At 36.8% G+C, this 60948-nt stretch overlaps 3 protein-coding genes across 3 annotated transcripts; all 3 read right to left on the bottom strand.

The window, feature by feature from the left end:
* Positions 1 to 12344: 12344 nt before the first annotated feature.
* On the bottom strand, positions 12345 to 13280 carry LOC100761950 (olfactory receptor 4C15). The gene has a single exon (XM_027421095.1). The coding sequence runs from the start codon at positions 13278 to 13280 to the stop codon at positions 12345 to 12347; it is 936 nt and encodes a 311-aa protein (XP_027276896.1).
* Positions 13281 to 43292: 30012 nt separating this feature from the next.
* On the bottom strand, positions 43293 to 44228 carry LOC113830629 (olfactory receptor 4C15-like). Its single transcript, XM_027421094.1, has one exon. It carries the CDS (start codon positions 44226 to 44228, stop codon positions 43293 to 43295), a length of 936 nt encoding a protein of 311 aa, XP_027276895.1.
* A 7127-nt stretch (positions 44229 to 51355) lies between these two features.
* On the bottom strand, positions 51356 to 52288 carry LOC100772360 (olfactory receptor 4C15). Its single transcript, XM_027420917.1, has one exon. It carries the CDS (start codon positions 52286 to 52288, stop codon positions 51356 to 51358), a length of 933 nt encoding a protein of 310 aa, XP_027276718.1.
* Between the last annotated feature and the right edge of the window lie 8660 nt (positions 52289 to 60948).

Here is a 60948-nt window from a genome sequence, read left to right as displayed (position 1 = left end):
TTCAGGACCCAATGGTGACATTCTTTTTTTCATAGTCACAATTCAGATTGTTTTTTCTTTTTAAATTATTTTTTATTAGTTCAAATTAGAAACAAGCCTGTTTCACATGTCAATCCCTTCTCCCTCTCCCTTCCCTCCTCCTCCACCCCAACCAGCCACCCACCCCATCCACCCTCTGCTTCCTTGGGAGGGTAAGGTCCTCCATGGGGTATCCCCAAAGTCTGTCATATCATCCTGGGCGGGCCTAGTCCTCCTACCATGTGTGTAGGCTGAGAGAGCATCCCTCCACATGGAATGGGCTCCCAAAGTCATTTCTTATGCCAGGGATAAATACTGATCTACTACTAGAGGAGTATCAAGAATATCAAGGCCTCCTCATTGACATCCACATTCAGTTGTCTGCATCAGTCCTGTGGTGGCCTCCCCGACATCAATCTGGGGTCCATGTGCTCTGCCTTGTTCAGTTCAGCTGATTCTGTGGGTTTCACCAGTACAGCCTTGACCTCTTTGCTCTTCACTCCTCCCTCTCTGCAAGTGAGTTCCAGAGTTCAGTTCAGTGGTTAGCTATGGGTGCCTGCCTCTGCTTCTGTCAGCCACTGGATGAAAGCTCTAGTATGGCATATAAGGTAGTCATCAGTCTCATTATAGGGCAAGGGCATTTAGGGTAGCCTCTCCACCATTGCCTAAATTGTCAGTTGTTATCATCCTTGTAGCTCTCTAGAAATCTCCCTAGTGCCAGATTTCTCCTAAACCTATAATGGCTCACTCTGTTATGGTATATCTCATTTTGCTCTTATCTATTCTTCCCCCCACTCAACCTTCCTGCTCCCCCATGTCCTCCTCTCGCCTCCTCTTGTCTCCCTCCCATTCTCCCTGCTCCCTCACCCCTACCCTCATGCTCCCAATTATCTCGGGACATTCTCTCCCATTCCCTTTCTCCAGAGTCCACAAATTCTTCTTGTAGTGTCCTCCTTGTTTCCTAGTTCCTATGGTGATGTGGATTGTAGGGTGGTAATCCTTTGCTCTATGTCTAAAATTCATATATGAGTGACTAGACACTTCTCCATTGCTGATGAGAGTGCAAACTTGTAAGACCACTTTGGAAATCAGTATGGTGTTTCTCAGGAATCATTCTACCTCAAGATCCAGCAATTCCTCTCTTGAGCATATACCCAAAGAATGCACATTCATACAACAAGGACATATGTTCAACTATGTTCATAGCAGCCTTGTTTGCAATAGTCAGAACCTGCAAGCAACCTAGATGCCCCTCAACTGAAGAGTGGATAGAGAAAATGTGATATATTTACACAATGGAGTACTACTCAGCAGAAAAAAGCAATGGAATCTTGAAATTTGCAGGCAAATGGATGAACTAGAAACCATCCAGAGTGAGGTAACACAGTCAAAAAGATAAGTCTTTATAAAATATATAGATTAAGGGTTATGGTTGATAGTTAAGACCAAGATAGCAAATAAGAAATCCTAGTCATTGGTCAGCAGCATTGTAGTTAATATAAGACTCTGTGTGTAATTTGAGGGGTTTAATGTGCTGGTGGAACTCAGTTGGCTGGTGGAAAGAGTTGTCATTACAAATGGCTACCTCAACATGCAGCATGGATTTCCGCTTAAAACTTGACAAAATCTTAAAAAGTTGTTTTAGAAGCAAAATACAGACAAGCATGGCTTCCTGGTAGCAGCATTTTCTCTCATCTGCTCTCTGTTTTGCTAGAGATGAGCAGACACTCAAGCATCTCCCTTATGGAGGTTTCCTGACTCAGAATTAGTGGAAAAACAACTGCAGGGCTCTTTTAAGAGGCCCTGCTAACAATTGAATGGTGGGCATGAGCAGCTGGCAATGGCAGTGACCACATCTCCAAGTTGACAGCATGCTCCTTGATGGCAGCATAGACCAAGGCAGTGAGCTAAGCTCTCATTGATTTTGAAAAATGTACCCCCACCATCTTGGAAAGACAGAGGCTGAAACAGCCATGGCTTTAATTTTGGCAATGTTGTTTAGCAGATAAAAGACACATGGCCAGAATAAGGTAAAGCTTTATAGAAAAGACAGATTCAGAGGGAAAAAGTAAAACCTCTAAAGGTTTACAATATGTTTAAAAATATACATAGGCTTGTGAGAGAAAAGAAACAGGATAAAGTAATTGAAAGAAACAAGATGTAGGGGATACTGTAGCCATGCCCACTTAGGGGATTGCTGCCACGCCAGCTGGCTAGGTTGCTATATAAGTAAGGCTTTTCCCTATTAAATTCCCTTGTATTTTTACCTGGCTCCATATTGATAATTTCCCACATTATCTCATTGTCAGAAGTGGGATATTGTAAACCAAGGCCCCATTTGGGAGAGTCTGCAGTTCCCACCGGGATGGCGGCCTAGGCGGGGAAAGCTCCTTCACTCCACAGGTGCTCCTGGCTTGAAGCTGACCCGCTCATCCCTGCTGATGCTGAGCCTCTCTGAACTGTCTGCCCAGCTGGGAAACTTCCAAAGACCTCCCCACAGTTACTGTCGCAGTTTCTAGCTGCATGCACAGGACCAGCTCAGACTATGGTCTACCTATGCCAGGAGGCCACCTGCCCTTGAGCTGAGTAGCCCTAGAGAGTAGGCCTCAGCTTTCAGCAGGTTCTGCAGCTTCCACTGGCCACAGTGGTTTTAAAGCTGCACCTCATTCAGTGGTTGTGGCCACAAGGCCGTAAACAAAGCTAAGCTCAGCCGCCTTTGTGAACTCTCTCCACTTCTGCAACCATCGTGCATGACCAACCGCTGCCAAATGCCTAGAAAAATGTGTAGAGGAGCAGTTAGAGCAATTTATAAATTTGCTAGCATGCTTGGAATCTTTTATGATGCAGGAAATTGAAGCTTTTCATGAGGATATCATTACTAGGCTTAAAGATCATTGGGATGCTTCAGAGGCAGAATCACTCCAATGCGAGGCACCTACTCCACCCAGGTATCATGACTATTCTTCTAAGGTTGTTACTCATATGCCATTAGTGTACCCCCTACCATGGTAGAAAAGCCATCTTCTAAGAAACAACCTCAGGGACAGATGGCTTATGTATGGCAACCTATACAGCTGAAGGATCTTAAGAATATTAAAGAATCAGTTGTCTCATATGGTCTCCATACCCCATTCATAAAACAGCTATTACATTCATCTGGAATCTTTAGCAGGGTGACACCCACAGATTGGGAACAATTTGTAGCAGAGAATTCATGCCAAATCGAGTGGAAGGCATTGGTCAGGGAAGAGGAAAAGCTCCTTGAGCATCAAGTCATAAAGGAAGGATATAAAGCCCCCCTAGATAAGATTCTAGGTGAGGGTATTTATGCTAATCCACAGGCTCAGGCTGAATATGATGACCATATACTGTCCCTATGCAGGAAAGCAGCATTAAAGACCTGGGATAAGGTTCATGAGCCAGGAGAACATCTAGAAGCTTATACCAGAATAGAACAGGGACCTACAGAACAGGTCTAGGACTTCTTACAAAGGTTAACTTGGGCAGTAGAATTACAGGTAACAGATCAGGGAACAAGACAATCAATTATATATAAAATAGCTTATGAAAATGCAAACCCAATATGCAAAAGAATACTTTTGCCTTTAAAGATCAGATCAGTTCCGCTAGAAGAATGGGTTTTGCATGCAGCCAACTTTGACTATAATGTGCAAGATACTGGAGCTTGGGTAAGAGAAACCATCTCAAAAGGTTTAAAAAGACAACAGGAAATTAAAAGTTCTAGAGGTGAGCATGCAAGGGCTTGGGAAGGAGAAGCACCTTACAGAGGTCAACATAGGTACCAAGAGTCTAGAGGTTACTACTTCTGTGAACCAGAACCTTGGGTAGGAAGAGCCTTCCCCAGGAGACCACCAAGGCACCAGAAACCTAGATGTTTCCTCAGTGGTAGAATAGGACATATTAAGAGAAATTGTAGACAAACAAATTCTAACTATGCATCATATGGAAGGTCACTGCCTTCTGGGTTGGGTAGAAGATGTGGTAAGGGCAGACACTGGACCAATGAATGTAGATTGACCAGGGACATGCAAGGAAACCTGTTAAGGCCTGGAAACTACAAGGGGGGCTTTAAGAAGTCCCCCACATTGAGAAAGGTCCAGTCATTCCCAGTAGCAGTGGAAGACAATTTCTCACAGGACGAATAGATAGTTCTTTGCCTATTGTGAAAAATGGTACTGCTCTAGATGGTAGTTTGAATAGTCATGAATAATCAAATGTGAATGGACAAAATAAGAAATGCATATGTTGGCAAACTTCTATTAATGATAAAAGGCCTCAGTTGAAAGTGAAAATTAATAATAAAGTTATTGAAGGCTTAGTAGACACTAGGACAGATGTGCCTGTTATTACCCAAAAATCTTGGCCTCAGAAATGGCCTCTTAGAGAGGCGAATGTACAATTTTTAGGAATTGGCACTCTATGTTAACTCAGAGGTCTGCTTTGGACCAGAAGGACAGAAAGGGAGACTGAAATCATATGTGGCAGATAAAGCTATAAATCTCTGGGGTTGTGATCTTTTACAGCAATGGGATACTCAGATCAATATTTGTCCAGTATCGGAAACAAATTATGTACAATCTTTAGATAGTAGAAAAGATCTGGTAAGATGCTATGAAAAATGGTTACCAACCATCCATGCTGTACAGAAACTAGGTACAAATGATGGACCTTCAGAGGAGCCAAAGGCCCTGCCATTAAAGTGGCTAACAGATGAACCTGTTTGGGTAGGACAATGGCCTATGACCTCTGAGAAGCTAGAGGCTTTAGAAATGTTAGGACAGGAAGAGCTAGATGCTTGACACATAGAGGAAGCTACCAGTCCTTGGAATTCTCCTGCATTTGTTATCAAAAAGAAGTCAGGTAAGTGGAGAATGCTGACAGACCTGAGAGCCATAAATTAGGTAATTCAACCTATGGGCTCTCAGCAACCTGGAATGCCATTGCCTTCCTTGATACCTAAAGAATGGCCTGTCATGGTCATTGACCTAAAAGACTGTTTTTTCACGATACCATTACAGGAAAATGATAGAGAAAATTTTGCATTTACTGTACCAACCTTTAATCATTCACAGCCAGTTAGGAAATATCAGTGGAGGGCTTTGCCACAAGGAATGCTTAATAGTCCAACTTTGTGTCAACACTTTGTACAGCAACCTTTGGAAATAATTCGTAAAAAATTTCCACAATCCCTCGTTTATCATTACATGGATGACATTCTTTTATCAGATTCCAATAAGGTAAATTTGGAACATATGTTTGACATGGTGAAGGAAGTTCTGCCTAGAAGGGGGTTACTGATTGCCCCAGAAAAGATAAAAGAGGAGATTCTATCAACTATTTAGGTTATAAGATAGACTTACAAAGAATCAGGCCACAGAAGGTACAAATTAAAAGAAATCATTATCAAACTCTTAATACTCTTCAGAAATTATTAGGGGAAATTTCTCAATTACAGATGATTATTGGGGTAGAAAAACATAACTTAAAGCATTTAAAAATGGTCCTTAAAGGTGATAAAGACCTAAATAGTCTGTGAATATTGTTCGCTTAGGTGGAAAAAGAATTACAATGGGTAGAAAACAGAATATTGGAAGAATATTTAGATCGGATAACCCTTGATTTATACTACATTCTGGTTATCTTGCCATCCAGAGACTACCCTTCTGGGATTCTGATGCAGAGGGAAGAAACCATATTGGAGTGGATATTTCTGCCACATAAACAGAATAAAAAGTTAAAGACATATATAGAAAAGATTTCTGATTGGATTCAAAAGGCAAATTAAGACTTCATCAATTGACTGGAAAAGATCCTGCAGAAATTATAGTACCTTTAACTAATGAGGAAATTAACTCCTTGTGGAAGGATAATGAATACTGGCAAATAGCTCTTACTGACTTTTTTGAAGGATTAGCAACAATTATCCAAAATCTGACAGAATTAAATTTATAAAAAAGACAGTCTGGATTCTTTCGTGTATTGTAAGACAAACTCCCATTTCTGGAGTTCTTACCTTTTACACTGATGCCAATAAATCAGTTAAAGCAGGTTATAAAGCAGATGAGGTAAGTAAAGTAGTTCAAAGTCTGTATATATCTGTACAGAAGGCAGAATTATATGCAAATCTCATGGTACTCATGGATTTTACAGAACCTTTTAATATAGTTACTAATTCCCAATATGCAGAGATAGTTATCTTATACATTGAGACTTCACAATTTGTTTCTGATAATACAGAATTAACCTTATTGTTTCTACAATTACAGGAAACAATCAGAAACCAAAGTACTCATATATACATTACACATATCAGATCCCATATGGGTCTGCCAGACCCACTAGCACAAGGCAATGATGAGATTGATCATTTTTTTTAATTGGAAGTGTGATAGAAGCCTCAGAATTTCATAAGAAAAATCATGTAAATTGCACAGTTTTGAAAAAGGACTTCTCCATCACTTAGCAACAAGCCAAGGAGATAGTGAGAAACTGTCCTACTTGTTCCTTTTATAATAAAACTCTATTGCCAGCAGGTTGAAATCCTAAGGGCATTCGGAGAAATGAAGTTTGGCAGATGGCTGTTTTTCACTTTGCAGAATTTGGAAATTTGAAATATTTGCATCATACTATAGACACATTCTCAGGGTGAAAATGGGCTACTGCTCTTAACTCTGAAAAAGCAGATTCTGTTATTACACACCAGCTAGAGGTGTTGGCAGTTATGGGTATGCCTGCATAAATAAAAACTGACAATGCTCCAGCATATTTCTCCACAAAATTGGAAGAGTTTTTCAAATGTTATAACATAAAGCATGTCAATGGTATACCATACAATCCTACAGGACAAGCAGTGGTTGAGAGGTCTAATAGAACACTTAAGGAGATGCTCCACAAACAAGCTTGGAACGCTAACCCCCCCCAAACATAGGTTGCATAATGCTTTATTAACACTAAACTTTCTTAATGCAATGAAAAAGGACAAACAGCTGCAGAAAGACACTGGACTATGGGGAAAACTGTTGAACTGAAGCAGCCGGTGTATTTCAAAGATGTACTAACCTCTATATGGAAACCAGGACATGTGTTATGTTGGGGTAGGGGTTTTGTATTGGTTTCCACAGGAGAAGAAAAACTTTGGATACCATCAGAGTTGATCAAGATTCGAGATGAAAAGGAAAATCCTCTTGATGAGGACAAATGGCAGGTATTCTTCTAAGGTATATCTCATAAACTAAACAGAAACCTCCCAAAGGCTACACAGAGAAACCCTGTCTCGAACCACCCCCCCAAAAAAGAAAGAAATCTCCCAAAGGAAAGTGAAGTGTTTTGCTCTTATCTTCACAGGAAAACTCATCTCCAGAAGGCAAAGGACTCTGCATGGGTAGATACTTAAGAAGAGAAGGTAGCTATAACCATCAAACAAAAGGAATGTGCCATGTGGTAAACTTACAGCTGTCTTTCAGAGAACTCTATTTCTCTTTTTTTTAGTCCCTATTCAATTAAATCAATGCTGGATTTAGAGGTAGATTTGGCTTTCCTCCTCTAAAATCCAAACACATTATTTAACTAAAGTTTAGAGTTTCTGTATTGTATCAAGAAGCCAATTTATGTAATACAGAATAAAAAAAGAATTTTGGGACTGTCATTGTCTTTTCTTGGATCTTTCTTTCAAGGTGTGCACCCTCTCATAATTGTTATGCTCCCATGGTTGTCTTTTCTAGTATGCATACATACACAAGCAAACATTTCTCTGCTAACATTTATGTTTTGAGTCCCACACAGCTAATGAAGACCTGCCTGACAGCAATCCCTGGACACCCCAGAAAGGAATGAGCCACACCTCCTCAACTGCACTGGATCCAATTTTCTCCATTTCAACTGACACTTCAGCCAGAGCTTCGGGTACTGACTTCAATCAAATTGAGGATTTCAAGGGAGATCTTCAATCAAGCAAATCCCATCTAACATGGAATGGATACAATCCATTCAAGACTTTCACTACATTAACATTTTCTTCTTACAGGACCCCACAAGGCTGTCATCATCCCATTTCAGCAGGAACTAACTTGGAGAATGCTATGCCCCCTTTCTCCCATTGTTGTCACTTAGGATAGTGTATATACATAGTTAAGGATAGCTTCCTATTGTTTTTGGTTGGGATTGGAAGGAGGTGTTCAGGCTTGGACACCTCTTTCAAATGTCTTTAGGGTTTAGTTAAAATAGACATGGTTAGGATGTGACATAAGCAGATTGTTGTATCTTCTTATATTTCACCTTTATGATTGCTAATTTTGTATACTTTACACTGTTAAGTTTTAATCCTCTTTTAGACTAAAAGGAGAATTGTAAGGAATGCTGTAGCCACACCTGCTTAGGGGCTGGCTACAAGTGTGCCTGACCACACCTGCAAGGGTGTGGTCATGGTGATTTACAGTGAGGGACATTCAGGTGGTAGGTTTCTTCTTTTGCTATCATCTTTGGCTTGCTGTATGGACTGCTGCCATGCCGGCTGGCTAGGTTGCTCTGTAAGTAAGGCTTTCCCCTAATAAATCCCCTTGTATTTTTACCTGGCTCCATATTGGTAATTTCCCACATTACACAGAAAGAAAGGAAGGAAGAAAGGGAGAGCCAGACAGAGAGAGAGAAAGAGAGAGAGAGAGAGAGAGAGAGAGAGAGAGAGAGAGAGAGAGAACATCCAGGTGGTGATGGCATACACCTTTAATCCCAGCACTCCAGAAGCAGAGGCAGTCGGATTTCCACAGAAAAAACCATATCTCAGGAAAAAATAAAAAGGGATGTAAAAGAAATAGAATAATAAAAAGCCATGTAAAGATGGAAAATACAGAGTTTGTATACTACATATTATACTGTTGTCTTTAAATTGTTTGATTGTCAAAGGAAGAACTACAGATGCTAAATGACATTTGATTATAAGTGCTGCTGAATTAGTCCAACTTAAATAATTTAAACATGCTTTGACTTCTAAATTTAAATATAAGGACAGGTTACTTGGGAAAAGAGTTTTTGCTTGTGTTTCCACAGAAAAGGAAAAGCTTGAATTCCTTCCAGACTAATATGGTTTGATGAAGCAAGACCCCGTGAAAGAGTATCCAGGGTGATGCAACATCTAAAACAGCTAAGATGATACAGCCTTACAGACTGCAAAAACAAGGAACTGGCCAGGTTTCTGTATTTTATCATGATCCCCATGATGGACATCACCCCCAACACTCAGGAAGCAGTATTGAATGAATGACTCCCAAATTCCCAACTATTATTTATAAATGTTTGTTTCCATTTAAATGGGGTTGGTTATAAATGATAATGATCACAGTCAATCTCTTTTTAAAGGAAAAATTGGAATATGGTATAGAAATGAATACTTTGCATTGGTATTGATTTTCATGTATTAATACAACTTTAAGGTCAATTTTGTGATATGTATATTTCTCTTCTTTAGGAATTGTGTTTATACAAATCTTTTAAAATATAATGCATGATTAAGTATAGATTGTATCTAGTCAGGTATAATAGTAAAAACTTACAGTTAGGTTATTTTTCTAGATATACAGAGATGTATTTGAAGTGGAAAAATATTATTCAAAACTTTCAAAGACATACACAATATAAGGCATTTTAAATGGTTTAGTGTTATTCAGGGAAGTGAGATACAACTGCTCCTGGAACACCAATTACATCTGAGAGTAAGATGGGCATTACATCAAAGAAACTTGTTATGTAGTTTGCTTTCAACATGGCAAGATTAGCCATTTGGGCAAGAAACTGCTCTTGCCTGGACTGTTTGTTGCTGTATAATCTGGACATGCAGGACCCTCAGGAAAGTGACTGCTGAACTTGCAAAATAAGACAGTTCCTACTTAATGGAAGAGTCTGCCAGATATTCTACAGGACATACAGAAAAATGACTGACAAACTGCCAATAGAGGTGCAGAGTTTAAAATTTCCTGCTTCACTGAGAAGTCTGCCAGACACACTGTGTCCTACAAGCTAAAGATGAATGCCCCAATGTTACAGAGGAACTTTGGGTGACTGTACAGGCAATGAGATATGTCTGTCAGTTCTAGAGTTTATATATCATCCTTCTGTGATCTTTTATGGAATTGAAGACAGATAGTTGTGGTTTTAGTTTTCTTTAGTTATTATAAAAGATAAGTTACATATAAGACTTTAGACTCACAAAGATAAGATGGATAATAGAATATTTTCTTTAATACTTGCTAAATGTTAATGAACTAAATATTGTAATTTTTGTTCTTACTTTACAACTCTTTTGTTATATATTTCACTATGTTAATGTTAAAACCCTTCTTTTTATTTAGACAGAAAAGAGGAGATGATGAGGGAAGTCCTTCTGTTTATATGTTTGTGTTATTGGTTGATAAATAAATCAGTTTGCCAATATGGAAGCAAGATAAGTGGGGATAGGATTTGAGGATGATTCTGGGAAATGTACTAAAGAAGGAGTCGCCATGTGATCCCAGAAAGAGAGGATGCATGCCACTAGTATCCTGACTAAGATAAGTCTTTATAAAATATATAGATTAATGGTCATGGTTGATAATTAAGACAGAGCTAGCAAATAAGAAATCCTAGTCATTGTAGTTAATATAAGACAGTGTGCATTATTTGGGAGCCCTAACATGGAGGTGGAACTCAGGTGGCTGGCAGAAAGTGTTATCATTACAACTGTCCACACTGACCATCAGTTTACTTAACTTATCTTACTATATTGAATAGGAATAGAGAGTAGACACACTTGTCCTATTCTTGAATTTAGCAGAAATGGTGAAACGTTTCTCCCATTTCAATACCTTGTTCTCAAAAATCCATAGATCTCTTGACTTATGGGAAATTCCTTATTCTATGGACCATGTTAGCCTGGTATATAGATCAGTTTCAAATATCCAATATTCTTGGTGTTGGAATTGTTGACTCACGTCACTATACCTGTTTCTATTTAGGATTTCTGTTGCTTTGATGAAACAGCATGACCCAAATGCAATTTGGGGAGGAAAGGGTTTATTTGATTTACACATCAACATTGTTGTCCATCAGTGAAGGAAGTCAGTGCAGGAACTCAAATAGGGCAGGATCCTGGAAGCAGGAACTGATGTAGAGGCTGTGGATGGGGAGCTGTTTATTGCCTGTTTCTCATGGTTTGTTCAGCCAGCTTTCTAATGGAACCCAGGAACACCAGTCCAGAAGTAACACCACCAAACATGGGCTGGGCCCTCCCCCAACTATCACTAATTCAGAAATTTCCTTACAGCTGGATTTCATGGAGGCATTTCCTCACTTGAGCCTCCTTTGTCTCCGATTATTCTAGCTTATGTCAAATTGACATACAAAACTAGAAAATCTCTTATAATATTTCCTGAGATTTATGAGATTACAGACCAACTAACTTTAAATTTTTATTATTTTTATCTTTATTGCTTAAAAATGTTTGTGAAAAAACAAAAGAAAACATTGACCTTCAAAATTAACCAGACCCCAAATCTATACAACTCAATAGTTTTGAAAGAGTATATAGTGCTATTTGTTGTTTGTTTTGAGCAAGAATTGTCACTGAATTTTTGTTTTTATTGATGGATAAGTGCACAAAATATATTTAATACAGGAACTATGAAATTTAATGTGAAGCTTTACAGCATCCTTTATAAATGCCACTTGTAACTGTATATATGTTAACTTTAATATGCCATTCTGAGTATTCAATTCATAGTGAAAGTGTGATATCACAAAGGGTTTTCTCACATACAGTGTTAATCCATTCTCTATAGAATGGTGGCCTTTATTTTCATTTAAGAGTAATCATGAAGGGCTCATGTAAGTAAATGTGGATTTTCATTGTTCTGTACAGTGAGTTTGATAAATGTAATTATTTGATATGTGTGTGCATGTCTAATTGAGGGTTTGTGTGTATGTGGAGGGAGTTGTGTGCATGTATGTATTATGTGTAAGCATGGAGTCAGTCTTGGTACCCATGAATATACCTACAGAGCATTGAATTGGTGGTCACTGTCCTTGTCTATTCCCCTCTTCCTTAATTTCTTGAGAAATGGTCTGTGACTGAGTCTTGAGATAGTTGTGTTTTCAGACATTATTTGTTCAGTTTGTTTTCAGGACCTGCCTGGTACAGATTCAGCAACAGTAGGTTAAGGATGATCTAGCATACAGGGCTTTAGACATGAGTTTCAAGGATCCAAACAAAAGTTCTCATTCTTACTCAGCAAGTACTTTAATTCACTGAGCCATCTCCTCAGTCTTCTAAGGATAATGTTTTAATATTTATCAGAAACCACTACCAGCTTCCTCCACATTTTCCTGATGGCATTTATCATTTCCTTATTCCTGAAAGTGTACACCATAGGATTGAGCAATGGTGTCATAACATCTGTAAATACAAACACATTTTTCTCAAAAGAGAATGCAGATGTAGGTCGTGCATATATTAATATACAAGGAACAAAGAAAAACACTACAACAGTCACATGGGATCCACAGGTGGACAGAGCCTTACGTCTTCCTTCAGAGCTATGACCTCTCAGAGAGAACAAAATGATACCATAAGAAACAAGCAAAAAGGAGAATATAATGATGCAGATAGACCCACTGTTGGCAAACACCAAAATGATGAAAAAGTGTGTATCAGTGCAGGCAAGTTTCAATAATGGGAATAAGTCACATATGAAGTGATCAATGACATTGGGTCCACAGAAAGGCAATTGCAAAGTGAAGGACATTTGTATGATAGAATGCAAGAATCCTCCAGCCCAGGCAACACCCACCAGAATGCCACAGAGCCTCCTGTTCATGATGAAAGAGTAGTGTAAGGGCTTACAAATGGCCACATAGCGGTCATAGGCCATGGCTGCCAGAATGATCACCTCCACTGCAGTAAGAAAGTGCACAGCAAAGACCTGTGTCATGCAACATTCAAAGGAGATGGTCTTCTTCTCATAAACCAAATCTGCAATCATCTTTGGTGTGACAACAGAAGAGACACATGCATCCAAGAAGGATAGGAATGCCAAGAAGAAGTACATAGGGGAGCCCAGAAGGGCAGGACTGTAGACAATGGTCATCACAATCATCATGTTACCCACAATAGTTGCAAGATAGACTAATGAAAACATAACAAATGATATTTTCTCAATTTGGGGGTTCTGTGAAAGCCCCAGGAGTATGAACTCATTGACAAAGCTCTGGTTATGCATGATTCTCCAGAGGACTTATAAAGAATTGTATATTCATGAAACTGCAATTATAAGAAAATGTACATATCATATAAATTTAGTATGTCAGCATCAATGTCATACATCTTTTTATAAAATTATTTTGATTGATTTTATTACCATTCTGAACAGATCAGTGGAAAATTTTGAAAACTGTAGTCAGATGTCACACAGAATTGAGGCAGAAATAATTGAATAATTTAAAACAGCCAAAATTTTTAATATTTGGGTTTAAAATGTGTTAGAAGAGCCCGTATATGACTTTTCAGCTTTTACCAATCTCTAAAGTTTTCTTGTAGTAAATTGCTCAAAGTTAATCGGAAGCTGTGCCTTAATAATAAACCAAAGACTATACTTTATTAATCATGTCTTCCATCTGCATTGAACAAGGTAGTACTGAGTCATCTATAGTGATGATTTGAAGATTCATCTACCAATAGAAGAAGAGAGAAAATATAAAATGTACATTGAAAACCATGACATTTTAAATTTTATCTCAAAACAATAAGTTTATTGGAATTGAAATCAAGTCATCTGCTCTTTATAACACAGAAAGTTCTATACAATAGTAACTACAATCAACTTGAAGCTAATGTTTACAATTCTGAAAATTCACTTTAATTAATCAATGTATAGTAGAACTAGTAGAACTATAGAAATAATGCTGTTGTCATGATTAAGTGGAGTGAAAAAATAATCTGGGCAGGAGTCAGCTTCCCAGTCAAAAATATGTGATGAGTGCAAATGTTTTAACTAAAATTTTAAGTTCAAAGAAACAAGTTATGAAACTTGTATTTTAAATGCCTCTAGGTCCACCATCTATGACCTCCTCTGGATATCAACAAGGCAAAGAGTGAGAGTTATTTTTTTTTAAAACAATGAGAATTCCAGAATAGATGTGGTCTTTTTACTGTATCTTATTCCATTGTCATGTGTGAACTAGGCCTTATAATAAAAGCAACAAGGTAAAGGATGGGAAAATAAAAGATAGAGAACCAATCACCCTTATGAAAACTGGTGAAAATAATATAGCAGAAGAGGAGAAACTAATTGTTGAAAATATGTAAAGTCCTGAGATTTAATCACCTGCCAGATATTTATACAATTTGAATTTGTATAAATATAATTCTACATTTAGAAAATGTAATTTTAGAAAATATGGTTTGTCATCCTTTTAAATTTAGTATAAAACATATTCATAAACAGATTACTTGCTCAACCCCAATGACTACATGATAATCAAATTAGACAATGCAAAAATATTACTCATGATATTGCTCTTACAATGCTAGGAGTAATCAAGTCACTTGTAAACCAAGCTGCTTCATTGGATCATCTAGACAAATATTCCAGCTGTTGCACTCAATTTCCCCAGGAATTCACAGTTTTAAAAGTAATTAGGATCTTCTCTTGAATATATCGGAATTTTTTTACTAAATATATTTTTCTGTGTGAATATCTACATGAATACACATTGTGATTTTATTAAACACACAGAGAACAGATACAATTGTGATTGTAGTCATAGTAGAAGGAGAACCATACATCTACTTTGATACAATCACTTCCATGATGTTCCTAGTAGACTTCTTTCCTAGGACCTATGAAGTAAACTCTGTTTCAAATTATAAGCAAAGAAAACAGTAACACACACACACACACACACACACACACACACACACACACACACCCTGACTAGGCCAGTGTGTTAGTAGGTCACTGGATCATGCAGTAATCACTTAAGATAGTCTAACATGATCAGCACATAATTCATAAGTTGTCACTCAAGATGAAAAAAACCTGCAATAAGATGAGTAAGGAGATCATGGTGGATGGTGTGCATATTTGAAATATCAGAATAAAATTGAATAGTCCTGAAAATGACAATACATGGTAATAAAAGAAAAAATTGCTCCACACTTTTTAGATTTTTTTCCTCAGATTTAGACCTTTATCTTTTTCAATAGTACAGTCTGATTACTTGATGTTTCCAAAATTTGATAAGCCTAGGGTCATTCAAAGCCCTTTGTGAAAATCACATCATGATGTAAGCAGAAGTGTAGGAAGAGATATTGAGTGTTAAGAATAAGAGGGATTAAGATGCAGAGAAGGGAAGTTTTTTTTTTTATATGGAATTCTTGCTTTTCCAAATCAAAGCTGCTAAGTATTTTCTTTATCTTTTTTCACAATGAAAAATATTTGGTTTTCTAGGTTGTGGTAATAAAATGCTATGCTATCAAAAATACAATGTTGTAAAGATAATGAAGACTAAGGAACATAGAAACCTTCATGAGGTATATAACATGAAAACAATATAACAAGTCACTACCTCATGCTAGTATAACTAAAACATTAGTATATAAAGGGTAAACATTTTAATAGTTTGTTAAGTGATAAAAGCAGGCAAAAATGAATGTCCATTTGTAGAAATTAAAAGCATAATATATTATCTAGAAGGGAACACTAAATATGATATAATTCATTTATAAAACTCCCTTGAAATTATAAAATTACCTAAAATTAAACATCCACAAAAGTCCACAAAAACAGTTTTCTTTAAAATTATGATGAAGAATGTGAACTTTACAATACATCCACCACATTGACAAAAGTGGAAGTTATGAGTTAACATAACAGTATAATGCAGTTTTTCACTATGATCTTTCTACGAAAGGCTATGCCATTGACTCAACCCATTATCATTTCCACTGCTCTCTGATTTCAGATCTATATTCTCATGTATGGTTTAACTAATTTTCTTTGTACTTATCCTGAAATATTCCATGGCCTTCTTTTCTCTAACAGCCATGCATTTGAAAATTCTGTAACTATTCTTGATCTTGCTCAGGAACCCTTAGAGTAAGAACTGTGATCACTGAGCCATGTCCTGAGCAGTGATGTTGGGAAGGGTTCTCCCCAGCTCTACCATCCACACAACGTACTATTCATTTTGTCAGGAAAACTAACTATAGCAGTATTGTATCTACAAAAAAATTCTTCATTAACTTAGAAGTGTACACAAAACTAAAAATGTCAAATGTAAGAGCAGATATTCATCACTATAAATAAATATTTTAAATATATTTAACATGACCAGTCATTTAAAGCAGACATTAATAAATTAAAACTCTATTTGAAATTGCTTCAATATTAAGTCCCGCAAGTATATAATATTACTAATCTAAGATTATTATTGCCAAAAAGATTTATTTCTTGTGTTTATAGCTAAGCAAATTCCTCTCCATGACTCTGTGATATACACACTTTTCAAATTTTTAGTCATTTCTCTCCTTAATCAGTGTTGCTCTCTGTCATTCCCCAAATGTCTCAACTTTACCTATCTTTGGTTTTTGGTATGTGGTGGAATTTCTCTCTTTTCCATTCATGTCCTTCCTGATGGGTTTCCAAATATTCTCCAATGTCTTGGAGATTTAGCTCATATTAAAAGACAGGTCATACCAGAACTACCAGCAGTGATGAAGTTTGCAGCTTCAGCCACTCAAGATATTGGACATATGAGGTATAAACCTTATGCTTATTGGAACTTATTGGGACAGAGTCTGACTTTCTGGTATTTAGTGTCCTTCTTTATAAAGTCTTAGTAAGTTTTCGTGGAAATGAAAAAGTTTTATCATCATATGAATAACTGTCTGTGGTATGGCCACACTTTCATTCACCATGTTCCTACTATAAAAGTCTATATAAAATCACAAAGCATACTATATTCCAAACTAAACATCACATTTTGTGTGTACTAGCACATAAGTGACCATGTATTTAAAAAAATAAAATAGTATTGTAGGGAAGGATTGGGGGAAGAAGGGAATTAAGAAAGGAACCAGGGAAGGAAGGAATCAAAGAAGGAAGAAAGGAGTTTGTCCTCCAACAAGTGTTATTTGAGCACTGTGGACATTTGAGAACTTACCAATAGTGAACTGTTGTTCCTGGGATCTTCATGTACTGTTTTATTTGCTTCTTGAGCCATTGACTTTGGTTACATCTTGATGAATTTGAGGAATCTGAGTATCAGAATTTACGAAACTTTCTTAAGAGCAAATAGCTATGAAGTGAAAGCCTCATGGTTGTATTAAACCTGCCAACAATACTCAAGATTTAAATCAATATGAAAAGTTGGACTCAAAATACAAAAGTGGGTCCTATGTGTCTCACCACATGTCAGTTCTGGAAATATTATGAAGATATAGGTCTTTTCTTCTCTATGGTATAGTGTCCATCAGCCTTGTTCAAGATTCAGGGCTGTTTCCATCTCTGCCTTCCATGTCTAAGGGAGAGCAAGAGAACAAACAGCTCTGTCAGTGGGTGTGAACATTACCTCTGCTCTCAAGTCCTGTGTTCATCGTGGTTGATGAGTAAAACATAAATGAAGAAACCAAAATTCTTTCTTCACAGTATCCAGAATTTAAAGATGTTTCCCCGAGACATCATGAATTTGTGAGAGTTATTCTTAGTTCCCTAGGGGTTTATTAAATGCCTGCCCTCATGGGATTCTAAGACATACTTTTCTGCATGTCTATATTTATAACAGTATTCATAGTATGTTCTTCCCATCCATACTTATGTGAAAACATTTTGTGTGTTTTCAAATAATTACATTAAGGTTCTGTTTGATAATGTTTTTGTATATATTCTTTTTCAGATATAGAGCACAATTTTATAACAGAATGGAATACAGTGTCTCTGTACTACATTTGATCAAAATTCTTTCTGTCACAAGGAATGTTTTAACCAATCTTTGAAGAAAATATTCTTCGTTTTGGGAAACAGATTTTCTTTGAAAAGCATCATATAATATATTATATATATATATATATATGTATATATATATATATATATATATGAAATACTAATGGATATATTTTTTATTTTAACTAAGAAGTTTCATTTTATTTTACCAGTTTTTGACAATGTCATATCTGTGCACGTGTATTATGGTCAGATTGACCACATAAATGTCTCTTCTTTCCATCTTGCAGTCCTAATTCTTTTCTATTACCTCTTCCTATATTTATATGTCTTCATTGACTAATGAGTTATTTGTGGTTGCTCATTTGAGGATGAGCAGAAAGTTATGACTGGGTCATTGGAAAGTAGACATCTTTATCAACATCCATTAAACTCAGCAGGGGTGAAAATGTATGAGTCCTTCCCCTATTTCTAGCATAATATTGAAGGAAAAAATTGTGCCTGTGTTGTGCAAGCAACCTCAACCTGATGCGTGTTAGTGTTTTAAATGATCATATTACCCATAGCAGATAATATAATATAGCACACTGATACATCCCCTAGATCTTATATACTATATTATCCTCCATTTGAGCTTTTTCTCTGTCTGTGAAGAGTTGATGTAGCTGTCCAATTTAAACATGAGATCTTAACATTTCCTTATTCTCAGCCCTTAGCTGAAAATCTCTGCATTAACACCCACACACCACAAAAAGAAGCTTCTCTGTCTAATCCTGAAAACAGTTAAGTGATACAAATATGGATATTCTGAAGACAGTTTGACACATTGTTCATTAGAATTATTTTTTTAATTACTTCATTTTATTTATTTTCTTCCTGGGGAGAGGGATGCACAAACACACCTCAGTATGGGTTTGGAGCTATTTTGCCAGGTAGTTTGGGAGTACTTTTTTAGTTTCAGACATATTTTATTTTTAATTATGTATATTGGTTGGGTAGGGTATGTGCCATGAGTACAGGTGCCTACATAGGCCAGAGTTGTAGCATCCTCTGGAACTGGACTTAATATCTGTTCAGGGGCTGCCTTACATGGGTGCTGGGAATCGAACTCTGGTCTTCTTTAAGAGCATTACCACTCTTATTGCTGAACCATCTCCCCAGCCCTTCTGCTGGTGGAAAGAAGAACGAGGGGCAGTTAGCCAAAGCAAGACCGAATGGAGATGGATCAGAAGACAGAGTCAGAGAAAAGGATCTCCCAGCTTTATTTCATCTCTTCAAAACTCTGACTTTCCCTTAATAGCTGTCTGTTAAATAAAGGAAACTCAAGCTTCCTCTTGTAGTTTCTTCATAAAGACCTGTGACCTCAATAGCCATAGGCATTTGACAAACTTTCCATTACCAAGTATGAATTACAGCCTGTGACAATGGATTCAAATGTAATATTGTAGTGAATGATTGCCCTCCAAACAGTTATGGCACTATTGCACCAACAGGCATAGTCTATAGCTGCTGATGATGTTGGGTGTGTCTTCTCCTATTAAAGCCCACATAGCACCTTCTGAAAATACTAACCATCAGAAAGTATTTCTCTCAGGAACTCTCAATTTTGAACTCTGTGAAATAAATTATGTCCCATACTTCACATATAGGCATAGAGCCTACCTTCCCCTTCTAAAGGGGACATAGCAAGAAAAGAGAGCACCATCGCAAAACAAGAACCTAGCACAATAATCATGAAATCATGTTGGCATCTGAAAAATCTGATGGATCATCTAGGTGCTAAAGATGTTATCTCCTACCTTGTCAGTAAAGTTCCTTTGTTCTGTCAGGTACAATAAATTATGGTCTTCATGCCTACAGAAACAATACCTTGTTGACAGTGCTCTCAGTGGTGTTTTTGCCAGCTGGGCATATAGTCTTACAGCCCAGTTCTACAACTTGAGATCTTCTGTATGTACTCTAGTGAAAACATGTTCTTAGGCAGTTATTCCTTAGTAAAGTAACTCCTTTATCTACATTCTTAATTCATATTATGTCCTAACAGATGGTACACATTTCACAAGGCAGTTCATTTAATGGATGGGAAATTGCTCTAATGACTTATTTTTCTAATATCCTAGTGCAGAGCAGAGATTTTCTTTGGGATAGAGACAATTTTTTTTTGAAACACACCTTGTCAGCTAAATTTAACTTGCTCAAATTCTTTTTTCCCTTGGAAAACTAGATATTTAAAATAATTTTCTGCCCACAGTTTTCTTTTTAAAAAATACTGTAGACAGGGACATCTTCAGTAAAATTAACCACAGCACAGACACAGTATTTCCCTGTACTGAAATTTCTTCTACTCAATAAACTAAACCATCATCTTAAAATTCAACATCACTCAACTGGACAGGCACTGGAATTCTGATTCTTGAAGAATATGTCACACAAATGGACACCAACACAGTTTCTGAGTGAGCTCTTATGTGACTATGGAAACCCAAGAGTCAGTCTGCCACTATTGACAGACTATAGACACTGAAGGAAAATTTCACCTTTCATCTTATCTGTTAGTTGTTACTGTGGAGGAAGAGATCTCTGATATGTAAATGATGTACATATGAGTAACCTTCAGATGCCAGAGATCAATAGGATTTATTTATTTCTTATTTCTTATTATTGTTGTTTGTTTGTTTATATTTTGTTTTTACATCCCAACTGAAGTTCTCCCTCCTTCATCTCCACTCCTCCCTTCCATCCACTCCTCCTCCATTTTTTTTCTTCAGATACAAGTAATTTTCCCATGAATATCTGCCAGCCAAGGTGGATTAAATTGCAGTCTAGTATCCTTATTTTCTGTTAAGGCTGTATGAAACAACCCAGTAGGAGGAATGGGTCTCAAAAGCAAGTGTCAGAGTTAGAAACAGCCCTGTTCTCACTGCCAGGTCACAAGAAATCCACATTTCAAAACTGTAACATATACACAGAGGGCCTAGGTCACTACCATACAGGCTCCCTAGGTGTAGGCTCAGTCTGTGCAAGGCCCATGAACCCAGGTTAGTAGTTTTTGTGCTTTTGTTTGCTTATTGGTTTGTTTTTGGTGAGCTTGATCATTCAGGCTCCTACAATCCCCCCCTTCATTCACAGGATTATTGGAACTCTGCCTAATGTTGCTCTGTGTCTCTGATTCTGTTCCCATCATTTGCTGGGTAAAAGCCTTTTGATGACAGTTGATCTAGGCATCAGTCTATGAGAATAACAAACATCAATAGTAGGGTTTTTTGGGTTTCTTTTGACAGTCATGCTTGGCTCTACCCTAACTCTCTAGGGTATCCTGCCTTGGGGTCTTGGCATTCAGGGGTAAGCTCCCTCTGAGAGTATAGGTCTGTAGCTGGGCCCAACATTACCTGGTCTTTCTCAAATTTTCTGTGCCATCTTTTCCCCAGCATATCCTATAAACAGGACAAGTTATAGTTAAAAAGGTTTATGGGTTGGCATCCCAATCCCTCCACTGAAAGTCTTGCCTGGTTACAGGAGATGTCCAGTTTAGGCTCCTTATCCCCTATTGCTAGGAGTCTTAGCTAGGGTCACTCTCATAGATTCCTGGGAGTTTTCATTACACTATGTTTCTGGTTCCTCTCAGAGATGCCCCATATTCCAGCTGTCCCCTCCCTGTACTCTCTCCCTCCATCCTCCCCACAGATGATCCCTCCTGTTCCCAAACCTTCTACCCTCAATCCCCCTATATACTGACACTGTCCATTCTATTTCCCCTTCACCATAAGATACTTGTAACCCCTCCCCAAACTCTCTTTGTTACTTAGCTTCATAAAACAGAGGAGAGGCTACCTTAAATGCCCTCCCCTGATTATGAGATTGATGACTGACTTATTTGCCATCCTATTGCCTTCATCCAGCAGCTGGTGGAAGTAAAAGCAGACATCCATAACTAATCACCGAACTAACTGGAACCCAGATGCAGAGAAGGACCAGTGAAGAGCACAGAGGTCTATCCAGGCTGGTGAAACCCACAGAAACAGCTGACCTGAACATCCGGGAACACTTGCTCCCCAGTCTGATAGCTGAAATACCAGCATGGGACTGATCCAGAACACAGGAACATGGGTTTCTGTAAAGAAACCTCAGAAATCTATGGGACCTCCTGTAGAAGCCCAGTATTTGTCTCTAGCATAGGTGTGGACTTTGAGAGCACATTCCATATAGAGGAATACTCCCTGAGCCAAGACACATGGGAGTGGGCCTAGGCCCTATCCCAAAAGATACAATAGACACTGATGACACCCTATGGAAGGCCTCACCATCCAGGGGGAGCAGAAAAGATATGTGACAGATAAGGTTTTTGTTGGGGGAGGTAGGGGACAATGAGTGGGAGAAGGGAATTAGGATTGTCATGTAAAACAATCCTGTTTCTAATTCAAATAAAAAAAGTTGGGAAAAAACTGAAAAGCTTCTATAAGGTAAAGGGTCCTGTCAAAAGAACCAAATGGCAACCCACAGAATGGAAAAAGATATTCACCAAACCCACATTTGACAGAGGGCTAATCTCCAAAATATGTAAAGGACACAAGAAACTAAACATCAAAACCCAAATTTTCTAATATAAAAATGGGGTGTATATATGTAAACAGAGAATTCTCAACAGAGGGATTTCAAATGGCCAAGAAACACTTAAACAAATGTACATCATCTTTAGCCATCAGGTAAATGCAAATCAAGTTGACCCTGAGATTCCTTCTCACTCATATCTGAATGGCTAAGATCAAAAACTAAAGTGACAAACCATCCCCTGACATGGCTCCTCTGGCACTGGAAGGCACAGGGACTGCCTAATGCACCACCTCATCTGACACCTGGAGGCACAGAGACCATCAGAACAACAGACCCCAGCTACACCTGGAGGTAGAGACCCCCAACTACACCTGGAGAAAGAGCAACCACCAGATCTACAGACATCAACAGTAATAATTAGAGGAAAAGATGGGTAGACAACAGTGTAAGAATACATCCAACAACATAAAGAGCAATATGATACCACCAGAAACTTGTTGTCCTATATCAGCAAGGCATGAGTACCCCAACACAGGTGAAGCAGAAAGAAACAACTTAAAATAACTTTACAAAGATGATAGAGGCCCTTAAAGAAGAAATTAAAATTCCCTTAAAGAAATGGGGGAATACACAAGCAAAATATTGAAGAAATAAGTAAATCCTTTAAAGAAAGCCCAGAAAACAAAGGAAAACATCGAACAAGTCTGAGACTTAGATACTGAAATAAAGGCAATAACAATTACCCAAAGTAATTCTGGAAGTGGAAAATCTGGATAAATGAACAGGAGCTACACATTCAAGCATAATCAATAGAATGCAAGCAATGGAAGAGAGAATCTCAGCCATTGAAGATACAATGGAAGAAATAGATTCATCAGTCAAAGAAAATGTTAAATTCATCACACTGTTACCACAAAAACATGCAGGAAATTTGGGACACCATGAAAAACCCAAACCTAAGAATGATAAAGATATAAGAATAGAAGAAGGAGAAATCCACTCAAAGGCATAGAAAACATATTTCAATCAAAGAATAATACTTTCCCAACCTAAATGACATGCCTATGAAGATAGAAGAAGTTTACAGAACACCAAATACACTAGACCCCCCACAAAAGTCTCATCACATAATAATCAAAACACCAAACATACGGAATAAATAAAGAATACTAAGATCTGCAAGGAAAAAGGCAAGTAACATATAAAGGCAGACCTATCAGAATTATACGCAACTTCTCAATGGAAACTCTCAAAGCCAGAAGGTCCTGTACATTCTGTAGACACTAAGAGACCACAGATGCTAGCCCAGACAACTACACCCAGCAAAGCTTTCAATCACCATAGATGGAGAAAACAAGATGTTCCGTGACAAAATCAGTTTTAAAGAACATCTATCCACAAACTTGGCCCTACACAAAGCACTAGAAGGAAACTCCAAACCATGGGTGCTAGGTGTGTCCATGAAAACAAAAGGAAATAGATAGTATCACAACAGCAAACTCCAAAGAAGGGAAAACACAAACATCACCAACACAACCACCAAAAACAAATATAACTAACATGAATTAACAAACACTGGTTGTTAATATCTCTTAATATAAATGGTCTCAAATTGCCTATAAAAAGATACAAGATACTGTTTTCATAATGGATATGAAAACAGAAAACAAGACCTTCTACTGCATACTAGAAACACATCTCAATCTCAAAGACAGACATTACCTCAGAATAAAGGGTTGGGAAAAGATTTTCCAATTTAATACACCTAAGAAACAATCTAGTATAGCCATCCTAATATCAAAAATTAGTTTTCAAACTAAAATTAACCAAAAGATACAGAGATGGACATTTCATATTCATCACAGGGAAAATCAATCAAGATGAACTCTCAGTTCTGAACATCTATACCTTAAACCCACATTTGTAAAAGAAATATCACTTAAGTTTAAATCATGCATCAAATCAAGTGGGAGAATTCAACACCCCACTCCCACCACTGAATGGGTCTTACAGACAGAAACTTAACAAATATATACGGGAACTAACCTGTTATGACTCAAATGAACTTAACAGGCATCTATAGAACATTCTACCCAAACACAAAAGAACATACTGTCTTCTCAGCACCTCATGGAACCTTCTCTGTAATTGACCACATACTCAGTAACAGAGCAAACCTCAACAGATCCAAAAAATGAAATAAATTCCTGCATCTTATTGGATCACAATGGTTTAAAGTTAGAATTCAACAACACTAATTTCACAAAGCCCACAAAATCATGAAAGTTGAACAAAGCTCAACTGACTCACCACTGGGTCCAAAAAAAAAAAAAAAGAGATTAAAGATTTACTAGAATTCAATGAAAATGAAAGCACAACATACAAAAAACTTATGGGACACCATGAAAGCAGGGCTAAGAGTGATGTTCATAGTACTAAGTGCCTACATAAAGAAGTTGGAAGAATCTCATGCTAGCAACTTAACAATATACCTGAAAGCTCAAGAACAAAAACAAAGCAAATTCACCCAGGAGGAGTAGACTCCAGGAAATAATCAAACTCAGCTGAAATCAATAAAAGAGAAACAAAGAGAATAGTATAATCAATGCAAAAAAAAGAGTTTGTTCTTTGAGAAAATCAACAAGATAGAAAAACATTGAAGAAACCCAAAGAATCATCAGGTCATACTTCAAAAACTTGTACTCTAAAATTGGAAAATTTTAAAGAAACGACGAGTTTCTTAGATAGGCACCACATACCAAAATTAAATCAATACCAGATAAGCAATTTTAATAGACATATAACAGACAAGTAAATCGAAACAGTTATCAAAAATCTCCCAACCAAAATAAGCCCAGTACCAGATAGTTTCAGTGCAGAATTCCACCAGAATTTCAAATAAGAGTAACAAAGGGAATTATAGATCAATCTCCCTCATGGACATTGGCACATAAATAAAAAAAAAATACTACTGTCAAACTGGTTCCAAGATACATAAAAAAAATCATACACCATGACCATTAGACTTCATCCCAGAAAGGCAGGAATGGTTCAACACATAAAAATCTGTAGATGTAATCTACCATATGAATAAACTGAAGAAATTCCAGCATCATTAGATGCTGTAAAGGCCTTTGACAAAATCCAATACCCCTTCATGATAAAGGTCTTGGAGAGATCAAGGATACAGGAAACATACTTAATCATCATAAAGGCAGTATACAACAAGCCAACAGTCAACATCAAATTAAATGGAGAGAAAATCAAAGCGATTCCACTAAAATCAGGAACAAGACAAAGCTGTCTCTTCTCTCTCCATATCTATTCAGTATAGTACTTGAAGTTCTGGCTAGAACAATAAGACAACAAAAGGAGATCGGGGAATAGAAATTGGAAGCAAAGAAGTCATACGTTGCAGATGATACAATTATATAGATAAGTGACCCAAAAATTCTCTCAGGGAACTCCTACAGCTGATGTACACCTTCAATAATATAGCAGGATACAAGATCAACTCAAACAAAATAATTCAATAGCCCTCCTATATACAAATGATAAAAAGGCTGAGGAGGAAATCAGAAAAACATCACCCCTTACAATAGCCACAAACATCATAAAATGCCTTGGGGTAACTCTAACCAAACAAATAAAAGACCTCTTTGACAAGAACTTTAAGTCTCTGAAGAAAGAAATTGTAGACGTATCAGAAAATGGAAAGATCTCCCATGATCTTGGATAGGTAGAATCAACATAATAACCATGGAAATCATACCAAAAGCAATCTACAGATTAAATGCATTCCCCATAAAAATCCCAACACAATTCTTCTCAGACATAAAAGAATAATACTCAGTTTCATATAGAAAAACAAACAACAAGAAAACCAGGAAAGCCACAACAATTCTTTACAATAAGGAAAATTCCAGAGGCATCAGCATCCCTGACTTGAAGCTCTACTATAAAGCTACAGAAAAAAAAAAAAACAGCTTAGTGTTGGCATAAAAATAGGCACATGGATCAATGGAATTGAATAGAAGAGCCTAATACTAATCCACATACCTGATTTTTGAAAAAGACAAAATTGTGCAATGGGAAAAAGAAAGCACCTTCAACAAATGGCACTGTCATAACTGGATGTTGACATCTAAAAGAATGCAAATACATCCATATCTATTGCCACCTGAAATTCTCAAGGTCAAGTGGATCAAAGACATCAACATAAATCCCAGTACACTGAACCTGATAGAAGAGAAATAGCCTTGAACAAATAAGCATAGGAGACCACTTCCTAAATATAACACCAGCAGCACAGACTCTTGAGAACAGCAATCAATAAATGGGACCTTCTAAAACTGAGAAACTTCTGTAAGGTAAGGACATGGTCAATAAGACAAAATGGCAGCCCACAGAATGGAAAATGATCTTCACCACCCCACAACTGACAGAGGGCATTTCTCCAAATATATATCAAGAACTCAAGAAACTAGCAACCAAAATAGAAAATAATCCAATTAAAAATTGTGGTACAGATCTAAACAGAGAATTTTCATCAGAAGAAACTCAAATGGCCTTAAGACATCTAAGAGATTACTCAACACCCTTAGTCATTAAGAAAAAAAACAACTAAAAACCACTCTGACATACCATCTGACACCAGTCAGAATGGCTAAGATCAAAAACACTGATAACAGCTATGCTGAAGAGTTGGTGAAGTAAGAGCAACAATCCTTCCCTGCTGGTGGGAGTGCAATTTTACACAGCCACTTTGGAAATCAGTATGGTAGTTTCTCAGAAAATTGTTAATCAGTCTACCTCAAGAACCAGCAATAACACTCTGTGCATATACCCAAAGGATGCACAATCATACCACAAGGAAATTTGGTCAACTATGTTCATAGCAGCATTATTTGCAATAGACAGATCTGGGAAACAACCTACATGCCCATAAACAGAATAATGGAAAAAAAAGAAAATGTGGTGCATTTATACAATTAAATATTACTCAGCAGTAAAAACAATGACATCTTGAAATTTGCAGGCAAATAGATGATTCTAGAAAAAAAAATCCTAAGTGAGGTAACCTAGACACAGAAAGACAAATATGATATATCTTCACTCATAAATGGATATTAGATGTAAAGCAAGGGATAATCAGGCTACAATCCACAATCCCAGAGAAATTAAGTAAATATGGGAACCGTAAGAGGAACACACTTGGAGGGTCCCAGGAAGTGAAAATATATGAGATCTCCTGGGTTATCTGGGATGGGGAAGAAGGGAAAGAATGGGAATATGAGGGATCAAGAAGACCAAGTTGGAGGAGGAATGGTAGGAGAAGACAAATAAAATAGATATCTATCTTCATAGTGGGAGCCATTAAGGGGTTAGGGAGAAACCTGGTGCTAGAGAAATTCTCAGGAATCCACAAGGATGACCCATGCTAAGACTTCTAGCAATAAGGGAGAGTATCTCTGTATGGCCTTCCACTTTAACCAGATTAGTGATTGCCCTAGTTGTCATCATAGCTCCTACATCCAGTACTGAGGAGAGCAGATGCAGTGTCCCACAGCCAAATACTGAGATGAGCTGCTGAAATTCAGATGAAGAGAGGGAGGAGGGATCATATGAACAAGGGAGGTAAAGACCATGATGAGGAAAACCACAGAGACAGCTGACCAGAACTAGCAGGAGCTCACAGAATATGAACTGACAGTTGGGGAACCTGCAAGGGACCAAAGTAGACCCTCTAAATGTGGGTGACAGTTATGTGACTTGATCTGTTTTTTGGGGGGCGGGGCTGATGCTTGCACTGGGACCAGGACCTAACCAAGGGGCATGAACTGGCTTTTTGGAGCCCATTCTTTATGGTGGAATACCTTGCTTAGCCTTGATCCAGGGAGGAGGGCCTCAACTTTGTATGCTAGATTTTGGACTCCCCAAGGAAGGCCTTAACCCTTCTGAGGAGTGGATGCAGGTGAGAAGGGGGGACGTGTTGAGGGGAAGGAGGAGGAACTGAGGTTGGTATGTATGAGAAATGAGAAAAATTTTTAAAAGATTTATTTATTTATTATGTATATAGAGTTCTGCCTGGATGTATGCCTGCAGGCCAGAAGAGGGCACTAGATCCCATTACAGATGATTGTGAGCCTTTATGTGATTGCTGGGAATTGAACTGAGGACTTCTGGAAGACCAGCCAGTGTATCTTAACTTCTGGATCATTTCTCCAGCCTTGAAACATATTTTTAAAATAAAAAAACCCACAAGTGGCATCTCATGCTGGAGAATATGTGAAGCAAAGGGAATACTCATCAATTGTTGGTAGGAGTGCAATCTTGTAAGCCACTTTGTAAATCAATATGGTGGTTTCTCACAAAATTGGGAGACAATTTACCTCAAGACCCAACATACCACTCTTGGTCACATGCCCAGAGGATGCTTCACCATACTAAAAGGACGCTTGCACAATGATGTTCATAGCAACTTCATTTGTAATAGAATCTGGAAATAATTAGATGTCCCCCAACTGAAGAGCAGATAAAGAAAATGTGATACATTTACACCATAGAATATTACTCAGCTGTTAAAAGCAATAACATTAGGAAATTTACCAGAAAATGGAATTAGAAAAAAATCATACTGAATGAGGTAACCCAGATTCCGAAAGAAAAATATGTTATGTATTCACAGACAAGTGGGTATTAGCTGTTCAGCAAAGGAGAAACATGTTAGGAACCACAGATCCAGAGACGTTAAGTAACTTGTCTTCATCTTCTTCCTCTATAGAATCTTTTAGCTAGATTCTGTTACTGGCCAATGAGCTCTACTACTCTCATGCCTCGACCTCCACATTTCTTAAATTACTTGTGTTATAGGCATTGACCTTCACTTTTGACTTCTGTATGAGTTCTAGATCCTCATAGTTTGTAACAAGTATTTTACAATTGAGCCATCATGTCATCTCTCAACTTTTATTTTTAATTTTGCATAATTACTTGGGTGGTTTTGTGCTTTTATTTTTAAAAGTTGTGCATTTACTAAAGTCAGTGGATGAAAATAATAATATCTTAAATAATAGCCAGAAAGAGAAATAGAAGTTCTGAGAGAGTAAAATGGAAAGTGGATGATCCAAGATCCCATCCACAGTAGGAATAAGAATTGGGAGATAGAAGGGAGAGATTTAGACTGCAGAGCGGTCAGTTTTCATTGTGCATACAAGTGAATTTTTCACAGAACAGGTTTTAAGTATGAAAAAGAAAATGACAAAACAATTTAGAGCAAATCAATATTTTAATCTGATGTACATTTTAAATATCTTTTTCTGAGTCATTTCCTTCCTTCCATTGGTTTTGTTGAAGTGTAAAATTTGATTTTGTACTCTTTTACACATGCATAAATCTTTGATCAAACGCATCCCTTCTAATTTCATCGTTATCCCCCCAACAAATTTTCCTCCCACCTTCATGTGCTCTCTTTATCAACCCACTGAGCACACTTAGTGCTGTGTATTTGTACACTTGAATATGATCATCTTCTGGGGCATGATTGGATTTTCAGAGACCATGTCCCTAAATATAACCAGTTCTTACCTCCATCAGTATCTATCTGTTGCCAATGTTTCCTCAGTTAAGAACAGAACTTCAAGATCATCTCCTTCATCCATGCTCCAGTCTTGCACACACAAATCATGTGAAAACCCAGTACTCATTTGTCAATCTTGTCTTCTCTATGACATATCACAATATTATTAGTTTTCTTTCTTTTCAAAAAAACTTTTTTAGAATATGTTTGCATGTATTCTTGTTTGTATATTCATGTGTCAGCTGGTCCCCTCACCAATATCTAGAAACCAGAAGAGGATGCCAAATTTCCAAGCATAGTATAGAAAATTAGGCAAATTCTATTAGTTATTGTTAAAACTATTTGTTAACCTCTGCCATTAGACAGTGTCTTTAATGATAAAATAATAGTGCTTTTAGTCCTCAGCTATTTTGAAATTTATAAGGATGACAACTGTTCAATACAAATCTTTTTAGTGATCTTGTTTATTTGTTTCTGTTAGAAGAAAAGGCTCTGAGTACATAGATATGACTAGAGCTGGTGAGATCAAGTCTTGATTGATAAAATTTCAAATATACGGAGACCAGTACTATTCTGTCTCTACACAATACTACTACACATTGTAAAATATTACAAGAAAAGATCTGGAAGATTACCACCTAAAGAAATATAAGTGTTTGAGAAGATGAATATTTTAATCCTGAATTATGCATTTTATAATGTATATATGAACATTGTTGAGCAAATGTCATTTGGATAAATGCCCAAGACTGGTATCACTGGGTCTTGGGGTAGATTGATTAGCAATTTTCTGAGAAACTGACATACTAATTTCAAAAGTGTCTGTACTATATTGTACTCCTACCTGCAATGAAGGAGTGTTCCCTTGTTGTACATCCTCTCCAGCATAAGCTGTAATCAGTGTTTTTTATTAGCCATTCTGACAGGTGTAAGATGGTCACTCTTAGTTGTTTTGGCTTGCATTTCCTTGATGATTAAGGATGTTGAGCACTTCCTTAAATATCTTTTGGCTATTTGAGATTCTTCTGATAAGAATCATCCATTTATGTTTGTACCCCATTTTTCAATTGGGTTATCTTGTGTTTTGATGTTTAATTTCTTTATAAATTTTGGAGATCAGCCCTCTGTCAGGTGTGGGATTGGTAATTTTCCCATTTTCTAGGATGACTTTTTTTTATATTGACAGTGTTCTTTGTGTTACAGAAGCTTTTCAGCTTCAGGAGGTTCCATTTATTTATTGGTGCTTTCAGTGTCTGTGAGAGAGCTACTATGAGCTGAGGAAGAAACCTGGTGCTAGAGTAACTCCAAGAATCCACAAGGAGGACTCCAACTAAATATCCTAGCAATAGCAGAGAGAATGCCTGAAATGGTCCACCCATGTAATCAGATTGATGAATATCCCCAAAATCATCATAGAGCCCTCATCCAGTAATTGATGAAACCAGACCAAGTTCCAGGAATACAGGAAAAGAGAGAGAGGAGGGAATATATGAGAAAGAGAGGTCAAAATCACAATGGATAAATCTACAGAGAGAGCTGAACCAAGGTAGTAGAAACTCATGAACTCTAGACCTACAACTATGGAGACTCCAGGGGACCAAACTGGCCCTCCATATGAGGGAGACAGAAGCTTGGACTGTCAGAGAGGCCCCTGTCAGCAGGACCACGACAAACCTGGTAAATGAGCTAGCTTGTTGGAGACCATTCCTTAGAATGAGATGTCATGCATAGAGGCAGTAAGACCAAGATATTATCATGGTACATTAGCTAGCTTATTGGAGCCCATTCCCTATGGTAAGATGCCATGCTCTTACCAGGCCCTGCTTCACCCTATTACACAAGACAATGTTGACTACTCATGGCAGCTCTTACTTACAATTAGAAATAATTTATAAAACTTCATCCATAATATGCTTGCTTTGCCTCGGCAAGTGTGATATTCAGTCATGACCAAGGGTCTCTGCTTGTTTCCAGGACTTCCTTCCTCATCCAAGAGACAGCAGGAGAGCATCTTTCACAGTGAGAGTGGAGGATGTTACCTCTGCTTTTCTGGTGATATGTTCATTTTTGTAGTGGAGCAAAACATGATGAAGAGTCCAAAATTCTCCTCCTCCTTGCATATAGAATTTAAAGAGGTTTCCCTGAGACGTCTTAAAATTAATTCTTTGTTCTCCTATGACTCATAGTATTCCTGGCCCCATGAAATTCCAAGAAACAGTATTGTTCCATTTCACACTTGTTCAAACATTTGCAATGCATAAATAGACATTTAAATTTATGTTGTGTTTTTTTCAACTTAGAGAAAGAATGGCTAGGAAGATTGTAAGAACCAGAAGTGATGGATGAATATAAGAAAACTATTTTCATGAAAAAAAAAAAACAAAAGAACAGAAGCACATAAGAAATCCCATCATTTGTGACAGTTTGAAAAATGAAAAGATCAAGACAGACAAAAATCCCAGAATGGAGGTAATAGTGGGTGAAGGGCATCCTAGAATAGAAGGTATTAGTATTTGAAGGGAGATATTAAGTCAGTTTTCTTTAAGTTTACAAACCTGTGTAGGTCAACCACTTTCTAAAGGATATATCCTGTATCCACATTTGAGCAACACAGAATGGACTCGAAGGTATTGGGTTTTATCTTAATGTAGCTATTGAGGTAGATGTGAAACTGGTAGGTGTTGGTAGGGCAAATATGATTTCAATATATTGCATGAATTTCTGAACGAATTAATACATAAGGAATAAGGAACATCTATGATATTGAGAATTCTTTTTTTAAATATAAACTCATTTATTTATTTTACATACCACCCAAAGTTTCTCTTCCTTTCTCTCCTCCCAGACTCTCTCCCACCTTCCACCCCTCTGTTCCCACCCCACTAAAGGAATCCATTTCTCCTCCATTTCTGTTAGGAAAGGGAAGATCTTCCATGAGTATCAAGTTGCAATAAGACAAAGCACCTGCCCATGTACTAAGGCTGGGCAAGGTGAGCAAGTATAAGGAGTAAGTTCCCAAAAGTGTATAAAAGAGTAGGATACAGCCCTGTTCCTACTGTTAGGAGTCCCACAAGAGGATCAAGCTCCACAACTGTGACATTTACATAGAGGGCCTAGATCAGTCCTTTGCAGGCTCCCTGGTTGTCATTTCAGATTCTGTGATCCACTGTGATCCCAGGCAAGTTGATTCTGTGAGTTTTCTTATGGTGTCCTTGACTAAATATTTGTTTTCTTGCTTGTTTGTTCTGCTTTTGTTTGTTTATTTGTTTGGTGTGTGTGTGTGTGTGTGTGTGTGTGTGTGTGTGTGTGTGTGTAAAACTTCACTTTAGTTCAGCAAGACTTGCTATAAAGTAATCCTCTTTTGTCAGTCTCCATTTGCTGGAATTACAGGGCATTAATCATAATAATAGATTTGAACCAAATGTTAAAAATCCAGTCTCAGGCTGGCCTCAATCTCACAGAGATCTGCCTGCCACTGCCTACTGAGTGCTGGGAGTCAGTTTACCACAAGATCCAGCAATGCCACTCTTAGACATATACCTAAAAGATACACATTTGTACAAGGACATATCTGTTCAACTATGTTCATAGCAGCATTACTTATAATAGCCAGAACCTGGAAGCAACCTAGATGCCCCTCAAATGAAGAGTGGATAGAGAAACTAGGGTACATTTACTAGGTGGGAAAAAAAACAATAGAATCTTGAAATTTGCAGGCAAATGAATGGCACTAGAAGAAACCATCCTGAGTGAGGAAACACAGTCACAAAAAGAAAAACATGGTATGTAATCACTCATATATGGATTTTACACATGGAGCAGAGGATTGCAAGCCTACAATCCCATTGCCACAGAGTCTGGGAAACAGGGAGGACCCTAAGTGAGACATGCATGGTGCCCCAGAGAAGGGGAATGGGACAGGATCTCCTGAGTGGATTGTGGCCATAGGGGGAGGGGAGAGGGAGCTGGGAGAAAGAGAGGAGGAAAAGAGGAGGGGAGAAGAGGAGATGGAGGATCAGGAAGGTTGAGTCACTGGAAGAATAGAGGAAAGCAGGATGAGAGATATCATAATAGAAGGAGCCATTATAGGTTTGAGGAGAGATCTTGCACTAGTGAGATTTCCAGAGATCTACAAGGATGACACTAACTGGCAATCTAAGCAATAGTGGAGAAACTATCTTAAATGCCCTTCCCTGATAATGAGATTGATGACTACCTTACATGGCATTCTAGAGCCTTCATCCAGTGGCTGATGGAAGCAGAGGAAAACACTAACAGCTAAACACCGAACTGAACTCCTGGAACCCAGTTGCAGAGGGAGGAGTGATGAGGAAAGTAGTCAAGACCCGGCTGGTAAAACCCACAGAGACAGATGACCTGAACAAAGGGAAGCTCATGGACCACAGACTAATGGCTGGAAGACCATCATGGGACTAATCTAGACTCCTGAATGTGGTTGTCAATGAGGAGGCCTTGGCAATCTATGGGTCCTTGGGTAGTAGATCAATATTTATCCATGACATACAAATGGACTTTGGGAGACCATTCCATATGGATGGATGCTTTCTCAGCCTGGACACAAAGAAGAGGGTCTAGGCCCTGCCCTGGATGAAATGATAGACTTTGGAGATTCTCCATGGAGGGTATCAAGTGAGGGTTTGGGAAGGTTGGTGAGGGACGGAGGAGGGGAGGGAGAGGAAGCTGGGATTGACATGTGAAGCAAGGTTGACTAGAACCTCCCCCAAAAATTATAAAATAAAAAATATATCTAAGAAATAAACCCGGGCAATACAAAAAACAAAATAAATGGTGTTAGCATCTCTCTCTCTCTCTCTCTCTCTCTCTCTCTCTCTCTCTCTCTCTCTCTCTCTCTCTCTCTCCCTCTCTCTCTCTCTCTCTCTCTCTCTCTCTCTCTCTCTCTCACACACACACACACACAGAGAGAGTCTCTTTGGGTTGAGAAATTTTTCTCTTTTCATGTTGTCAGAAAGTTGGTATGTATGATCTGTTTAACATAAAAAACAGTGTAGTAAATCTGGAGCTTGAAAAAAATTGTTGAAGTTGCTTTTGGAATCCATTGGAGAAAGAAAATACTCATCAATTTGCTCTACTACACAATTTTAAAGCATTGATTCCTGCTCAATTTGGGCCAAGACACATATATAAAAACTTCAGAATTCAAGTTACCCCAGCAAAAGATTATGAATATTGGTGCTCAGAAACACCATGACTTCTACTCTTAATGATTCAAGATACTAGGGTTATTTCCTTTTCATTCAAATTTTATGTATTTGTGCCAAAAGAGATGAATCACCTCATATGTTTTAAATTCTATTCTATGTCACATGACACTTATGAAATACCTGTCAGCAATTGTTACTAACAATATCTGGGTCTCTAACTATCAGTTTCAGCTATTCTGAACATCTCGTATTTTATACCTTGCTTTTCCTTGTGCAGTTCTCCACTATCTGTTTCTCCTACATATACACGATAGAATATGATGAGCATTAGCAAAGATAATATAATAAATAGGTTTATATTTAATGCATGTATACATATATATATATATACATATATATATATATATATATATATATTAGTACTTTTGTGATGGACTCATGCTAATAAATGTTAACATCTTTCTTCCACACTTTCAAATTTTGAAAATGTTCAAATAAGATGGTCTAAAATTTAAATCTTGTTTTTATGGTTTTCATTTAGGAGGAAAATTTCTTTTTAAGTTGTCATGGATGCCTTTAAGTGTGAGTACTTAGTCATTTCACATTATAATATCTTCCCATACTGTAGCAACGTTCTTCTAATTTCCATTAAATCTTGGATTAATAATCTTCATCATAAATATACTCACATCTCTCTTTTTCACATCTTTTAATCCATTTTATTGTTAAAGGCTATGTGCAGTGATTTTCTTTTTATTATATACTCCAATAAATAGTTTTGTGTATATGTGCTGTATTCGAGAGTTTCTTTGCGTGTGCATATGAGTATGCATGCAGAGATAAGAGGTCACAAATGGGGCAAGAGATTTCCCTGAAATTCATCCTCAACTATTTTCCTAGGCTCACTGGCCAGTGAGCTTTGTACATACTCATGTCTCCATCTCCTCAACACTAAGATTATAGGCAAGTTTCACCATTCCTGGCTTTCCCCACGGGAGCTCATTATCTGAACACAAATTCTCACTTTGCAATGAGAACTTTAGCAAATGAATCATCTCCAAGATCTAACATTTCGTTTCACATGTTTACTGAAGTTATTTGTGCTATCATCTTTTATGGTTTTTAGGCTTACTTATGCTAGAAAATGAGGAATAAAATAAGATAGTATCATAAGGAATCAGCATTACAGGATAAGAGAGGTGTTGGGAGTGGGGATGACTGAACACCCACAGTAATGGCAAGAATATCCTGAGAGATTATTATTAAAGGTTCTTAGCAAAGCACTGCTTTAATATAATTTATATTTTATGGAACTATTTTCTGAAACACCTCATTATTGTAATTAGAAAGCCTCTCTTTATGGCCCTTTAGATCTCTATACATATTTTATTACTCTTATTAACACTCACAATGTATTTTCAAAAATTCCAATAATACAGCCAGACATTTTGGTTCATGACTTTAATGTCACCACTGCAAAGTCACAGGCAAGGCCATCTCTGTGAGTTCTAGACCATGTGAACTTTGCAAGGGTACAGTCAGCCAGGGCTATGTATATGAGCCTGTCTCAGGAAAAGCTTTAATTAACTACAGCACATAAAATAAACAAATTAAGTATTATCAAAGAATTATATTTTTCCTAAAATTAATCTGACAACACCTGAACTCAAGCAAATAGAAAATAAAATGGATCATGCATTTGTGGCACACGTCTTTAATCCCAGCACTCAGGAGGCAGAGGCAGGAAGATCTCTGTGAGTTTGAGGCCAGCCTGGTCTATAGAGCGAGTGCCAGGATAGACTCCAAAGCTACATAGAGAAACCCTGTCTAGAAAACAAAATAAAAAGGAAAGAAAATGGAAAGCTAAAAATCATAGCTAAAAATTTTATATTTAAATTGCGATGAATAAAAACATAGAAATCTCTTTCAGTAATTATTTCTTAGCTAAAATTTTTAATTTCTTTTTTCTGAAATATCATTACCAAGGTCTATAACTGGAAATTTGGAGATAAGATTATTAAATAATGTTTAAATTCAGTGTGTGTGGAAACAAGTGGATCTGTTTGGTTCCTATGTACTAGTCAGAGTAATATTTATATTGTGGCTTAATTTGCTACAATGGAATCACAGCTTCATAAGGCAATAGAACAACTACTATCAAATCTTTATTTCTCCATTTAATTATTAGGGTCTTAATGATAAGAACTTTTATGTCTAGGGCACCAGTATGACTTTGCAAATGTGAACCAAATAAGGATGACATCATTGAACATGCCAAATTGGATTCATAAAAGCTGACAAGGCTTCAACCCTATGACACATAGAACTATAGGCAACTGAAGAAACCAAGGAGCAGAAGTAGTCTTCCCCAAGGAAGAGCACACCAACTCATTGACTATTACCAGATAGTGAACCTTGATAATGGATATACCATTAGCACTATAATTACTGAATAGGCTGTATCAAGTAATATATTTTCATATACATATATGAATGCAATAACAATTAGTTTTTTTAAGAGGCCATAAATCTGTGGAAGAATCTGGAGGGATTGTTAACACAAATAATACAAACCCAGAGCAGATGCAGATATTGGAGTTTAAGCTGAAGACAAGGAAAGCAAACCAGCCAGTAGCTTTTACCTCTATCAAGACTGGGGGGTCTTCTTTTCTCACCATGGCTGAAAACCAGTTGCCCAAATCTGAGACCCAGCTCCTATCTTATATAACTATTTAGTGCTGGGATTAAAGGCATGAGCTCTGTTTATCTTTTAGACTGATTCACTCTCATGTATTCCTAGGTGCCCTTGAACTCACAGAGATCAATCTGCCTTTCTCTCCGGAGTCCTGGGATTAGAGGTGTCCTGGTTTCTATGGCTGACTAGTGTGACTGGCTTTGCATTCTGATCTTCAGTGGCTTTATTAGATCATAAACCAAATATCATCACTAGAGATATTAGATGGTTTGGAGGGAGGAAAAAGGGAAAATAAAGGTTGTCATCAAATTATATTGTCAAAATGAAATGAAAAAAGGAAGTGTACCTTCTATGGGTCACAAGAGAGGAACAGAGACTAGGTGGGAAAACTGTAGCACATCCAAACTTTTGTTACACAGCTGCTCTCATGTGATTCATATACACTGTTCAGATATTGTTTCTCATCCAAATTTTAATTCTCAAACATTTTCCAATGATAAATCAATACAATCTCAACAGTCTTCTGTATGCTAGTATATTTTGACTCAAGGACCCAGGAGTTAGTATTTTTTTTATCATAAACCTCAATAGGTCTGAAGTGGTGTTGGGTTACAAAAGGAGACGCATGTTATACAAAGTTAATTCCCTTCAAATTACAATTGACAATCTGTTTTATGGTTATTAAAACATAACCATAAGTGAAACAAAAATGTGTCCTTCAATTATCTCTCTTGAAAATTATTTGAATGTTAAGCCTTTACATGTGATATACAAAGTTTATAATATTAAAATCATGAAATTAATTAAAATACATTGTCTTTAAAATAATAATTTTATTTTTTCTTTCTTATTATATTTTCAATATTTAAAACAAGTTTAATAATTTGATCATATTCTTCCTTTGACTCAAGTCCCTCCAAATCCTCTCCTCTTCCCTACCCACCCAACTTTATATTCTTTCTCAAAATAGCAAAGGCCCATACAACAACAAAACCTGCCAAAACCATGAAGACAAAATAAAATGCCACACAAACAGAAAGAAATAAATCGCCAAACTGTAAACAAATGAAAGCACACTGAGAAAATTGTAGTGTACATTATATGTTGGTCAACTACTCTTGCACTTGTGGCTGCAATGAAATGGTTGAAATACCTAGTGTTGTTCTATTAGAGAAGATCCATTTTCCCTCTCCCAGTGGGTATAAATGATACTTCAATTGTTAGCCTTTTCCCTAGTGTCTAGGTTTTAATTAATTCATTCATTCATTTTTTAAAATATGACAAAATAAAATGCAGTAAGATGGAACAAAACTATCACATAAAAACTGGACAGGTGAAAGACCTGTATGACAAGAACTTTGAGTCATTAAAGAAAGAAATTAATGAAGCTACCAGAAAATGGAAAGATCACCCATGCTATTGTATAGGTAGGATCAACATAGGAAAAATGGCAATCTTACCTAAAGCATTCTACAAACTCCATGCAATCCCCATCAAAATCCTAGCACAATTCTTCATAGACTTTGAAAGGACAATACTCAACTTTATATGGGAAAAAACCCAGGATAGCCAAAACAACACTGTACAACAAAGGAACTTCTGGAAGCATCACCATCCTTGACATCAAGCTCTACTATAGAGCTATAGTAATGAAAACAGCTTGGTATTGACACAAAAACAGACAGCTAGACCAATGGAATCGAATTGAAGACCCTGATATTAACCTATACACCTATGAAGAGTTGATCTTTGAAAAAGAAGCTAAAACTATACAATGGAAAAAAGAAAACATCTTCAGCAGATGGTGCTGGCATAACTGGATGCGGAAGACTGCAGATAGATCCATACGTATTAACATGCACAAAACTTAAGTCCAGATGGATCAAAAGACCTCAAGATAAATCCAGCCACACTGAAACACTTAGAAGAGAAAGTGGGAGGTACCCTCGAACAAATTGGCACAGGAGACTGCTTCCTGAATGTAACACCAGTAGCATAAACACTGAGATTGACAATTAATAAATAGGACCTCCTGAAACTGAAAAGCTTCTGTAAGGCAAAGGACACAGTCAAGAAGACAAAATGGCAGCCCACAAAATGGGAAAAGATCTTCACCAACCCCACATCTGACAGAAGGCTGATTTCCAATATTTACAAAGAACTCAAGAATGGGGATATCTCAATCTTTTCTGCCCTTGTCATACCTTGTTCTCAAGAATTCATAGCTCTCTTTATTTGTGAGAAATTTCTTACTCTATAGATCATGCTAGCTTGATACTTGCATTAATTTCAACACTCCATGCTTTGATTAATCAAACTAATGACACAAATGAGTACACCAGGGTTGAGTTGTAATTTTAAAACAGAAAATAAAGGTTCTAGAGAGTGAAAGAACTTTCTCTTTTTACATATTTGGCAGATGATATTAAAGCATGTTTAATATGAGTACGCAGAGCATTGTGTATACATTGAGGGACAACTTGCATTTCCATACATGATAGAATCTAATCAGAGAGGCATTAAGCTAAATAGTTTGGTACATTAAGCAGTTTTAACACAATGTTTCATGTACTGTTGTTCTATTAACAGTATTTATTAACAGTTCTATTAACCACAGGAAAAATGGACTTAAATGATTCATAAAAAAACAGCAACAACAACAGCAAAATCTATGAATACTAGTTCTTCAAAATACCACCTCTATATCAAATGAGTTCAAGACATAGTGCTTACTTTCTATTTATGTAAATTTTATTCCTAATATAAGATAATCACATGACATGAATTATACCTCAAATCAGGTAACATTTACTAAGTAATGGGCAGGTATCAGATACCAACATTTCTGCACCCATCATTATTCTTTTAAGCCATTCTTGTTATTTTCTAGTTTGCATAGAAAATAAGCAATCTTTGCTTAGTTATCTATTATTTCTCTTGGAATAGAAAGCTAACTTCAATAAGTGAAAATGGCTTAGCAAATAGAGTGTAAGAAAGAACCCTAACACAGTCATACCTGGATCTGCCTGGGCAGGAGAAATAGACAAGATCTCCTGAGAAAATTGGGAGCATGGGGAAGAGGAAAAAAGGGGAGGGGAAAGGGAGTGCTGAGGAGGGCTTGAGGGAACAGGTGGTTGAGGTGGGGGAAGGACAGAGAGGGAAAGCAAGGAAAGAGATATCTTGATTGTGGGAGCCATTATGGGGCTATCAAGAAACCTGACACTAGGAAAATCCCCAGGAATCCACAAAGATGACCCAGATAAGATCTTAACCATTAGTGGAGAGGGTGCCTGAACTGTCCTTTCCCTGTAATCACAATGATAACTACCTGATTTATCATCATAGAAACTTCATCCAGTAACTGATAAAAGCAGATACAGAGATCCATAGCTAGGCACTAGACTTATCTCCCAGAATCCAGTTGAAGAGAGGGAAGGCCAATAATATGAACAAATGGGTCAATACCATGAAGGGGAAACCCACAGAAACAGCTGACCTGAGTAGTGGGAGTTCAGTGACTCAGGACTGACTGTGGTGGAGAACCTGCATAGCACCAAACTAAGCCCTGTGAATGTCAATGACATTTGTGTGGCTTGGACAGTCTGTGGGGGTACTGGCAGTGAGACCAGTATTTATCCCTAGTATTTGAACTGGCTTTTTGGAGCCCATTGTCTTTGCAGGGATACCTCAATGAGACTAGATATAGGGGGGAAGGGCCTTGGTCCTGCCTCAAAATGATGTGCCAGACTTTGTTGACTCACTTTGGGAAGCCTTACCCTGTCTGAAGATCGGATGGGGGAAGTTAGGTAGGGGGAAGGTGGGAGGACTAGGAGGTAGGGAGGGAGTGGGAACTGAGATTGGTATATAAAATGAGAAAAGATTATTTGAAAAAAATGATTAAAAAAGAAATGAAGTATCTCAAAATATATTAAAATTATGGAATATTTTAAATATCAAAAATTAAGAAGAGACAGATCTACTTACAAACAAAGGAATATATGCAATAGTGTTTGATGTGATAGTTATTCTTCCTCAAGCAGATCCAACTTCCCACAAATCCCTAATGATTTAAAATCCCATTTGCTGTGGGCCTGTTTGTGTGCAAGTTTAATCTCTATACTCAAAAAGAACTGGGCAGATTGCTGAGAGTTTGAAGACAGTTGAGTCGACATAGCCAGAGGGAGATGCTGTGTCAAAAATAAATTCTATGTTCACATATTAAATTTGAAAAAATAATATAAAGTTTCTAATCATGTTCCTCTCTGTATTTGTAGCTCATGTAATCCCAATGCCACTAAGGAACCTGTATTCCTCTGGAATATTTACAGCATATTTCTACTCTCAACTTCAAGACTAATTTTTAAGTGGTATTCTAATATCTAAATCCCTCTCCATAGTTACTTAGATTTTTAAGAATATAAAGTTCAATGGACTTTAATTTTCTTTTCATGTTTCTTACATCTGTATTTTGATGAAAAATATTTGTAAAATTAAAAATATCCCACTCCATAATAAACAGACCCCAGATCAATACAATCTAGGATTTATAAAAATGTATATAAATATATTTGTTTTATATTTTTAATCTATAATCTATCATGAACTTTTTTACACTTAAATTACATTCAATATGGAAACTATAAAATTTATTGTAAAGCTTCACAGTATCATTTCTGAATGCCAATTCAAAATGTACATGTTCACTGAAACTGACTAAATTTATATGACAATCTGAGTATTCAATGCATATCAAAAGTGTGATGTCACAAAAAGATTTCTCATATATAGTGTTAATACATTCTCTACAGAATAGTGTCTTACATTTTTATATACATGTAACCATGAAGAGCTTGCATAGTGAATGGGTATTTTGTCTGCTCTTTTATATTAAGCTTGCTAAGTGTAATTATTTGATTTGTTTATATATGTTTATTAAGTTTGTGTATGTGTTTAATGTGTGAGAACATGTAGGAAATGTGGGTACCAAAACACACGGGTTAAAAGATTTCAAGAGGCATTGAAGATCATTTTCTATAACTCTTTAACTCATGTCCTTGAGGAAATGTCTGTGACTGAGCCTTGTCCTAGTTGTGTTCAAAGATTCATTTTCCAGTACATCCCTGAGAACTGCCTGGTTCTTATTCAGGAAATGTGTATAAAAGATGATCTACCATAACTGGCTTAAGCCATCAGTGCTAAGGATGCAAACAAAACTCCTTCTTATTAAATAACAAGTACTTTTATCCACTGAGCCATCTCCTCTGTCCTTTAAATAAAATGTTTTAAAATTTATCAGAAACCAGTACCAGCCTCTTCCACATTTTCCTGATGGCATTTATCATTTCCTTATTCCTGAAAGTGTACACCATAGGATTGAGCAATGGTGTCATAACATCTGTAAATACAAACACATTTTTCTCAAAAGGGAATGCAGATGTAGGTCGTGCATATATTAATATACAAGGAACAAAGAAAAACACTACAACAGTCACATGGGATCCACAGGTGGACAGAGCCTTACGTCTTCCTTCAGAACTGTGACCTCTCAGAGAGAACAAAATGATACCATAAGAAACAAGCAAAAAGGAGAATATAATGATGCAGATAGACCCACTGTTGGCGAACACCAAAATGACAAAAATGTGTGTGTCAGTGCAGGCAAGCTTCAGCAATGGGAACAAGTCACATATGAAGTGATCAATGACATTGGGTCCACAGAAAGGCAATTGCAAAGTGAAGGACATTTGTATGATAGAATGTAAGAATCCTCCAGCCCAGGCAACACCCACCAGAATGCCACAGAGCCTCCTGTTCATGATGAAAGAGTAGTGTAAGGGCTTACAAGTGGCCACATAGCGGTCATAGGCCATGGCTGCCAGAATGATGACTTCCACTGCAGCAAAAAAGTGTGAAGCAAAGACCTGTGTCATGCAACATTCAAAAGAAATAGTCTTCTTCTCATAAACCAAATCTGCAATCATCTTTGGTGTGACAACAGAAGAGACACATGCATCCAAGAAGGATAGGAATGCCAAGAAGAAGTACATAGGGGACCCCAGCAGGGCAGGATTGTAAACAATGGTCACCACAATCATCATGTTGCCCACAACGGTTGCAAGATAGACTAATGAAAACATAACAAATGATATCTTCTCAATTTGGGGGTCCTGTGAAAGCCCCAGGAGTATGAACTCATTGACAAAACTCTGGTTATGCATGGTTCTCCAGAGGAATTTTAAAGAAAAATATATAAACTCTGCAATTGTAAGAAAAATATATCTTACAAATTTATAATAAATCATCAACAATACAGTGAATGTTTATGAGAAAGTATCTTCATTGATTTTATTCCCATTCAGAACAGAGTAGTGTAAAGATTTTTGAAACATATCATTAGAAATCACATATACTTGAAATATAAATACCTCAATAATTTAAAATAGTCACAACTGTTAATATTTTTGATAAAACTATTTGTGATAGAGAAATCCATATTTGAATTTTCATCTATTATCAATCTAAATGTTTCTTGTAGTGAAATATTGGAAGTCAGTTGGAAATCAAGACTATACTTTAGTAATCATGTCTGACATCGGAATTGAGTAAGGTAATGCTGAGTCATCTACAGTGATGAATTGAAGCTCCATCTACCAATAAAAGAGATAAAATGTATTCTGAAAACCATGACATCATTATGTTTTTGCAAAGCATGAAGTATATTAGAATTTGAATCAAGCAATCTGTTCTTCATAACACAGAAAGTTCTCTACAACAAAGCAAATGCCATTAATATGGTACCAATACAGAACTTGTTAAAATTAATATTGTCAATTTACAGTGTGCTCAGTGTGTTCATCATATTAAAAATGATGTTGTGGTCATAGTGAGTAAGTGGAGTCGAAAAATGAGACTGGACAGGTTTTAAACTCCTAGTTAAAATATGTGACAAGTGTAAAACTTTTAACTAAATTTTTAAGGTCAAAGAAGCAAGTTGTTTAAATTTGGATTTTAAGAGCCTCTGTGTCCACCATTCATGCTCTCTCCTGATAATCACCAAGGGACAGAGTGAGTTTGTTTTTAAACAATGAGAATTTCAATGTGTATGTGGTCTGTATATTCTCCCTCTGTTTATAAATAGGCTACAGTGCATTCCATTGTCATGTGTTAATTAGGCATTTCAATAAAAGCAACAAGGTAAAGGATGGAAATATAAAAGATGAAGGACCAATAACCTATGTGAAAATTATATAGCGGAAGAGGAGAAACTTAATTGTTAAATGTATTTTAGAGTCCCAAGTTTTAATTACCTGACAGACATTTATGCCATTTTATGAAAAATATCAACCTACAAAAATATGGTTTGACATTCATATAAATTTGGTATGAAATATGTCCATAAACAGATTACTTACTCATCTTCAATGAGTATAAGGAGAATCAAATTAGACAATGTAAAAATCTTACTCATGGTATTGCCCTCAGAATGCTAGGAGTTATCCACTCACTTGTAAACCCAGCTGCTTCATGCAGACAAATATTCCAGCTCTTGAACTCAATTTCTTCAGGAAGTCACAGCTTTTAAATGTATTTTATCTTCTCATGAATATAGTAGAAATGTTTTACCAAATATATTTTTCTGAATATCTGTATGAATACACATGCATAGATATAAATATTTAAATATATGTTTATGTAAATACAGACCTATGACTAATATACTAATGTATGTATACAGCGAAGAAAAGATCCTTGATTTTAATGATTTGTATTTACAAAGAACACATACAATTGTAATTATAGAAGAAAACAAGGAAGAATACATTTGCATGCATATACTTTGAATCAACAATGTCATGATGTTCATAGGATAGTTCTTCACTATTATCTATAGTATGAACTCTCTTTCCAGTAATAAGCTATATTAAAAAAAGCACAATAAAAAAACCACACTACATGGTCACTGTGTCATCGAATTAGACAGTAATCTTTTAAAGAAGAGTAAGATGGTCATCATATAAATTACCATTTGTCATTCTGTGTAAATCACAATCAACAAAGAACTGCAATGAGTAACGAGATCAGTGGGCATGGAGTCCTTGCATGAAGTATTAGAATAAAACTCAGCATTTCTTACATGACAATGGAAATAAAAGAAAAACTGCTCCACATTATAAGGATTATTTTTTCAGATCTACACCTTTATTTTTTTCTATAGGATAGGTCTGGTTAATTCATGTTCCTACATAACAAGTCTAGGGCCATTCAAAGTTCTTTTGTGAAAATCATATAAAAATAATAATGTAAGAAGAAATGTTGCATTAAGGAAAAAGTGAATTCAAACAATTATGCAGATCAGGGACAATAATATCTAATTCTTTTTCCATAGTCAAAGCTGCTAAGTGTTTTTCTTCATATTTATTCACAATATAAAGCACTAGGTTTTATCAGCTATGGTAGAATTATAAAGGTGTGAATACATTGGTTCTTAATCAGTGGCAAAATGTTAAAGCTCTTGTTCTCAGTCTTAGAAACTCACATTTTAACAACCTCCTCCTACAAAAGACAAACAAACAAAAAAGCGGCAAAACAGCGAATCTTAGTAAGAAAGAAACAAAGACTAATGCTAACTTAAAAATGAAGTCATTTTTAGCTTAATCTTTTTGCTCACTAAAGGTGCCCACTTCTTGATTGAACTGACACTGGCACATCTAAGAGAGAGCAAGAGAACAGCCCTGGCAGTGATCGTGAAGAACATTACCTGTGCTTCTCAAGTGCTAGGTTCATTGTGGCAGATTAGTTAAATATAAATGAAGAAACCAAAATTCTTTCTTCAGTGTATCCAGAATTTAAAGTTGTTTTCCGAAGATATCATGAATTTATGAGAGTAATTCTTAGTTCCCTCAGGGTTTAGAAAATACTTGTCCTCATGAGATTGCAAGACACTTGTTTCCATGTTTACACTTATAACTTTATTCATAATGCATTCATGTCCATCCAATCCTATGCTGTATATTTTTAAAATTATATTAAGGTTGCTTTTGCTAATGCTTTTGTATGCCATCTTTGGCAAATAATGTATCAATTTTATAATGGGTGGAATACAGTGTTTCTGTGCAATATTTAACCAAAATTCTTTTTGTTACAAGGAATTTTTTTAAGAAATCTCTCAGGAGATCATTCACTATTTTGGGTAAAACTAATTTTTCTTTAAAGAAGATAAATAATATGTATATGATTTCATAAATATATAAAATAATAGTAGAAATATTTTTATTTGCTCTTAGAATTTTTTCTTTTCTTTTTGCTATTTATTGACAATTCCATATATGTACACAATGTGTTATGGTTATGTTAACCACATAACTTCTCTTTTCCTGTCTTGCACTACTCCTTCTTTTCAAATACTTCTTAATATATTTATATGTTTTTTTATTGAGAAATGTGTTAAATACATTTGCTCATATGAGCTTGATTGAAAATTAAGACAGGACCAATGGAAACTTACTATTGTCTACACATGAAGTTATCTTATCAACAACCATTAAATTCAGGATGTGTGGAAATTCATGAGTCCTTCCCCTATTCCTGAGAGTTCTAAAGGACAGATCTTGTGCCAGTGTTATTCAGGTAACCACAATCTAATGCTTTTTAAAACAAAATATCCATATCATAGTAGGTGTATTAAAGCACACCTCCCACCCCATAGATCTTATATTCCATATTGTCCTTTATTTTGAGCTGTTTCTTGGTCCATGAAGTGTTGAAATAGCTGTCTCATTTATGGGTGAGTATTGAACTTTGACAAACCACAAGATCCCAATTACAGAAGGCTGTAATTGTACAGCCTTCACATCACGAGGTAACGCAGAAGAATTAAGAAATCTTCTGATGGATGAAATAAGGACAAAGTTGTACCTGACATTATAATCTCATGAATGAATTGGCTGTGTCTTGCTATACATTCTTCCTGTAACTTATTTCTTTCTGTAACAAACTTGGGATTCACTTCCCACCATTAAGCACCATCAGATCATTTATTGGGAACAAACTTCTCCCATGCATTTGAAGTTTTACTGATTACACTCCCTAGCTATGAGTAAATATCTGGAATGCATTAATAGGTCCTAGTTTACTGATTATCTTCCTTAGTTAAGTGTGAGGCCTGTTTCCCACTATCAGGTCCTTGTTCCCCTCTCCATTGTAATGTCAGAGATCTGCCTCCTGCAATTACTTTTATTGACCGGCATTTGGTCAGTGTTTCGGGCCCAGGTGAAAGCATTCCATCTAAGACATCCCCAAATATCCAAGGATATATAAGTACTACATATCCAAAGTTGTTAATTCATAGCTGCCTAGATGGATAGAAAACATAAGCATGCTCTAGCTTTACCTCCCTGGCAGATAGAGAAGCAATAACCTAAACTAACCCTGCATTAAAAGATTCTCAAATTTCTTGTTGTATTAACTCAAAATTTTAGCTCTGAGATTTATTGTTCCTTCTTGTTTCCCCTGAGAAGATAAAGACAAAAGTTATCATCCCATTTGCTCATCCTCAAGGAAAACTAAACTTTCCTAATGGACTGTGCTACCACTGAGGCCAGAGCACTGGAAGGCACCATTTTTTTTTTCCATGTTCAAATTAAACTTAGACCCTCTTTTTGACCTACAGCCCTAAGTAATTGATGCTAAAAGTTTCTCCTATCAGTTTTAGTTTATTACTTTGTGGGTAAATTTTATCTGCCTTGTTGACCCTGAGAAACTGAAGCCACACACTACATTATAAAAGAATTAATATACATCTGTACCCACAAGAACTGGGGGAAGACAAGAATTTGAGAGACAAAGAAATGGAGAGACAGACAGAAACAGAGAACAGAACAGCAACGGGGAAAGAAAACAGAAGAAGAATAAAGAGCATGCAGAGGAGCAATTGTTTGTTAGTCAATTCCTTTTACCCTCAGATTTTAGTTCCGTCTCTTATTTGTAGTTCCCTTTTTTGAATCCTGAGCAAAAATTTTTGGTGCTGGATTTTTAAAGTTTTTGATATTGAACATTTACATATTCTCATCCCGTAGTTGAAAAACTCTTCATTAATCCTCACATAAAGAGGCTTCTCTGTCAAATACTGAAAGTAACTGAGATATAAATCTGGATGTTTGGAAGGCATTTTGACATCTCTTTCATTTAGAAGAATAACAGCAGTTTTTTCCATTTCTTTAAGGGATTTTTCTCATATCCTGTTTGCAGACCTCGATCATTTTCATGACGTTTTTTAAGGTCATTCTCTTCTGCTTCAACTGTGTTGGGATGTTCAGTTCTTGCTGGTGGGGTCTCTCCTTATCTCAACCAGAGGGTGGAGGGGAAAGATCAGAATGGCTGTGAATGAAACAGCCTGCTTTGTTTTGCCTCCAGGTCTCTCTGTGGGGTTTGTTGGCAGGAAAGGTCTAGGGGCCACAGTCAGAGGTCTCAGAGAGAGGGAGATAGGCTAGGCTAGCAAATGGGACTCACCTCTCAAATGGAGGGTGGAGTAGCAAGACTAGAATGGCTGCTGATGAGAGTCTGGGAAACAGGGAAGACTGTAAGAGAGATATGCATGGTACCCCAGAGAAGGGGTATGGGACAGGATCTCCTGAGTGAATTGAGAGCATGGGGGCAGGAGAGAGAGAAAGGAAGGTTGAGTCAGTGAAGAATAGAGGAGAGCAGGATAAGAAATACCATAATAGAAGGAGCCGTTATAGGTTTGAGGAGAGAACTGGCACTAGGGAGATTTCCAGAGATCTACAAGGATGACACCAACTGGAAATCTAAGCAATATTGGAAAGACTATCTTAAATGCCCTTCCCCAATATTGAGATTGATTACTACCTTATATGCCATCCTAAAGCCTTCATTCAGTGGCTGATGGAAGCAGAGGCAGGACACCCACAGCTAAACACTGAGTTGAACTCCTGGAACCCAGTTGCAGAGAGGGACGCGTAATGAGCAAAGGGGACAAGACCAGGCTGGAGAAACCCACAAGAACAGCTGACTTGAATAAGAGGGAGATCATGGTCCCCAGACTGATAGCTGGGACACCAGCATGTGACTAATCCAGACCCCCTGAATGTGGGTGTAAGTAACTGAGGAGGCCTCCGCAATCTATGGGGCCTCGGGTAGTAGATCAGTATTTATCCATGGCACACGAATGGACTTTGGGAGCCCATTCCAAATGGAGGAAAGCTCTCTCAGCCTGGAAACATGGGGGAGGGCGTAGGCCCTACCTGGGATGATATGACAGACTTTGGAGATACTCCATGGAGGGCCTCACCCTCCCTGGGGAGTGGAGGGGGAATGGGGTAGGGGCTTGGGGGGATTTGGGGGACAGGAGAGGAGAGGAGGGAGAGGCAGCTGAGATTGACATGTGAAGCAAGTTTGTTAATAATTTAAATAAAAATAAATTAAACAAATAAAAAAGTATAAGGATAAAGAATAAAATAAAAATAGTAACAAAAATAATAAAATGCATATTTATTTTTTAAACATTTTAACAAACAGCGTGAATAGTAAACATTCTGATATTTAAATCTCTTCCAATTATTTCATTAGACTTGCAAAAGCATAAAATGTAAATGTCTTTAATTTTATACAGCAATGATGAAAAATCAATTAACAAAAATTGTGAGCTCCAAAACCAAGCATTTTACCCCTAATATTAATGAATTCTCTACAAAATAATCTAATATCTTTCTATATGAGTAATGTCTAAAGTACATGTCTATGTAAATAATGATTTCTTTATTCTTTTTTATTTTTTGAGAATTCTTACATAAGTACTGTATTTAGATCATTTCTATCCTTCAAACTCTTCCCTTCCTCTTCATCTCAAATTTATTACCAATTTTTATGCCTTAAGTTATCCATCTTCTATATATGTTCTAAATATATTTTGGCTTGTTTGTTCATGTGCTTTATGTGTATTCTCTCTCTTTCGTGTGTGTGTGTGTGTGTGTGTGTGTGTGTGTGTGTGTGTGTGTGTGTGCACTTGATGCAGGTGGGGAAGGCACTACCAGTGCCCATTCATGTGCATGAAGACCAAGAAGAGGGAATATAGTATCTTCATCTATTTCACTGTCTTATTTCCTTGAACAAGGTCAGTGAATAAACCTGGAAAACCTGATATCTAACAGATTAGCTGTCCACGGATCAACTGCATCCTACCTGTTTCAGCAATACCAGCACTGGGTTAAAAGTGCATTGCCATACTTGCCTATAATCATGGGCAATGAGGATACAAAGTTCTATGGTTCATAGTGCAGGCTTTTTTTTCTCCAACAGAACTATGCAACCTAAAATTTTAACTACCTTGTTATGTATCAGGAAACACTATAAAACTCCTCCACATTTTCCTGATAGCATTTTTCATTTCCTTATTCCTAAAAGTATAAACCATAGGATTGAGCAATGGGGTCAAGACATCAGCAAATATAAACACATTTTTCTCCAAAGAGAATGGGGATGTAGGTCGTGCATATATTAATATGCATGGAACAAAGAACAAGACCACAACAGTAATGTGGGATCCACAAGTGGAGAGAGCTTTACGTCTACCTTCAGAACTGTGATTTCTCAGAGAGAACAAAATAACACCATAAGAGATAAGCAAAAAGGAGAAGATAATGATGCAGATAGACCCACTGTTGGCAAACACCAAAATGATAAAAATGTGTGTGTCAATGCAGGCAAGCTTCAATAATGGGAACAAGTCACATATGAAATGATCAATAAAATTGGGTCCACAGAAGGGCAATTGCAAAGTGAATATAATTTGTATGATAGAATGCAAGAAGCCCCCTGCCCAGGCTACTCCCACAAGAATGCTACAGACTCTCTTGTTCATAATGGAAGTGTAGTGCAAGGGTTTGCAAATAGCCACATAACGGTCATAGGCCATGGCTGCCAGGATGATCACTTCCACAGCACTGAAGAAGTGCACAGCAAACACTTGTGTCATGCAACATTCAAAGGAGATGGTCTTTCTCTTATAGAACAAATCTATAATCATCTTAGGTGTAACAATAGAAGAGACGCATGCATCCAGTAAGGACAGGAATGCCAAAAAGAAGTACATGGGGGATCCTAGAAGTGCAGGACTCCAAATAATGGTCACCACAATTGTCATGTTGCCCCCAATAGTTGTAAGATAGAGCAACAAAAATACAACAAATAATATCTTCTCAACTTTTGGGTTCTGTGAAAGTCCCAGGAGTATGAACTCAGTGACAAAGCTGTGGTTTTGCATGATTCTCAAGAGGAAGATAAAGTAAAGTCTGTTCACATCAATCTGAAATAAAGAAAAGATATTGTTTCATTTAATTCGTAATACAGGCATCAACAAATGGGTCCATTATTTTGCAAAACTATCTTTACTGATTTTTATTACTTTTATTCTGTTTTTGAAAACAGAATATTAGGATATTTTGTAGTGCCTAGTTGTATATCAGGAGAATAGAGAGAAAAGCAAATTATTAAATGCTTTAGACATATTTTAAATTTGTCACACAAACCCTCTATGTGGTATAAAATAGGAATAGATTACCTTTGAAGGTTCAAATTTAGTAATTCTCAAAGGACTTTTTGAAATGAAGTATTGGGCAACATTTGAAATCACATATCTGGTAAGCAATATTCTGTAATTTATCAATCTGCTATCTGGGTTGAATGAGGCAGTGCCAGAGAGTCTGCAAAAATTCACTGAAGCAGAATGTTATCTACCAGCAGAAGAAGAAATGAAAGCACTTTAGTGAACTCCAGAATATCCTAACTACTTTTTGAACTAATCTAATTTTCATGAAAGAAATGGTTATGTGGGGCAATGTCTAGTATTACAAATGATTCAACTATTAAACAGTTAAAATTTTACTTACATCTCATCATTTCAGAATAATTATGTTGTAATGACAATTAAGTGAAACTAATGCAAAAAAAATAGTAACTGCTCAGGCCATAGGTTTTATTGAACAATATGTGGCATGGGTTATTGTTGCTATTTTTATGAAAAGTTATAACTAAAATGGTAATTTTAAACAACAAACTGCCTAATTTTTTTAAAACAGGCTGGCTCTATCCTTTTCACATGCATCAACAGGGTGAAGGGTGTGAGTTTTTTTCTCAATGAGAACTTCAGTTGGTCTTTCTGTAGTCTCCCACTCTCTTTAAAACTTCAGTGGCAGTAGGACCATGATGTAATTTGGTACATGAGCTAGTCTGTTGGAGCCCATTCCCTATGGTGGATTGATGTGCTCAGTCTTAATGCCTGGGAGACAGACCGGGCCCTGTTCCAACCTATTGTGCCAGACTATGTTGACTTCTCATGGGAGCCCTTACCAGTGAGGAGGAGTAGACTGGGGGTGGGCTACTGGGGAGGTGGGAATGTTTGGGAGGAGGCAACAGTGTGGAAGGAGGGCTGGGAGGGAGAGCTGTGGTTGGAATGTAAAATAAAAACAAAAAATAAAGAAATGGAAGGAAAAATATCTTCCTTTGTTTGTGTGTTAATGAGGCATCTTGAAAATGGCACCAGAGTAAAGGTTAAAATAATTACCAACATTTGAAAATTACTTAAAAACCATACAGCAGAAGTGATGAAAATAGTTGAATATAGTTTAGATTCCTGAGACTTGTTTGCCAAGGACACTAATTTAATTACAGAACTCGGGAGGCAGAGGAAGGCATATCTCTGTGAGTTCAAGGCCAGCCTTGTCTACAAAGGTACACAGAGAAATCAAACAAACAAACAAATAAACAAAAACAAAGAAATTGAAACTTGTGTAGAGGTTGCAGGGGATGGTTCAACATTTCAGAGTACTTGCTTCTATTCCAGAAAATCTGGGTCACTTCACAGCATACTCATATCCAAGAAGAGATACCATCTTCTTCTGGAATATGTATGTACCAAGCAGAAACTAGTCGGTACACATACATGCACACATGGCAAAACACTGAAGCACATACATTTAAAATAAATAAGTATTTAAAATGCAACCTTGTCTATTAAATAAATATTATTCTATTAGAAGTATGGCTAAAGAATGATATAAATTTACTATAAGACATGTTAATTAGCAACTTAATCTCATCCACAAGGATTATATGACTAAAGCAGGGTAAACAAAGGACTTCAAACAAGACAAATTCACAAGGGATACTATACTTATACAAAACTATTGCAATGAACCTCCAGTAGGTTTAAGGGTATACTTATGGGAGGGCTGTATGGGAAAGAAGATATAAGGAGTTGGGGGAAGGAAAGAGAAAAAAAGTTATAACTTTAACAAAAAAATTAAAAGACCAAACAAAACAGAGAGAGAGAGAGAGAGAGTGAGAGAGAGAGAGAGAGAGAGAGAGAGAGAGAGAGAGAGAGAGAGTACAAGGGAAGGATATAAAAACTTTCTTTAAATTCATTAAAATCATGCTTAGATTCAGATTCTACCTTTTACTATATCTGATTTAGGTTACCTAATGTTCCCAAAATTCCAGAAATCTCTGGTTTCACATCTGTAAATGCTCCTAAGAGGAAGGAGGATCAACAGGACTTATGGGGCAGCACTTTAATTTTCAGGAAGCCTTTCCACAGAGAGCACCAAGTGGAACAGGAGATTACAAGGGAAACAAAGCCCCATGACCTAGGTAGGGTTTTTATTGTTGTGAAGGGACACCATGACCACACCAACCCTTATAAGGAAAAACATTTAATTGGGGTGGTTCACTTACAGTTGCAGAAGTTCAGTGCATTATCATCATGGCAGGCAGCATGGCATCATGCAGACTGAAATGCTGCCAGAGCTGAGAGTCTTACAGGCAACTGGAAGGCAACTCAAACACTCAGTGGTATTCTAAGCATAGGGAACCTCAAAGCCCATGCACACAATGACATGCTTCCTCCAACAAGGCCATACCCATTACAACAAATCACACCTCCTAATAGTGCCACTCTCCATGACATTATGGGGGCCAATTGCATTCAAAATACCACACTCTATGTTCATCTACAAATTAGGTAAATTTCAGCTTTTTTCATGCTATTTAATAGGATCACTAGTTACAAACAAAATGGGACCACTGTATTTCCAATAAAGCAATTTCAAAATTTTGTGTAATAATATCCACTGAAATGTATAGCAGGGTTCTTTTTTATTCTCACAAGATTTATTGATTATAAATCATTTAGAAGATGATTGACCTAACCCAAGGTCCATTATGAAATGAATTTTCAACAATAAAATGATATTGTTCAAATTTTTTATTCAAATATGACAAGCACATCTGAGTTTTCTTCATGTTCTTGACTACTACATGCAGAATAAAACTGTGAAGAAAATTCAAGTGAAACCATGTGAGTGATCTGATGGAACTTCTGCTCTATTTTATTTGTGCTTTTCTGACACAAAACTGTGGATTTGTCTAGCTGTAATGAAATAATGTTTTAATTCAAGGCTTTGATTATGGGAGAGTTTAAGGTCACCCTAATCTAAATTGTGATGTTGAACCCTGCCTGGTCTATGATAGACCTTGCCAATATCTTATATCAAGATATTGTACAGACTATACATTGTAAAAGACACATGAGTATTTCAGGATTATTTAAAAGCTATAACAATTATAAAAGTATCATTTTATTCCAGTAATAGTTTTAGAAAACTTATCAGGAAATATCTCAAAACCACAAGTCTATTTATGTTTGTATTAGTAAACTTAGTCTTCAATATATATCCTAAAAATGAAATGAGATGATGATCCAGTGTAAAGTTTGAACACAGAAATATCTAAAATTCTCATAACAGGAATGATTTGTAGAAAACAAAACTTTGACTCACTACCACATCATATTACCAATGAAACACTACTAACATGAAGACCTCAAATATGAAGCATTTTCATAGTGATTTATGCCAGAAATTCAAGGAAAATTACATGACCATTTAGTGATATTGTTACTACATGTTATAATAAAGAAATTAATTATGAAATGGTATACATTTTATAATTTATAAATTGATACTATTATAAAAATTAATTAAATTATCAAAATTAAAATCTACAAAATTAATTTTCTTTGAAGTTCTAGAAAGGTTTTGAGATTTGTAGACCATTATTTACAGTAGTGAGCTTATGCTGACAGTATATCATCTCACATTAATATTTTGAGCAATTACAATCTTACCTTAATTGGCCATTATGTTGAGTCAACCCTCTCCAACCACCATGAAGTCTTAAATTTCAAATCCATATTTTCATGTAAGGACCAACTGACTCTGCCAATATTTCTCCTGAGATATCCCATCCCCTCCTTACCCCTAAACATCATGCAGTTGGCTATCCAAAGGCTGTTTTTGATCCTCTCCATGGCTAGCAGAAAAGGAACAGTGGTTTCTGAGCCATATCCTTAAGGAGTCACATTGGGAAGTGTTTCTCCATGTATTCAGCTATGCACGTTGCCCTGCCCTTCCCATCCTTCATGGGATTAAGGCTTATTATCATGCCCATCTCTATATATAATAAGCACCATGCACTGATCAATTGAAACACTAGAGCACATCCAATCTACATATAGATAACAAGATTTCCTTGTTAATTTAAAGCATGAATATCATTCAAAGCTTTCAGAGGAATTAGCAGAAATATTGTTCTAGGTAGTATGTAAATATATTTCAAACAAAATATTTTATTACCAATGATAATAAATTAAAACATAACATGAAATTATATTCATGGTAAATCTTATGAGCCATTCATATTTTATTTCAGACTGTTAAGTGCCAATAAAATATTGCTTGCTTATATCTGTAGCTATGGAAACTCCTTTCAGCAAATCTCTAGGAAATGCTTTCTCTTTGGGTAACTAATGCTTTTCCTATCTTTATGATTGTTCTGCATAGTCCCAGAGATGTCTATAGATCCTTTGTCTTGTTATATCTGAAATGTAGGGGAAAGGATGTTTCCATGATTCCTATTAGCTCCTTCAGAATTATTTATGAAATTTCTCTTTTGATGCCAATTTTGATGCCAAATTTCTCTTTTGATGGCAATTAAAACACTTTTAAGGGATCAGTCCAGGAACACTTCAGCAGTTCTGAATTTCAACTAAGATTTTTCTGAGGCAGAAATCTAGTGCTTCAGGGAAATTAAATATGCTTAATTCATAGAATTCATTTTGTGACCTTAATTTGACCATAATACCTTTATCTGAACCATTTGTCACTGTGTATAAAGAACATTTTATATTTGTTTGCAGTATTGTATAAAGTTTAGTACAGCATTTTCAATGCACCATTTCTAGTGTTGTTTATTCATTCTCAAAGCATACCACATTTATATTCAAACATAGGAAAGGTGATTTTTATTCAACATAATTGAATATGCACTTTTTTACATTACTTGGTTTTTGCGAAGAGATAAAAAGGTGAAATATATTTCATTACATTAAACATGAAGAAATTAAGAGTCAAAGGGGAGTAAGAAGAAATGCTGAGCAAGAAAGGAAGCAAAGAGATTAATAACAGGAGGGGGAGAGAAATAAAGAAAGAAAGAAAGAAAGAAAGAAAGAAAGAAAGAAAGAAAGAAAGCAATAAAGGAGGGAGAGAGGGAAAAAGAATGATAGTGAAAGGGAAGGAAGAAATGTCTTACTCTTTAACAACTGCTATTTATTGGGTGCATGGGAAGCTACTATTTTTAAGTGCTATTTTCTGGGCCCTTCACATATAAGCTTGACTAGATTCTGTATGCCTGGATTTTGGTCATAAAATTGGCATTACAAATAAGGCATGTTTATATAATGCCCTCCAGAACCCAATTATAATATAAAAACCTCAATATATTCATCAAACACAAATTAGCCTGAGAAAAAATAAAAAATAAACAAATATTGAAGTACTTTTTCACAATCAAAAAATTTCTGAAAATGTACAAATGTGTTTATGAATCTTACCATGTGATATTTTGGTGTAAAATCAAGAGGCAGCCAGTTCTTCTCTCTTGTCATAATCCATTCAATGGTGACTAAAAAGCAATGTTTGTACCAAGTCTTCCGTCCTACCCGTGAAGATGGAGAAGGCCCAAAGTGCTCCTTCATAAAGTTTTAATCATATTTTAAGGATAAAGAAAAAATAGAGCCAAAATCCCTCCTTAATTGCAACTGGAATTTAATGTGGCTTCCCTGAGAGGTGATCTACCTCTGAGAATAATCTCAGCTTCCCTAGGGTTTGAACAATTCCATGTACCTTAAGTGGCTGTGATAAAATATTCCATAGGTTTTCACTAGGTAGAGTGTTCATAGTTTTATTTACATCAAAATCATCTTGAAAAAAAGTACTTTGGGAGGTTTAATTGATGATGTTTTTATATACCATTGTGTCAAGGAAACAGAAGAGTAGTATAATGGATCAGATACAGTGCCTATGTTTAGAATTTAAGTTAAATTCCTATATGAGCATTCAATGTAACAGATTAGTTTTGTCATAAGAGCCTATCTATTAATCTATAAGAATAATATGGACTGATTTGGGGAAAGACTAGTATGGACAGTATGGATAGCAATGTTTCTATTTCCTGGATGAATCTTTTGCTTGAATTTTTTGATGATTTCACAAATATCAATTTTGTATCAAAACAGCCCTTCATCCCCTTCCCATTCTGGTGACTATCTTCTTCCCAAACAGTCCTTCTATATTCCTGACTTTTACTTATGACCCTATGATTTTAGGGTTTCTTTTGTGAACATGGGTAGAGGATTACTAGGGTATAGTCAATTTCCCTATGGCTAGATAAGTGAAGAAAATAATACATCTTTCTCAGGAACTTTGACTACCAATAGCTCCTCAGTGAGGAGTGGGAAACCAAGATTCCATCCTTTATCCATAATTCAATGTTGAAGGGCCAAACCTGTGTCAGTCTTGTGCAAGTATCTCAGGTTCTATATGTTAATAATTTCAGTGACTATGTCTTATCCCAAAGACAGAATTTTATAACATTCATCCTAATGCTCCTTTTCTTATATTGCTTTTACCCTTTCTTCCAAGTTACTTATTGGTTCTAGAAGCAGGCACTAGTGATGTGCTTTGAACAGCCAAACAATCTCAATATTCGGCAGAGTTAGGTGTTTACCACAACCTCTGTTTACCACAACACAATGAGAAAGGAAGGTTTTCTCACCAATTCTAAGAGGTACTCTAGGTGACAGATATGGAAGACTGTTGTTGTGTTCTTTTAGCTAAACAACAGCAGCTGATATTTCCCTATGGTTTGTGACATCATTCTTCATTGGCTTTAACTGAAATGAGGTACTAGGTATATGTTCTGCTCTTTTAGAGCAAGTCTCAAACACTATCTGGATTTATTTATTAACCTCCAAAGAGTCAAGTCATCAGTGCACCAGTGGGTATGTATACCTCACCTGATAGGTCAACATTCAAGCACGAAAGGTCCACAGCTCCTAAGGAATTTGATTGTTTGTGTGTGTGTGTGTGTGTGTGTGTGTGTGTGTGTGTGTGTGTGTGTGTGTGTGTGTGTGCATTGTTTAATACTGTCTTGGACTTTATACCTTAGGAAGCAGAAAATAATATTTTGGGGGATTCTTAAATGTAAGCTCCTATGGAATTAAATCACATTACATATTTCCCACTCTTTCCCACTCTTTTGTTGTGATACGTTATTATGATACATTATTTATCCACCCCAGGATAAAAGGTCTGTCCTGTCCTCTGAGTGCCTGGAGAATAAATCTTTACATGAGGTCCTTTGCTTTTCCCTTTTATACCTCCCTAGTGCTGAGGTTAAAGGTGTGTGATGCCTAGTGCTGAGATCACCTTTGTGTGAGCTGTTTCTCTTTAGAACTGGATCAATTTTATGTAGCTCATTGTGGACTTGAACTAACAGGGTTCCATGTGCTTGTCTCTTGAGTCCTGGGATTATTGTTGTATGCCACCGCTGACTGGCTCTATGGCTAGCTAGTATAGCTGCTGGGATTAAAGGTGTATATCACCACTGCCTGTCTCTGTGGGTTGTGATTAGCTTTGCTTTCTATACCCTCAACCAAGCTTTAATAAATCATAAATAATACTTTATCACAGTTTTCATCATTTTTAAAATTTATTTTATGTACCAACCACAGTTTCCCCTCCCTCCTCTCCTCCTGTTCTCTTGTTCTTCTACTAGGGTCCCACAAAAGACCAAGCTATCCAATTGTTCACCAGATGAAAAGGGCCTAGATCAATCCTTTTCTGTCTCCTTAGCTATCTGTTCAGAGTCTATGAGCTCTGAGAAGCTCAGGAAAGCTGTCTCTGTGTGTTTCCCCATCATGATCTTGATCTCTCCCTTGCTCATACATTCCCTCCACCCTCTCTTCAACTGAACTCCCAGAATTTGGTCCAGGGCTTTGCTCTGGATCTCTGGATCTGCTTCCATCAGGTACTGAATGAGGGTTCTATGAAGACAATGAGGACAGCCACCAATTTGATTATAGGGGAAGTCCAGTAGAGTCCCCCCTTCCACTGTGGTAACATTCTTAGTGGAGGTCATCTTTGAGGGTTCCTGGGACAAGGTTTCACACTAACCCCACAATGATTCCATCTATCAAGATATCTCCCCCATCACTCTCTTGCTCTGTCCAGCCCACAACTCGATATCCTGATCCCTCATGTTTTCAACCTCCACTCCTCCTCTCTACACTCCCCCCACACACCCAGTTTACCCAGGACATCCCTTCTACTTCTGCTTCCCAGAGAGATCCATTTGTTCCTCCTTGGGTCATACCTAGCTTCTCTGAGACTGAGGCCTGGTTATACTTTGCTTTACATCTAATATCCACTCATGAGTGATTTCATACCATATTTATCTTTCTGAATCTTGGTCACCTTACTCAGGATAATTTTTTTCTAGTGCCATCCATTTGCCTGCAAATTTCATGAT

This window comes from Cricetulus griseus, chromosome 6 (assembly GCF_003668045.3).
Source record: "Cricetulus griseus strain 17A/GY chromosome 6, alternate assembly CriGri-PICRH-1.0, whole genome shotgun sequence".
Lineage (NCBI taxonomy): Eukaryota > Metazoa > Chordata > Mammalia > Rodentia > Cricetidae > Cricetulus > Cricetulus griseus.
This window is presented reverse-complemented; position numbering and strand designations above follow the sequence as displayed.

What these genes read in the sequence shown, in the direction of transcription:
- LOC100761950 (XM_027421095.1), bottom strand. Translation starts at nt 13,280, where the DNA reads ATGCATAACCAGAGCTTTGTCAATGAGTTCATACTCCTGGGGCTTTCA.
- LOC100772360 (XM_027420917.1), bottom strand. Translation starts at nt 52,288, where the DNA reads ATGCAAAACCACAGCTTTGTCACTGAGTTCATACTCCTGGGACTTTCA.
- LOC113830629 (XM_027421094.1), bottom strand. Translation starts at nt 44,228, where the DNA reads ATGCATAACCAGAGTTTTGTCAATGAGTTCATACTCCTGGGGCTTTCA.